The sequence below is a fragment of the Gastrolobium bilobum genome, unplaced genomic scaffold (genome assembly GCF_033153095.1).
Source record: "Gastrolobium bilobum isolate Gb01-03AN ecotype WA unplaced genomic scaffold, APGP_CSIRO_Gbil_v1 utg8280, whole genome shotgun sequence".
Classification (NCBI taxonomy): Eukaryota; Viridiplantae; Streptophyta; class Magnoliopsida; order Fabales; family Fabaceae; genus Gastrolobium; species Gastrolobium bilobum.
In genome coordinates this window covers 20-72108 of record NW_026897959.1, presented here as the reverse complement: position 1 = coordinate 72108, position 72089 = coordinate 20, and the positions used below count along the sequence as shown (strand labels likewise).

The 72089-nt window shown below is 32.2% G+C and overlaps 4 protein-coding genes and 1 pseudogene across 8 annotated transcripts; 3 read left to right on the top strand and 2 right to left on the bottom strand.

Moving 5' to 3' along the window:
* Window positions 1–10420: 10420 nt before the first annotated feature.
* LOC133311751 (protein SAMBA-like) lies at window positions 10421–10759 on the bottom strand (annotated as a pseudogene).
* Window positions 10760–39835: 29076 nt separating this feature from the next.
* Window positions 39836–45451, top strand: LOC133311767 (glucosamine inositolphosphorylceramide transferase 1). The gene is made up of 4 exons (XM_061512863.1): window positions 39836–40367; window positions 40767–40889; window positions 43005–43172; window positions 43325–45451. Exons 1-4 carry the CDS (start codon window positions 40038–40040, stop codon window positions 45008–45010), a joined length of 2307 nt encoding a protein of 768 aa, XP_061368847.1. The 5' UTR covers window positions 39836–40037; the 3' UTR covers window positions 45011–45451.
* A 2631-nt stretch (window positions 45452–48082) lies between these two features.
* Window positions 48083–54216, top strand: LOC133311763 (3-phosphoinositide-dependent protein kinase 2-like). 3 transcript variants are annotated; one of them, XM_061512854.1, is made up of 11 exons: window positions 48083–48663; window positions 50013–50193; window positions 50360–50412; window positions 50710–50811; window positions 50888–50996; window positions 51090–51168; window positions 51430–51595; window positions 52041–52175; window positions 52310–52470; window positions 53073–53295; window positions 53580–54216. In XM_061512854.1, the coding sequence occupies exons 1-11, from the start codon at window positions 48484–48486 to the stop codon at window positions 53661–53663; spliced, it is 1473 nt and encodes a 490-aa protein (XP_061368838.1). In that variant the 5' UTR covers window positions 48083–48483; the 3' UTR covers window positions 53664–54216. The 3 variants fall into 3 exon arrangements, with proteins under 3 accessions (XP_061368838.1, XP_061368837.1, XP_061368839.1); XM_061512853.1 differs by having other exon boundaries at window positions 52304–52470; window positions 53580–54215; XM_061512855.1 differs by lacking the exon at window positions 53580–54216 and having other exon boundaries at window positions 52377–52470; window positions 53073–53207.
* A 198-nt stretch (window positions 54217–54414) lies between these two features.
* On the bottom strand, window positions 54415–56628 carry LOC133311774 (probable phytol kinase 1, chloroplastic). Of its 3 annotated transcripts, none has more exons than XM_061512871.1 (7): window positions 56307–56628; window positions 56100–56167; window positions 55910–55996; window positions 55412–55543; window positions 55192–55307; window positions 54994–55108; window positions 54415–54800 (listed from the first exon to the last, which is right to left on the bottom strand). In XM_061512871.1, exons 1-7 carry the CDS (start codon window positions 56619–56621, stop codon window positions 54614–54616), a joined length of 1020 nt encoding a protein of 339 aa, XP_061368855.1. In that variant the 5' UTR covers window positions 56622–56628; the 3' UTR covers window positions 54415–54613. The 3 variants fall into 3 exon arrangements, with proteins under 3 accessions (XP_061368855.1, XP_061368856.1, XP_061368857.1); XM_061512873.1 differs by having other exon boundaries at window positions 54626–54800; window positions 55037–55108; XM_061512872.1 differs by lacking the exon at window positions 55910–55996.
* Window positions 56629–62495: 5867 nt separating this feature from the next.
* LOC133311752 (putative F-box protein At3g29830) lies at window positions 62496–64410 on the top strand. Its single transcript, XM_061512842.1, has 3 exons — window positions 62496–63461; window positions 63798–63971; window positions 64108–64410. The coding sequence occupies exons 1-3, from the start codon at window positions 62496–62498 to the stop codon at window positions 64408–64410; spliced, it is 1443 nt and encodes a 480-aa protein (XP_061368826.1).
* Window positions 64411–72089: the final 7679 nt, after the last annotated feature.

Below are 72089 nucleotides of genomic sequence, written 5' to 3'. Positions count from 1 at the left end.
AACGAAGTAAACGAGATCTTTTTTTATCTTGGAAGTAAGGGTGGCAATTCTTGTTAGCACATCGTGTTAGCGTTGGTGGAGATCTAACATGAATACGGTTACATCTGACCGGAACATGATACAAATAAATATGTGTTAAAACTTTTAACACGAACATAACCCGCCCATTTTGTATGTTAACACAACACAACTTAAGACAAATAACCTGTTCTGTATTCTTAGTACTAACACAGTCAATTTTTTATGCGAGTTGACAAGACATGACAATGCACAAATAACTCCTTGGTCAAAAAAGTAATTAACCAAAGCACAAATAACTCCTTGGTCAAAAAAGTAATTAACCAAAAAAGTGTGGGTTAAGTTCATGTTTGTGGATTGACACACAACACGACACAAATTTTTTATGTTTCTTTTTATCAACACGAACATGACATAAAAATTAAAGTAAATGAACTCGAATACGAAAATCTTGTGTCGTGTCAGCGGCTCATAATAAATTGTCTCCCCTACCTGGAAGGGATTATGGCTTAACGGCATAGATCCAAGAATGAAGCCTAAGGTCCCAATATTAAACTCCAATTACTCGATCTGAAGGACAATTTGCACCCTAGAAGGCTTCCAACATGTGATGGACCAAGTCCACACATAAGATCTAAAGTTTGCAATTAGAGCTGTCAAAATGAGCAAGCCCGAACCATTTAACCATAGCCCATGTGAGTTAGGGGCTAAAAGCCCACAATGATATTGGGCAACATGGACCAAAAGCCCTGTGGGTTAGGGCCAGTCTGTGGGCATTCAAAAATTTAATGTGTATATTTTTGTTAAACAAAAAAGCTCATACTTGATTTTTATTAAAGTGTTTGTAATTTTCCAATCTCAAGCAACAACCTATACCAAGTTCCAACTTGGTTTTCCAACCAATTTGATTTTATTTAACCCATACCACAATTTGATGCTTTCTCTATGTGGCAACTACAATAGAAAAACAACTAATTAAGGGTGTCCCCACCTGTGCCATTGCCAACAAAAATATAAACTGTGTTTTTTTAACCTCTAGAGGGTGCTTTTGGTGGGTCAGTGAGGAAAAAGATAACAGAAACACCAAAAAGAAAAAGAAAAAGAGGCCAAGTCTGTAATTAGCTGTTAGGGTGGAAGTGTTTGGAAGAATCCTAAATATGCAAATGGGGGAAATGTAGAGATATTCGAAGGAATAAAGAGTCCAATGCTTGTGTAGTGAAGTTATCCTTTGTCACGCTACTAAACCACTATTAGTTGTCTTGAACTTTCTTGTAATTATATGTATTATGCATGTGTGTGTAGAACTTTTAATAAAAAAAATTATGTAAGTTGCATTTTGTGAGTCTTCAGAAATATATGATTTTTCATTTGAAATTTTGGAAAAAATAATTAGTTAATTGGATTGAGACTTTATTCAACTCTGTCCAAATCATAAACAGTCAATTGATGGACAATTCAAGAATCCTAAACATCCTAACCAATTCATAGCACCAAGGACCACTCTTCCTCTTCACTTATCCACCCAACTCCATGCCTCTCCAACCCCAAATAACTTCCTGCCCTTAGATCCTTATAACCCTTTTCATCAATTGCCACTCCAACCCAATCTCTTGCACCCATTGCAACCCCATTCTCCTACCGACAAACACAAAGAGAATGAACCAAACTGCACGGTCTCTTCAATCAACACGGAGATTGAAAGAGATCAAAGACAATTACCAGAGTTAATAGATTCATGGACTAACGATGAAGTGCTTGCACTGTTGAGGATCAGATCTAGCATGGAAAGTTGGTTCCCAGAGCTCACATGGGAACATGTCTCACAGAGAAATATACACACATATACACAAGAAAAATAATATCAAACAAACTGGACAGTATCAACAAAGATAGAGTTTGTTTACCCTACGAAATTCAGAGTTTCACTCAATTTTCAGATACCAAGATAGTAAAATTTAAAAAAACAACAACAACAACTTGATAATCCACAAGAATAATAAAAGGGCATGGACATAACCTCTGCATTTAAAACTTAAAACTTCCCAATCAATTGCATTATGTCCTTTTGTTAATCTACAATTCATCACATGACAAGGGATTTTTTATTATTCTATAAAGTTCGAAATTTTAAGTCGATGTTTTTTCATTTTTTTTCAAGAGTAAAGATTTTTTTTATCCTAACAAAAAAATTTAGTCTTTTTTTAGGGACCGGGTCTTTTTTGAATTTGTAAGGGACCACAATTTCAACTGAATGGGTCACACTTTGAATTTGTTAGGGACTAACTTTTGAATTTGTTAGGGACTAAGACTAATTTATTTTTGTAAGGGACTAAAACGGTGACAGTATTTTTGGTATTTTTTTTAGAGACTAAAAATGGTACAGAAGAGTGACATCGTGCTTGACAAACTCGAGGATCCATATATTAAAAAAGAAAAAGATACAGTAAAAATAGCCATACTTGAGTGGCGTGAGAACTGAACAATAATTGTTAAAGGCACCAAAAGACTTCATCGAAAATCGAAATCCAAAAGGCAGAAGGAGAGTAGCAATACCTAATCACAACACAACAATGAGGCAGAAAAAAATTTGTGACTCCGCTTGAGAACGAAAAATATTTATGAGCTAGCTTCTGCACTTCATTACTTAAATTGAGGCTTGCTTCAAGCCGCCGGGGTAATCTTTCGAGTACTTGGGCCTCATTGGTTTCTTCTGGGCCTTAGGACTTGGGCTAGGTTTGATATTTCATAGCTAATTTGATCAACATGGCTAGTTAGATTAGCTATGGAAAAAATTTCCTTGTTAATCTATGCTAGCTTGAGATTAGATTTCAACTCTCGAGATTTTACGTAAAATTGGAAGGGAAATAAAAAATCCTAAAATATAAAATTATAATATAAAAAAATTTGTAAAAACACAAAATCACAATGATAAATTAAGGGGGTGTATTGGATTAGGATTTCAAAAAAAAAATTGAGATAAAAAATCCTACAGATTTTAAAAGACATTTTAGAATTGGAGAGACTTTATAGACTTTTTTTACAATCAAGATTTCATAAGATTGGATTTTAAAGGATTTTAATAGAATTCATAAGATTTGGAAGGACAATATGGATTTATAAGATTTTAAAAAACTATATGAATTTTTAACAAATATTCAAAATTACAAGAGTCAATAAAAAAAATAACAAAGAAATGCAATGATATTAATAAAAAAAAGTAAACTTAACAACGGGTTGAAAATTATCTCAAAAATTACTAATATAATCTAATATAATTTTCTCAATGAGTTTGAGTTTGATTTGCGAAAATAATAATCATTGATTGACGGAAATCAACGGTTAAGATATGGTTGTAAAAGATTGTAAACAAAAATAGGTTGTAAGTATAATATTCCCCATAAAAAAATAACAAAGAAATGCAATGAAATTAATAAAAAAAAAAGTAAAACTTAATATAATTTTCTCAATCATTAAAATATAATATAATTTTTAACAAATATTCAAAATTACTAAACAACAAGTTTTCACATATCTAATGGGTTGAAAATTATCTTCTACATTTGGCATCAAAGTTATGCATATATGATTATAAGACCCAATTTTTTTAATTATAAAAATAATTCTAAATTTGCATATAGAACCTAAAGTTCATGATAAAATTTCGTTTGTAATTTTTTGCAATTGATCTTGAAAACCTTGGGGTTTTTATTTCACGTGATGAGAGTTTTCTAACCATATATCATATGCATATTTTCATTAAATATACTAAGAAAATTTTGAATCTGAAATTTTGGGTTTAATTACATGAAAGTTTAGAAAATTTCTCAAATTTTTTCAGTCGATACATTAAAACCTTAAATTGCTTTGGGGCTTTTGAGAAACAAGTTTTTTTTTTTTTTTTTTTTTTTGTAAATAGAGAAACAAGTTTTTAGTTATCTATTGACACAAAAATTATTTGAAATCATTTTCTATAGTGAAAGAATTTTGTTCATGAATGTATTGTTACGAAAGAATTTTGTTCATGAATGTATTGTTACGAAATATAGGGTTCATATTATGAAAGTTTCAATTTTTCTTTAAATTGATATTGTTTCATTGATGTAAAATGAAAATTGGTTTGAGGGTTTTAGTTTCCCTGTTATTTTTTCACTGTTTTATTTTTAGTACAAAAATCACACTTTTTGTGCCAAGAAAAACTGCGACTAATAGCTTGAAAAAACACTTTTTAAACTTCCAAAATTTCTCAAAAATGGTTAAAAAATATGTTATTTTTTTAATTATACAAAAATCTCGTTGGTTTGTTGTTTTGTGATGAAAATGCCTCAAAAATATGTTTTTTTTTAGTTTTGATGAAGCTCCCATGGCGGAATCCAATTTCGAGCAGTCAACCTGTCAAAGGAAGAAGAAAACACTGTAATAGAAGAATCTCAAGAAATCCTAAGGGTTAGGATGAGATTGTGAGAGAGACATCTTATTCATATTTTTCAGTAAAAAGTCTCACGAAATCCACACCAATAGAAAATCCATTAAAATCATCGGATTTTTGAATACCACGAGATTGTGATTCCATTGTTTAAAATCCTGATTGAATACCAACGGATTTGGACGGATTCTAAAACAATCATTTAAAATCTTAATCGAATACCACGTGACTTTTTTTCAATCCATTAAAATCTTAATCGAATACCGACGGATTTTTTTGTCCAAAAACAATTTATTAAAATCCTTTGAAATCCCGATCCAATACACCCCAGATTTTAGCTATCATATTTTCAAGAGTCAAGCTTCAGCTCACAAACGTTGACTGGAGCTAGAGGGCAAGAACCAAACACAATTTCTCATTTGGTGAACAAAAAAAAGATGCAAAGAGACGAAATGAGGGGAAAAGATAAACGGAAATATGAGAATTCACAACAAGCAAGCAGATGAGTAAAAGGAAGCTACGAGGAGAACAAAAGGAGAAAAATGTTAAGCTTATAACTTTTTTCATTGTGACGCTTAAGTAAGGTTTCTTTTGGTGCTTTATGGTATTTTAAGGTTTTGATTTCTATTAGGTGCGTATGAAATTGAAGTTCTTTGTTTTTCCTACTAATTTCCATTTATGATGTAAATAAATCACACACAGATACACTATGCAGAAAACATCATGCACAAAATAGCACAAAGAATCCAGTGAATTACCACGTCATTATTGTCAGTTTGTCACATAGCAACACGAATCATTCACTTCAAGCAGCCACATGTTCTTCTTTTTCTCTGATCATGTGACTATTGAATGAAGTGAAACAGAGACAGAATAGATTGATTTTTTAAAAAAAAATTATATATTGAGAATACGGACAAGAGAATAACAAAGGGAAAAGATAGGAAAAAAAGAAGAAGAAATTATCTAAGGAGGAAATTTCCGTAAATGTGGCTATTAACGTTTGAAAAGAGAAAAAATAACAGGATTTTAAATTATATGATATATTGGTAGGTTTATTCTTATTATTTTTTGAATAAATGCCAAATTAATTATTTTAAACATATATATAATACTGGGAAATGATATTGTAACAACCAAGTTGTGTTACTACCAATCAATCTCACCGTTAGATCAATTATATGGATCCAACGGTTATATTTATTTCCATCTTTGTATGGTTATGATTCTTCATATTTAAAGTGAAAGCATTAAGTATGAAAAATCATGACCATACAAAGATGGAAATAAATATAAAGTATTAAATTTAGAAAATCATGACCTTACAAAGATAGAAATAAATATAACCGTTGGATCAACATAATTGATCTAACGGTGAGATTGATTGGTAGTAACACAACTTGGTTGTTACAATATCCTTCCCTAATAATATTACGGGACATGTAATAATAATTTACATATTTAAAATCAAATCTTATAATGTATTTTGTCTTTTTCTTTTAGGTTGTTTGTGAGCTTTCCTTAAAATTTACTTTATAATTAATAAGTATTTTTTAAAAAAATAACACTAAAAAATAATATTAGTTATTATTAAAAAAACTAATTTGAAGCGACTAATATATAAAAAACTAAAGTGTTTTTTTTTTAAAATTTCAAATTCAAAATATTTTAAATTAATTACGCATATATTCCTTATAATTTTAATAGTTTAATATATTTTTAACTTATACTTTCAAATTCTATTTATGTTTAAAATATTCATTTTGATGCTTACTAGCCATTAATAAGAGAGAGAGAGAGAGAGAGAGAGAGAGAGAGAGAGAGAGAGAGAGAGAGAGAGAAAATTATGGTCGAACTTGCATTTGAAAAAGTTATGAACGTTGATATTTTTTTCTGTCAACAAAATTCAATTTCACACTCAAGTCTTAAACTATACTTCTCACTTTTTATCTATTTTTCGTAGAATTTCGCCCTATCATGTTTGTTACATTTAATTGACAAGGATTTTAGTTTGACAAATCCCCAGTTTCACTGAAATTTTAATCAGGTTTCAAGAAAAACTAAATTCAACATGGGCCTCAATAGTTGGGCTAGTTTCTTAATATTTTTGTTGGGCTTATTTTGACTGAAATCTGATCCAAATGTTAGAAGGCTTTATAAAAATCATTAAGTAACCTTTACGTTACGACACCCAAATTTTTTCTTTCGTGTTTGGTTGGGAACTTTTCAGCGGATATCTATGTTTCTGAAGTATGGCTTTTAGAAACACCATATTTGTTTCAACGTATTTTCACCAAAAACTCATCTATCCAATTTGTCTGGATTTATGAGAAACATAGATATCCGCACTGTTTAGAAACCCAATTTGAAGGTGGGATTTTTCGAAAAACCGGTTATCTGGCTTTTAATGCACTGTTGATTTCATAAAGTTACCTAATTTTCCCAGTAAAGTTTTTCCCCACCAAACAATTTTTTTTTACATTTTTCTACCTATCTCACTTTATCTATCTTTCCAATCATTTCTCTATCTATTAAGCTTGAAATTTTGTTGATGCACAGAACTACAGAATCTTCCATCTTTAAAATGGAAATAAAAAATGTTTTCAATAATAAACTTTGGGAAAAGTGTGTATAATTTTAAAGGATGTAAAATTGTGTCATTTTAAGAGAGAGAAAGAGATAGATAAAGGAGGAGAGAGAGTTGACAAAAAAAAATAAAGGTGTGGGTCCCACCTCTTTGTGAGAGTGAAAGGATGTAAGTTGTGTAATTTTAAATGATAGACACTTTTCCCATAAACTATTGTAGATTTGAATCTATTTGCAAAACATTTTATTTGCTATGTTTCATTATTTGAAATTTTAATCATTTTTCAAAGGATTTACAAATCATTTTTTTAAATGAACTCTTTTCAATTCCAAAATAACATATTCTATTGGGAAAATATATAAATTCAAATGCTTGATGAGACTCCCTGGCCTGAAGGGCTTAAAATTGTTTGGTTTAGTCAATAAAACTCAGGACCCATACTTTTTATATGCAAGGTCCGTGCTGCATGGAATCTTAATAATAAAATGAGGACAAAACATCATTGAGATCAGCTTAGATTATTATTAATATTATATATATGCCAACTTATGCTTTGCAAGAACCAGCTCTGTGTAGTTGGCTGTCTGGCCCAAGACAATATCATGGCGACAAGTGTTAATTAAATATTTCAATATATATAGTATTCTGCACACCCTATTAATTAAGTTCAGTTAGTTCAGGTGCTTAATTATGGTGGATGCAGATATAAAAAATGTTTGGGATACGATAATTGAAATGAAATAGACAAAAACAAAATGTGACAACGCATTCAGATTTTGGCTTTGTACAAAACTTTTTACATGATTTTTTTATAACACGGCACGGGCAACTTGAATGAACTCATCTTTTTCACTTTCACAGTTCCCAATTCTTGTTTAAATATTTTTTATTAAACTTTTTAAATAATTTTCTGATTTCCCAACGCGAATTTGAATTCAAATATTGTTGATATTTAATATAAGGGAAAAGCAAGTGTTATGCAATATGAAAATAGTTTACTTTTTTATAGAGACTTTGAAAATCGTGTTTTCATATTTCATTTTATTTTATTTTAATTATGGTGGATCCCATTGGTTTTTGTGTGTATAGCATGATGAGACTAATATCCTTCAACATTATAATCGTTTGACCCTTAATATAAAGGGAAATATTACTCTCCTTTCACATAAGGTAACTTATCTCATTTTTTCTCACTTCGATTTTCGCACCCTATTTTTTTTTTTTTTTTTTCTTACAATGGTGGGACCCACTCGTTTTTTCTCTACCACATGTGGAAGGAGATTAATAAAACCCTAATATAAATTGATAAAAAAGGATAGAACTGAGTACCAAAGTACTATTTTCAATAAAATAACAATTTTTGATTTTTTTTTTCTCTAATAAAAATTTCTCGGTAAATGATTCCTTATGAACATGGGTTTGCTAATCGGGCCCATTAACTTGAGCATGCGTAATAAAATAAGAAAATTGACATTGAACTAAATTATGTGCCAAAGACAAAGTCATTCAAAAATATTCATGCTGATCAGGAGAGAAGGATAAGGGCAATTAAATATTAATCTCTAACTCCAACTTCCAAAACTCCAAGGCCAAGTTATTATCAAGTCGAGCTTGTTTTTCAAATCCTTCAAGTTAAGCTTCTAATAAATTAAAGCAAAATTTAAATATTTAGTATATATTTAAATTAATTTACCTATAAAATAATTCTTTTATTGTTAACAACATTTTAAAAAAACTTAAAACATTATTTTTAAATTTAACTTATTGTTACCAAATATATGAATATTTAACTTGACATCCTTAATATCAAATTTTAATGCATATAAGAGAAATTGTAAGGATGGAACCAAGGTCTTTTTATTTTCACTTAATCAACTCCCTTACTATAAATTGAGCTGTCACCATTTCATATACAAGAGAAATTGATGATAACCTAGAATTATCATTAATATATTAAGCAACAAATACTCATAATAATTGAGTTTGATATCCTATTTTAAGCTTTAAGATATTGAATTATATTTTTTTATTTATATGATCTTAATTAAATTCTTTCGTAATGAGTGTGAAAATTAATCCTTACTTTCAAATTCCCAACACAAACATTCTAATGCCACTTTTCAATGGAAAAGAATGTTCATAATCCTAACAAAAATTATCACGTGTACTTTGATATAAATGGTCAGCATAACAAAGAAAATTATATTTCAAATTCGACTTTGGCTATTTGTATCCAATTAACTCATACTAAAGAAAAATTTCAGAGTATGAAAGTAGAAGTATGGATTTGTTCTTTTGTAAGGATGTAGTATGTTTGATATGACAAGGAAAAGAATGACAAGGAAAAGAAACGTAGTGGTATTATTAACCAAAGATCTAAAGAGTCATCATATTGATATCAGGTTAACGAAGGGTGAAATGGAAAAGTGTAATTTGGCTATGATTATGGCTTGAGGAGAGATTTCAGCAGAGTCTCTTTATATAGGACGTTGAAGATTCTCTCAAAGTGCACAAAGTATGATATCATGATTGTTTTCAGTCCTAGGGATCTCACTAGATGTGAGATTGCATATTCTCACTTCACCCTCCTAATTGAGATTTAATAAAGAGTGATTGTTTTAAATAGTAAAATTTTCCATATTATCTAATTACATATAATAACATCATTTAAATAATTTAATTATATTAAATAATAATATATAATTAGAGAGTGTAATATATACATGGAGAGAGACAATGGGCGGGTAAGGATAAAAATATATGTTATTAACAGTTAAAAGTAATACTTCATATATACTATCATACCATGTTTTTATGGGCTTTTCATTTTTGTTATCGGTGCAAAATTTTATTAGGTAAAGTAGATACAAGTAAGTGGGTCTCACTTACTTGAAAAAAAAAAATTCAAGATACGAAATCGTGTTCTAGTAGTTGCTGCAATTTTTATTTTTATTTTGCAGAGATAATAAAACTTTAAAATATTCCCATGCTGTAATGAAATAAGATTCTTCGAGGGACATTTGGTAAAGGAAAAAAAATTTGGTGTCGGAGAATCATAATTTTCAAAAATATGCTAGAAAATTGAGTTTTTCGAAAATATGACCAAAAAATTGTTTAATAGGTCAAAATATTATCAAAAATATTGGCTCAATATTACTACTTATATTTTGATTTGATTGTCAAGTATTAGCGAAAATGTGAGATAATTTTAAAAAAAAAAAACTTTATAACTCTCAGCTCCCTCTCACTCTTAATCAACACAGACAAAGAAAATGCTTTGAGGTGAGATCACAACCATAATTAAATCACTCTCGCTCACTCTCACTAACAGTTCTTATCAGCAGATCACAACCATAATCACTTGATAATAAACAAAGGCAAAGTGCTTTGAGGTGAGAGTTCCAACTATTTCGATGGATCCAAATTCCAATTCTTCGAAATTTCTGTGCACCTATGGAGATGACCACCACCTCGACGTGATACAAGGTGGATCCGAGAACGAGGTCCTTCAAACTTCCAGTTATCTTCCTCCAAGGATTTAACCTCCTTATCAAGTGCAGCTATCAAAATCACATGGCCTCGTCCTTTCGCTCTTGTGTTGAGATGGGATTACATGGGAAATGGAAATTATCAACGGAAACGGCGGCGTTGCTGCTGCAACCTGCTTCTGCTCCACCACCTACAATCGTCGTAGTTGATATCGATGAATGAGCCAGGGGTGAATTATTCATCCTTCCCCAAACCCAAAATCGCTTTTTCTTCGGCTTTTCGTCTTCTGAATCTGAACCACTCTCCATCTTGAACACAAAATTAACAAAGTATTGGAGAACTTGATCTGAATCATGCTTCTCGAATTAATGAATGAAAAGTAATACAATCTGATATATGTACAAAGAAGAAAGCAAAGATAAGGATAAAAACTAACTTAGCTGATAATAAATAACTCCTAACTCCTAATAGATCATGACTATCTATTAGATAATACCCCCCTCAAGGTGGAAGATGTATGTCCTTCATTCCCAACTTGGACAAGAGAATAAGGAACTGTGTTGGTGGCAGCAGTTTGGTCATGATGTCAGCAGTTTGATCACATGATCGAATGGGCATGAGATGCACAAGTCCTGATGAAATACGTTCTCGAATCACATGACAATTAATGTCAATGTGCTTACTCCTTTCGTGAAACGTGGGATTGTGCGCAAGGTGAATTGCAGACTGACTATCACAGAAAACAGAGATAGGCTTGAGCAAAGGAAAGTGGAGGTCCCTGAGTATGAAGGAAATCCATTGAAGTTCACAAGAAAGACTAGCAAGTGCTCGATATTTCGCTTCTGAGGATGAGCGACTCACTGTAGTTTGCTTTTTAGATCGCCAGGAAACAAGAGCCGAACCCAGAAAAACACACTATCCAGAAACAGAGCGTCTGGTATCAATACAAGATGCCCAATCGGCATCAGCAAAAGCAGTAGGTATGAGCTGATTCTGAGAATGGAAGAAAATGTCATTAGAAGGGGAACCTTTGAAATATCAAAGGATTCTGAGAGCTGCTTGATAATGAATCTGCATGGGAGTAGCCACAAATTGGCTAAGCTGTTGTACATAAAATTTATATATGGCCTTGTTGTGGTAAGGTAAAGAAGACGCCCAATGAGTCTTTGGTATGCATCTGGTTCATGATAAGGAACTCCTTGAACCTTTTGTAACTTGAGACACGAATCCATAGGAGTTTTACAGGGTTTTGCTACAAGAAGGCTAACATCAGATATCAACTCTAGAGCATATTTCCGTTGAATGATAAGAAGTCCAGATTTGGAACGTGCAACTTCTAATCCAAAGAAAAATCGTAAGGGTCCCAGGTCCTTGATTTTGAATTGAAAATCAAGATGTTGTTTAACTCTATTGATTTCTTCAAGACAGTTACCAGTAACCACAATATCATCAACATATATAAGCAACGCAGTAAAATTGGTACCATCTTTTCTAGTCATCAATGAGTGATCAGCAGCAGATTGAATAAATCCAAGTTGAAGAAGGGAAGTGACTAGTTTGGTATTCCATTGACGGCTTGCCTGTTTTAAGCCATAGAGAGATTTAGTTAAAAGGCAAACTTGATTCGATTGAGGGCTGTTAAATCCAGGTGGAAGGGTCATATACACTTCTTCATGTAAGTCTCCATGAAGAAATGCATTGTTTACATCCAATTGCTCCATGTACCAATCCTGTGCAATAGCAATGGTAAGAAGAACTCGAACTATAGTTATTTTGACTACCGGAGAGAGAGTTTCAAGGTAATCGATCTTTTCAAGTTGTGTGTACCCTTTGGCTACCAACCTAGCCTTATATCTCTCTGTAGTTCCATCTGCCTTGTATTTGAATTTGTAGACCCATTTGCAACCAATTGGTTGTTTGCCATGAGGAAGAGTGACAAGTTTCCAGGTGTGATTTTGTTCTAGAACAGAAAGCTCATCATTCATAGCTATCCTCCAGCATTCAAGTTTAGAAGCCTGTGAGTAAGACTTGGGTTCTGTGCGTGAGCTAACATTTAGGCAAATTCTTTTATATTGTAAAGAACATTGATTGTAAGACAATACAGAAGAAAAGGGGTAGGGAGTTTTCATACCTGAAGAAGGAGATTGAATGTCAGTAGCAGTTGTCAATAGAGAACAATGGTAATCTGTCAAATACTTAGGTTGAGTTTTTTCTCTAGTGGATCTTCGAATGGGTTGATCAAAGTTTTGTGTTTGAGAATGAATATTTGGTAGATTAGCATGTGTTGGAATGTTTGGCACATTTTGAGGTAAAGAAATAAGAGGGTCATCATTGTAATCTGGTGTAGATTCTGGTGCAACATGTTGTTTTGTGAGATAGGATTGGGGAAGTAAGGATTTACAAGGAAAATGGTCCTCATAGAAAATTACATTCCCTGAAACAAAGGTGGTGTTAGTTGAGATATTTAATAGAAAGTATCCTTTAGTTCCTGTTTTATATCAAAGAAATATGCTTTTGATGGCTCGTGGAGAGAATTTGGTTCGATTATTGGTTAATGTGGAGGCAAATGCAAGACATCCAAAGACCTTAAGATGTGTTAAAGTTGGAGGTTGGTTATGCAGTATCTTATATGGTGATTTGTTTTTGAGCAATGATGTGTGAAGTCTGTTCATGATATGAATAACATGTGTTACTACATAACACCAAAGTTTTAGTGATAATTTGGCTTGAAAATAAAGGGCTCTAGCTATGTTTAATATGTGTTGATGTTTCCTTTCAACTACTCCATTTTGTTGAGGATATTCTACACATGATTGCTGATGTATGATTCCTTTATTAGAGAAGAATTCGGTCATGGAGAATTCAACTCCGTTGTCACTTCTGATAATTTTAACCATGGATTGAAATTGGTTTTGAACAAAGCCAATGAAATTATGTATGTTTGTACGGGTTTCAGATTTCTGTTTATTAAAATGATCCATGTGAATCTACTAAAATCATCCACTATGGTTAGAAAATATCGATGGTTATATATAGATGGAATCGAGTATGGTCCCCATATATCAACATGAATGAGCTCAAAGTATTTATTAGATTTAATAGAACTAATAGTGTATGGTAATCTTTTATGTTTTGAAAGATGACATATATCACAAGGGTTTGTATCTTTACAAGAAATGAAAGTAAAATGGGAATACATGGATTTAAGAACAGAATGGGAAGGGTGTCCAAGTCGTGAATATCAAAGGCTTTCTTGATCCACAGCAGTATTACTGCATCTACTTGATTTGACAGAATATCTTGAATCTTTATTTGGTTCAAAGATATATAAACCATTCAACTGCTTAGCTGAACCAATCTTCTTCTTCGAGAAAACCTGATGAATAGAACAAGTGAGACCTTGAAAAACAGCAAAACAGCAAAGATCTTGAAGAAGTTTGGTTATGGAAATTAAATTGACATGAAAATTGGGAACAAGAAGAACATTTTTCAGAACTATAGTGTGAGATAAACTAACAGTGCCAGAATGATCAGCAACTGTTGTTGATCCATCGGGTAGTGTGATTGTTATAGGTTTGATTTTGTGAAAAGAAGAAAATTGGTAGGATGTGTATGTGATATGGTCTATGGCTCCAATACCCAATATCCAAAATGTAGACTTCTTACCTGATTTCTCAGAATCTATATTGAATGCAGAGGTTTGAACAATATTAGAAGCATGTACTTGATTCGCTTCCTTGGATCTTTGCAGCAAACTCATTAATTCTTGATGATATTCTTTGGTGAAGACAGCTTCTGAGATGAAGTCAGAATGATCATGATCATTTGCCTTTTGTGAGTCTTGAACAGTGAGATTGGCCATATGTTCACTTGTTCTATAACCTGAAGGGAACCCGTGTTTGAAATAGCAACTTTCAATTGTATGGTTGGTTTTCTTGCAATGTGTGCAGAATTTTGTAACATTAGATCCATGTCCTCTTCCGTATGAGTTTCGACCACGTCCTCTTCCTGTAAACTCAGTTCTTGTTCTATTTTGCTCAACTGCATTAGCAAAACCTTGGAGCTCTACTTGATTGTTAATTCCAGCATCAATATTCAATCTTCTTTCTTGCTGAATGATTAAAGAAAAAGTTTTATTTACACCAGGTAAGGGTTCAATAAGCATCACCTGAGATTTGACATTGGAAAATTGATCACTGAGTCCCTTCAGAAATCTGATTACACAGCTTCTTTCTCTCATGGATTTGACTTGATTCACAAGACCACAAGCACAAGCTGGTTGGCATCTACATGATGGAATCGGTTGAAGACTGTCCATCTCATCCCATAAACACTTCAATTGTGTAAAGTAATCTGCAACTGATAAATCTCCTTTTTGCAGCTTAAGAATATCATCTTCAAGGTCAGAAATCCTGAAAATAACCGATTGGGAAAATCTTTCTTTCAAATCATTCTAAACATCAATTGTTTTATCAACCCACAATATTGATTGTGCAATTGATTCTGAAATGGATTTATGAATCCAAGAAAGGATCATGGTGTTGCATCTATCCCATTCAACAAACATTGGATCATCTACATCAGGAATTTCGATTCTTCCATCTACAAATGCCAGCTTACTTTTGGAACGCAGAGCCATCTTCATTGCTCTAAACTAATTATGGTAATTTTTCCCATTTAGACAGGGAGAAAAAAGAACCAATGATGGGTTCTCATTGGGATGAAGGTAAAAAGAATTGGTTGGGTTTGTCAAAAACTCAGGAAGAGAAACCTGATTTGCCATTGTTATGAATTTCAATGAACAAAGAAAGAAAAGAAAGAAAGGGAAGAAAGAAAAGCTTCTGATCGATAATCAGAGCTCTGTGTAGAGCTCTAATACCATATTGGAGAACTTGATCTGAATCATGCTTCTTGAATTAATGAATGAAAAGTAATACAATCTGATATATATATATATATATATATATATATATATATATATATATATATATATATATATCAGATACTATACAAAGAAGAAAGCAAAGATAAAGATAAAAACTAACTTAACTAATAACTAATAACTAACAGCTAACTGATAATAACTAACTCCTAACTCCTAATAGATAATGACTATCTATTAGATAATACAATGTAAAAAAAATAGCAATTGAAGACTCTGTAATTTGTCACGATGATGGCCATTGCAGGTGGAAAAGACATAATGCAAAGAGAAAACAGTAGAAAAAAGAAAGGTATTTTGATCTAAAAAAATCTTATACATTTTTCCACCGTGTAGGATTTTAAGAATACCACTTATATGGTGGGATTATAAGAATACCACTTATATGTGTATTTTGGAACGTGATTTTACTTCACAATTAGAAGGTGTTTGATAGAGAAGAATTTTTTTTTTGTCCTGAAGTCTCGATTTTCAAAAATATGATTTTTATATTTAGTTTACGATAATATTCAAAAATTAAAAATTTAGAAAAATTCAGTTTCCCAATAATCCTACAAAATGATGCGTATACAGATCCTGAAAATTTGATTTTTCCAAGAAATTTTTTTCAATCCATTTATCAAACATGTATAAATAAGATTTTCACTCTCCGTCTCCCGGGAATTCAAAAAGAAACCCTCTACCAAATGTCCTCTTATATCTAACTACAAGTCATCTCAATAGAAGAGTTTCGCAGGTCGTAATCTTAAAATGGTGTAACCTAAACCACCATACTCCAAACTAGAGCTGACAAAAGGGGACGGGACGAGCTGAGTTTTTCAAGTGTGCTGCAGCTGATTTTTTTTTTTTTAACTTTTTAGTTTAAAATGTCATTGGCTTGTGGTAGCCCGCCCAAACAGGACAAGGCGGGCTAAGTTTTCTGGCCACCCTTCAAAGGCAGGGCGGAGCATGTCGACCCATTTTTTAGCCCGCTTATGGCGGGACAGATCACCCGTTTTGCCACCTCAACTGCAAACTGTGTGAGCAATATTTAATTGTGCGAATTTGAAATGAGAAGGAAAATAATAATACTATTTTAAAATTGGACTAAATCTAAATATATATTATTTATTTGTTTATTATTATTATTATTATTATTATTTTACAAACGTAAAAAAAAACTTTGTTTAAATTATCTTAAAAGAGGAAAGTGTTTATCCTTTTAAATGATACAACTTATATCATTTCACTCTCACAAAGAGACGGGACCCACACCTTTATTTTTTTTATCTATCTCTTTCTCTCTCTTAAAATGACACAACTTCACATTATTTAAAATGACACACATTTTTCCCATCTTAAAAACCTAACAATGGGAAAACAAAAAAATAAAAATAAAAACCCATCACATCAAATAGATTAGCATAATACTTTATAATTTATGGAAAAAACAAAAATAATATTTCAGGACAATTCCTAGGTTATGCCATAGAGATAACCTATGATGCATGGACACGGACACGGGACACGACACGCCGACACGTTAACTCTAAAAAATGTCATATTTCGACACGTGGGACACGTTTTGATATTAAATAAATTTTTTAATATATATAATATAATTTATATTTAATACATATAAGAGTCCATAATAAGTCATATAATCAATCAAATATTTAAATTTCATAACATAAATATAAATATAAATAATTTTTCTTACTTTGTTAATTTTTCTTGTCAAATTTCATAACAGAAAAAAATTAATTTATAAATTATTTCTTTTATATTTAGTTAACAAAATAAAATTAAGATTAAAAAAAAATGTGTCCGAGCATTGACCGCGTGTCGAAAAAACGTGTCAGAACGTATCGAAGAGTTGACCGCATGTCCCCAAATATTGACCGTGTGTCAGACACGTGTCCCACCGTGTCCGTGTCAGACACGTGTCTGACACACAAACTTTTTTTTCCAAAGAACATGTCCGTGCTTTGAAGGAGATAACTAACATGGGATCTAATATTTTTTAAATAAAAATAATTAAAATAAAATGGAACACATGCATATACAAAAACTAAAATAAAACAAAACACACATAACGATGACTCTGCTGCAAAATTGGTTTCTTTCCAGCAACATGACATAAAGTCATAAACAATATGATCGTAGTTTATGGAAAAAATAATTTTTATGTTATAAGATAATTTTTTTTACTAGTGAAATATCAAATTATATATATACTTTTTTATTTTCAATGGGTAATGAGGGCCAATCATATCTTGTATTTATTCTAAGAGAAAAAATTTCTCACAACGTCAGAAAAAGGAATGATAGTTTATATTAGGTATGTGCATTGGTCGAATCGAACCAAATTTTTTGAAAATGAATCGGTTCGAAAGTGATTTGATTCGGTTCGAAAATGGTTTGGTTCGGTAAGTGGTTTTTGATTCGGAACCGATTCCGGTCGACCCTCTTTTGAAAAGAAAAAATTTAAAAATTAAAAAATAAAGTTATAAAAATTAATTTTGTTTGGTTTAAAAATGGTTCGGTTCGGTTCTTAAACCGATTCTAAAAATCGTTCGATTCTTAAATCGGTTCTAAAAACTGATTCGGTTTATGAACTGGTTCTTTAAAAACCGGTTCGGTTCGAAACGGTTCGGTTCTTAAACCGATTCTAAAAATCGTTCGATTCTTAAATCGGTTCTAAAAACTGATTCGGTTTATGAACTGGTTCTTTAAAAATCGGTTCGGTTCATGAACTAATTTTTAAAAACTGATTATTTTAAAAAACGGTTCGGTTCAGTTCATAATTCAATTCAACTTTTTAATTATTTTACACGTCTCTAATTTATAGACTATCACGCATGAATAAAGACAACCATGCAGGGCTATCGAAAAAAAAAAAAAGACAACTATGCATTGCTGTGCTGCTGCAAGCCTAGGCTACATCCTGCAGCTGTTTTAAGTTAAAGAAAAGTTAAATTGACCTGGTTTAATGACGTTTACATTCGAATCTGCACTTACTTTTTTTTTTTTATATATATAACTAATAATTAAACAGATAACTTAATATAATTTACTGAATCTTTTTATCATTAAATTAAAGAAAAAATATCTATCTTTTTAAAGGATATAAATTTATATCATTTTAAATCTTAATCGTTGATTTTCTTCCATCAACAGTTATAATTTATTGGGTCAAATTTAATGGGCCAAATTTATTATTAATTAATTAATAATTTTTATCCAATAAATTATAACCATTGATGGACGAAAATCAACGATTAAGATCTAAAATAATATAAATTTATATCCTTTCAAATGACAGATGTTATTCTCATAAATTAATCATAGTAATTTAATCTGGACTTACTTTTTGCATGCTAATTGATTTGTACTTTATCCTCTAAATACTAAATTAGTCAAACGTTGTTAACATTTTTGATTTGGTAAAAATAACAACCACCTCTAACTCACAACTACTTCCCGACCAAATCAAAAAGGTTAATTGGTGGTGAGGAATGAGATTGTTGTATTTAAAAAAAAAAAAGTGTTTTCGATGAATGCTATAAGTCTATAACTTACGTTCTCAACACCGATAAACATGAATTGAGAAATTCGACATTTTTCAGATGCTCTTATGTACCGTAGTGTTTGTATGTTTAATTGTAAGATAATATGTTAAAAAATATAATATAAAATTATTAATGTGATGTTTATCTTAATTTGAATTAATATTTTTATATTATATTTTGTAATATGATATTATATGATAGTACAAAAAGTTAACATTTTTTCGATTACATTATTTCTACTTTTATACAAAATCATTTTTTTTGCATGAATTCAATAAAGTTGTAATATTATAATGGGTTAATATATATTTTTTCCTACACAATTAATAAATATATGGATCTCATTAATTTTTTTTTCTCTTTCATATTTTTAATGGGATCCGCATATTTATTGTGTGTGGATGAAGTATATTTTTTCGGGTGAGAAGATATATATTAACCATATATATTATATACACATTAATTTTTTCTTCTTTTTTGGTGACGAAAAATTTAGAGAAAGGGGAGCTTATTCCATTCTAATAATATCATGGCATATTATTGGTTTTAACAAAAATGAATGATTATACAGTTATACTTTTTGAGAATCTATCAATAAAGGACCGGTAACAAGAACAAATAATTAAACACATTTATTTTTCTTAAGAATAGTTAACGTTAATCTTGACTTATCAGATTTCATTTTAGTCAAAACACGGAGAGGCAGAACAAAGGTCACTGAATGGAAACATGGAAGAGTGACTATTTTGCCACACTTCGCAAAAAAAAATTATCAGATTGTCACGCCAACCGTAAATTTTGCCAAAATGTCACGCTGCACCCTTAGTCGTCGTTGAAGAAGTCTGAAAATAATTAAGAGTTAAGATAAGATAATGCGAATTAGTTATATTTTCAAACTTCTTCAACGACGGCAAAGAGTGCAGCATGGCATTTTGACAAAATTTAGTGTTGGCGTGACAATCTGATAAATTTTTTTTGTCAAGTGTGGCACACTCTTCCTGAAAACATGGGGAGGCAGAGCAACGGCCATTAAATGGAATATCAAAACCCGCAGTAAAAATACATGGAATGAGTCTATTATGTTTATTTAATATGGAGATGTCATGTGAAAATATGTTAATTATTCATAAATAAATTAATAGTAATAGTGTGTATCATTTTAAAGGATATAAAGTTGTGTTATTTTAAGTGAGAGGAAGAGATAGATAAAGGAGGAGAGAGAGAGTGGACAATAAAAATATAAAGATGTGGATCTTATCTCTTTGTGAGAAATTTTTAAGATAATACGGTGGTACCATTTATTCAGTAGGGAAGACCAATCACAAAAAGAGAGAAGATGAAAGTGGGATAAAAAAAGAAATAAAAAAAGAAATACAAGTGGCAAATTTTGAAAGGAAGTGGTATGTGCGACGGTGGCATCAAAAGTTTGCTCTTCTTTGTGAGAGTGAAAGGATATAAATTATGTCATTTAAAAAGATAAATAATTTTCTCTAAATCAATAATAACGGAAAATGAGAAAGAACAAATATTAGAATAAGAATCACCATTGATTTACTTGCAAATGATTAAGATCCTCTTATATGATATAATCATGTTAATTAACCATGAGAAGTTAAAAAGAACACATCCCATATGATCGCAACTATCGCACCATTAAACCGTTTAGTTTACTGTTTCAACTAGTATATTTATTTTTCAAAAAATAAAAAGTATCATAACCGGTGTCACGTGTTATATTTGGTAATTATCCTTTAAAATGACTGAAAAGAAGTGTGTAACTTATTTAGACTGTTATCATTAGTGAGTTCTAGCAATTAATAAATTTTATCTTTTAATTAAAAATATATTATTCATTTTATTTAAACTTTTAATTTCTTTTTACATAAAAAGTCTAGGGAAAAGTCAACTATTATATTATGAGATCAAATCATGTCATAAGTTTTAAAGAAAAGATATAGTACAGTACTTGCATATTGCTTATCAATGATAATAATGAAAATTGAATTTAAGCTTTACAAGCAAGGTTATTTTAATCTTTACTAGATGAACTAAACGCTCGAGATGAACAAAAATGAAAGAAAAAACGCAAGAGATTCGAATTGGAAGGACAAATAGATTCAAATCAATGGCCTTTGGCACAAACCAAACCGTACTTTTACATTTGTTTAATATAGAAAACCACATATGAGTTTACTTTATTGGCGTTGGATTAAGAAGCATGTTACTCCCATAATTGTTAGGGAAATAAAACAAAAATAAATGAATAAATATTAATCTGCATTTTTAATTAATGAAAAACTAAATAAAACGACAAATCAAATTGTCAATGTCACGACGCTAGATATGATGAAAGATGATAACGAAGGCATAAAAGTCTAAGTACGATGTAAGCTCTTGGCAAAAACAAACTCAATTTGGGTTTACTTTGTAATGATCAATGTTTAAATAAGATAACAAAAGAATAAAAAAAATTAATATGCAGATTTATTTATCTACAAATTAACGAATGATGCAAAAATATGTGTCATTTTTTTTCTCATTCTTTTTGTCGTAACCTAATATTTGTGGCCCTAAAGTCCTTGGACAAAAAAATAATTTACACATATTCGTTAAACCTTTGAGATGGAGTATCTAGATTTAATATATTTCTAAGCTTCATAAAAGAAATTTTTCGCACTTTCATTCCCCCTTTTTCTTGCATAAAAACTAATTCACAAGTGCTTGAATTACTCAGAAAATTAAACAATTTGGTTTAATACAAATATGTAATATATGTTCTTTAGTTAAATTTTCCTTGTTTGAAGAGCCATGAATTGCTCTTTGCACTTTGGTTTTGGATGCACCTGGGGCAGAAAGCTTTGATGCATTTGTGAGAGGTTTGTTTAATAACTACTTGTTTTTTATTTGTTATTTTAATTATTTTTGTCATAGGTATACTGTTTTTTTTTTATTTTAGTCTACATCTTAATAAATTAAGAGTTCTTCATTTTTAATTATCATATGTATTTTTTAATAATTGAAATTAAAAATAATAAAAAGATAAAAAGTTTTAAAAAATAAAGTTAATTAAAAAAAAATAGTTTAGTTTGACTTTGATTTATTTAATCGATTCTCCTTACATGTTTTAATGATTAGAATTAATCAACTTACAATTACATTTTCCGATTTCCAATAAGATATGTAAGATTCAAGTCAAGACAAATAGCAAATTTTCCTAATTTTTGCCTTTAACTTTTTATTCTATTATTTTGTAAATATTTTAGTTCAGCTTTTTTATATTTTTCTTGTAAATATTTTAAATTTTTTCTATTTTATTTATGGATCCTTTTTTTCTCATGTTCCAGGAATTCTTGCAATCATTTTTTAATTATGTACTCTGAAAATATATAGTTATAATATTAAAATTATTTTTTTAATAATGTACTCCAAGAAATATATAGTTAAAAAATTATTCCTAATTTTCTTTTAATTATATACTTGTGTAAGTACATAGTATATACTCTTTATTTATAAATATTAAGATTTCATCTGTGTATTGTTATTCTTTAATTTATGAGGTAAATATTTAATTCGTACAATTTGCTTTTGAGTAACATTCATAAAACATATGCACAAAGATATTGTGAAATTAGATTGTCATCATCATTCTTTATGCATAAATGTCTCTCAAACCCAATTAATTTTTACATACTAGTTTTAAAAATATTCTTTAAGGTTTAAAATTTAAATTTAAATATTAAAATAAGGAAAAAAGTATATTTATAAGGTTTTTTTTTTTTTGATAACATTTATAAGGTTTTTTTGTTTACAAACTACACTACGTACTAATATAATATATCCTACTTGAATATATATTACCCGTAATATATAATATACTTTATAAATAAATAATTTATAAATATAACCTATTCTTTAAAATAAAGCCGTCAAAATAAATTATGAATTCACACGTCGATGCTTTATAAATTTAATAAGTTTTGTATATTTGTATGAGAAAAGTTATATTTACAAATTTTTTGTTTACAAACTCTTACAAATTACGTTAAGTATGATCATCATATTTTAATCAATAATATATGACCGGTCATACTTAATGTAATTTGTAAAAAAAATTGTAAACATATTATTTTCCATTTGTATGATAGGATGTTTTCATATATTTTTGGCTTTTTACGTGAACCGATGTTAAATCTATTTTCAATCAATATCAAAAGTACACTTCACATTTACTTAATATATTTGAGAAAATTGTTTACCAAAAAGAAATATATATTTGAGAAAATTCATTATAAATGTGCTGAAAGTCAATGGATTAGGAGAAGCAGGCCCTCCTCCGTATTGGACCTGTTAGGAATATTATAGAACACATACCATATCCTAAGTCTAAGGTGGTGTTTGGTGGGAGCTTTTTAGCGGATATCTATCTTTCTCAAGTATGATTTTTAGAAACACCATGTTTGTTTCAATATTTTTCACCAAAAATCCATCTATCAGTCTGGATTTATGAGAAACATAGATATCCGCACTGTTTAGAAACCCAATTTAAAAGTGGGATTTTTCGGAAAACTGATTATCTAGCTTTTAATGCACTGTTGATTTCATAAAGTTACATAATTTTTCCAGTAAAGTTTTTCTCCACCAAACAATTTTTTTTTACATTTTTCTACCTATCTCACTTTATCTATCTTTCCAATCATTTCTCTATCTATCTTATTTCCTTACTATTCCAAAATAATTTATTGAACCAAACGTCCCTAAAGAGTTGAAAACAATATCATATGAATAAAGTCTTATGTTGATAATAACTACTCCTTCGTGAACCAAAGAATTACAAAGAAGTCACAAATTAAAAATCAAAAGAAAGAGAATTAATTATTATAATTGACGCTCGGTAATCAGTGTAAACTTATTGGCCGTCGTGGTGTGTATTATGCATCACACTTTTATTGTCAACCACGTTTCCAAGTCGCGAGTCGCGACAACATGGTCAAATAAATGAAGGAAATAGTCCAATGCCTAGGAGCCATTTTCTCATGTTTGGTTTCATTCCAAGTCACCATTTTCTTTGAAGTTTGGTTCGTTTTTTCTACGGTTGATGTAGACAATTTATCTACATTAAGTTTAAAACAATGTTATTTTGAAGCAGAAATTAAGGTATTTTTGTAATTATAATTTGTTTCAGACTATATTAATCTTTTTTATTATAATTTTTTAATTTTTCAATCAAAAGTGACATCATTTTGGAAACGAATGTAGATAACTTATCTACATTTACTGTAGAAATATTAAATCCTACTTTAAATATATCATAATATTTTAAATTTACTTATAATAGTTTTTTTTAATGTGTATATCACCATATCAATATTTATACATGTATCTATGCAATCTAATAAAATCATGCAATTTATTTCTAGTATATTTATAATGTTATTATCCTTATCTTGTTCCTTACTAGGCTGTACCTAATTAATAGGACCGCTTGAACTTTAGCATGTGTCTCTTATATTTTATGTAAATCAATTCATATTAAAATTATTAATTGTAAGATATCCAAAAAATAAATAAAAATTATTAATTGTAAATTCTGTTGATTGACATGATGTGTGCCAATGAAATCCCAGAAAGAATGGAAAAGAAACTAACCTAAGACCCTGTTTGGTTTAGGAGATTCTACAATTTTGCTAGGAAAATGAACTTGGCAATTCAGCTTGCCTTCATTTGGTACACAGGTTTGCAAAGTTGCCTATGTATCCCATTTGCATGACATGTCTCCTTTTGGTCGATGAAAGATGGGCATTGCACTGTTCAAAAAGCTAACTTGGAGGTGAGTTTTTGGTGATAGCCATCTAAATTGAAAAGTGCAAAATTGAAGCTCCCCAAATTACCCTCGTTGTGTGGTCAGCATCCCCCCACCTGGTTTTTTTGAAGAAAGAAGCTTGTCTTTGTAAAGTGAGGGTTAATTTTGTAAACTCGCACATATTTTCCCATCTATATATTACTTACACCCAAACATAGACTTTACAAAAGTTACCTAATTTCTTCAGTAAATTTTTTTTTCACCAAACAACTTTTTTTTACATTTTTCTATCTATCTCACTTTATTTCCATTTTTCTATCAATTACATTTACCTAGTATTCAAAAAATTTCTGCTTAACCAAACGCTCCTTGAATAGAGATGAAGTCAGTGTGAACAGAGATTCCCCTTGATCTGGATCTGGATCTCTCTACAGGAGGAGTATTTTGCCCTTTTTGAGTTTTGACTAGTCTTTAATGAGTCCTACCGCTAACGTTGTTAGGGCCAGGAATCACGGATGTTTTGTTGACATTTAAAGACACTTACTACAGAGTACATAATCGTGAGACTTTCTATGAAAAAGTCGTCACTCATTTGTTAGAAAAAAGTAGACAATAAAATAACAAGTAAAATTATTAGATTGTATGTGAATACCTTGGAGCCATCAAAAAAAAAAGAAGACCAACTTATAGCGATATGAATTGCATCTAATGATTATCCTCAATCATAAACACCAAATTAATTTGGCTGTCCAATATATATGAAGAAATTCTTATATAAACTTATTTACATAATGTGTAAATCATTTAAAGATTGGTACATCAAACATAAAAACAAATTTCTGCTTAAATTTTTGTGTCAAATAAGTAATTATGTTATAGTTAAAATAATAACATGGCTGCATCATTTGTACAGACAGAATTATATGTGGAAGAATTCTTTCAATAGATGATAATAATGACCCCAATGCATTATATAATTGCTCACACCCATGTTCCTGGTGGATGTAGTATGTAGGATTGTTCTTAACAATAAAATATCCCTCTTTTGGGGATTCAATGTCGTTTTAAGTCATCCGCAATATTATGACACTCCCTCTTCTATCTGTATATGTATGTGTGTGTATGTCTCTTTCCTTGTCTCCATTATAACCACTTCTATTAAACTTCCAACGCTCCAAGTCAATATAATGCTCTTGGGTCTTTTTCTTTCAGGAGTGCCCCACCATAATTTGAGCACTATAGTTAGTTGGGTTTTATGAGCAGTGTCTGTGTTTGTTCCATCATACATGAGACCCAACCATACATTGATGCATATATGAAAATGTCCATCAATAATGCCTCTTTGAGTTTTAATTATTTGAGGGCTAGAGAAAAATGCACATTTGGTAAGATCACTTGATCCATTTTTACTTGTGATGAGTATTTTCAATTTCCCAATAATATAATATTTCCAGAATTATTAATTTCTATGGCAGTAATTAATTATAGGCAGATATTTTAAAAAATTAATTCAATTTTTTTCTCTTGTTCTTTTCAAAATGAAGCCAATATAATAAATGAGACGATTTAGTATACCCGATTTTATCTTTTTAATGTATACTATTTTGACTAACTTGTTAGAGAATAATATAAACTATTAAAAGGGCCCTCACACAATAGCTTAAGCTTTTGGATTAAATTGATTCTTTACATGATATCAGAGCCTTGTGTCTCGAGTTCGATCCTCACCGTCTCCCATTTTCTTTCTTAGGTTTGGCACTTTGATAGACTTTATGTTTTCTTGCTACCCAAACAGAAAATCCTCGATTTCACTGATTCAGAATTTCTCACTTTTTTGTGGTTTTGGCTACAGGTGGACAGGTTCATACCCAATAGGTTAGCCATGGACTTCCGTTACACTACATGCTTACAAGTACCCATGAGGACCATGACAGAGAGCTAATGCTTCCGAAGAAAGTAAAAGGAAAATTGGAGTAGAAAATTATTATTTTTAATATCATTTGATTAGAAAAGAAACTTGAGAGGAGAGAATTTCTCATCTTATTATACATAAATTTCTCTCCACTACAGCTGTGTATAGGACAACCCTAGGAATGGTTCCCTTCTTCCACATAAAACCAAAAATTTCAAGGGTTTAGAAAAAGACCATCATTACGAGCTTATTTTATATGGACCGGGACTTCAAAGTCCTTATCCTAAAATGAAAAACAAAATGGACGGAGGGGGAATTTGTGAAGAAGAGAGGGATTTAAGTGGAAGAAATTTTTTTCGTTTTGGGAAAAGGTGCACCCAAAAAGTTGTGGGCCGGGTCTATAATAAAAAAATCCTATCATTACATAGACGATCAAGCATAGCCACAGCATTGGGGAGAAAACCAGTTTCCTCCATCTTCTTGAAGAACTTATCACTTTCTTCCTGCTTATCCTTGACGTCTTCCCAAAACTTGTTAATCACGAACTTAAGACGTTCTTCCTGTTGGGATAAGTTTTAAATTAAATAAAAGAAAATAGAAAATGAAAGGTTTATGGTGAAAGGTGTGTCCCTAGGTATCTATTAGTGGACAATTAATATGCTTAGTTTATGGTGAAGAGGTGTGTTCCTAGGTATCTGTTAGTGGACAATTAATATGTTTAGATTTCCTATGTTAGTCATTATCACTTTTAGTCATTTGCTATTGCTTATAAATAGCACACTGAAACTCTTGTAAAATGCAGAGAGGCAGAATCAGTAATACAATAGAGGTATATTCAGAGAATTGTCTGTGTATTTATGTGTGTGAGCACCAGTTATAGAGCCTGTGAAACAACACTTCCTTCAGCATCTTTAAAAAATTATCAGATTATTCCTTCATCTTGCAATACACATCAAAATCTAGAGACCCATATTTTGGATGTGGTCGATTGAGATTTGACCTCTTTGCTTCTTCAGATTGGTTGTTGCTGGCTGCAACCTCTAAGGGATTTAATGTTTTATTATCAATGCCAAGCTTGAATTTATCAAGGAAACCGTCTTCTAATTGACTGACATCCCTACTTGTTTCTATCATATTTCTGCCCCGAAATTCGAGAAAAGAAATTAGCAAGAACTTTTCAGTACTCTTGCCTGACTCATGCCTTAGGCGTGTCTCTCTCCTGGGTCATGCTTGGTCATGGGTATGTCTCTTTCCTCCCAGGTCACGTCGCATGCTGGGGAATCTCTCTCTTGGGTCACGCTTGATTCTGGACGTGAGCGGTCACGCCAAATTCGGGCTTGAGTGAGTGCAATGGATCCATATTTAATCTCAAAATAAGCGTATTTTAATAAATAAATATTAAAATAGTAATATATTAATTTTTTTTTGCCAATTTTAGAGTAAAAAAAAGGTGTTTTTATATCATTCCAAATATGCCATTTATTTATAGCATTAAAAATTTAATTAATGTAAGAGATAAAAATACGTTATAAATGAGTTATTAAACAGGGATAAATTATTTTACCTACTTTTTTTTTTCATTTTGCCTACCACTCTCCAATATCGTTCGATCAAATCTCAACTTACCTTTACCATTTCTCTCTGGAGAATGATAGACAATATATGTATGAAATAAGATAGATAGAATAACATATATATCCACTAAATATTAAAATATACTATCAATATTGTTTCTTAATCGCAGTACTTTAAATTTTCTCATTTAATACATTGGGTAGTGATGCATGGGTTTGAACTTTGAACCAATATCGTTCGGTCAGCATCTTTAATTTAGCCACAGCCATAAAACAAAGATGTTTATTTGGAGGCAAAAATTTGCTTGAGGCAGGGTTTGAACTTTTAAATTTCTTTGGGGGTTAGTTTATTTTCTTTTTGTGATTTATATGAATGAAACTTTTAATTTAACGGTAAACTATAAAATAAAATTATGCAATAATTTTTTTCAGTGGAATAATAAGAGTTATTTTAACTAATACCTATATAACTGAATAACTGATGCCTTCTCTTTCCCTCTCTCCATATAATAGTAATAATCCAAAAAAAGAAATTTCTAATTTTTATATTTTGGGGATTATTGCTGATTTTTAGACTGATGTAAAGTGGGCAGAAGGCAATCACCACCAGCACCATCCAAGAAGTGAAAAGAAAACAAGAGAATAATAAACCTTTCGCAAAATATTAAATTTCAACAAGAGAAATTGCATTTTAAATGACTTTTCCTTATGGATTCTTAGAGGTCGTTTGGTTTAACTTTTTCTAAAAGTAACTTTTACTACTTCTTTATTTTAAAAGTACTTTTTATAAAAGTTAAAGTTATTTATATTTTTATAAAAATATTTAATTTTTAAAAAAAATATTTGACTTTTGACTTCTGCTTTTCTGAGAAGTTAAAATTTTTAGCTTATGAGAAAAGTAAGTTTTTGATTTTTTTGTAACTTCTCCTTTTTTAAAAGCAGACATCCAAACGAACTAAAAACGAAAAGTGGTATTTTTCTTAAAAAAAAGCAGCTTTTGAAGAAGAAAAAAAGCTCATCCAAAAAGGCCCTTAGTTTTGTACTTTACTTTTTGAAATATATGCCATATAAAAAAATCGACAACTTGTGCTAATCCATTAATTTGATAGGTATTTATCCATTAGGTGGATCAGGAATTCCATGATATATAATTTGAAAGATTCTTTCCTCATGTTTTTTTTCTAGTAACGAGTGTAATACTTAGCTGTCGTGAGTCGTGACTCAAATTAGATGAAGTGGATGAGCATTATACCACTAATCCTTGGCATGTTCTGGCTCTAGAAAAAGGTGAACTTGAAACAAGGGATATTTTCATTACAAAGGAGCGACTACTGGAGACAACGGAGGTTGATGGTTCATAAACCTAATCATGGCTGTCCAATTTAAGGCACTATCAAAGTGTGAAAAGCCGTTAAGGATGGTATTTGTTACTAAAGAAAGAGGATCTCTTCATTTATCTTTATTTTCTCCCGCTACCATTATTGCCACTCACTACTTGGAAGTCAATGCTTCACTACTTCGAAGTCAATGCTTCAATGCTAGTTTTTTTTTTGGGTGACCTGTCCCTCACCTTTCAAGTTATCAGAATTCGTGTTATAAAAATATAAAATTATTAATTAAGTTTTATTTAATAATTTAAATTTTTTTAGTTAAAATTGTTTTTTACATAGTATTAGAGACGACATGAGTGGAGGTGACAAAATGGGCGGCCCGCCCTGTCCCGCTTCACCCAGCCAACAATCCGCCAAAAAATGAGCCAGCCCGCCCCGCTTTTGAAAGTGGGCACAAAAACTCAGCCTGCCCTGCCCCGTTTGGCGGGTTGGCCTGCCAGCCCGAACATATTTTACACTGACCCGCCTCGGCCCGCCTATGCCCATCATCAACCCGTCAAAAAATAAGCTCGCCCCACTTTTGAGATAGATTGAAAAACTCAGCCCGCCCTGCCCCGTTTAGCGGGTTGGACGAGCTGGCCCGCCGAGCTGAGCCTATTTTGCCAGCTCTAGACATGACTAATGGTCACGAGTTTGATCTCACCGCCGCCATTTTATTAATACAAATAATTAAATATTATGAAATTTCTTACTACAGGTAAACTAGGCGTGATACATCACTCACTCTCCAAATTCATGGACTCTTGTGTGATGGGACTTTTAAAATCATTAATTAACCTTCATCTAAGAGTTTAAGCTTTTGAGTTGAAATAATTTTTTATAAATTTTGAATAAGAATTAAAGTAATACGAGCACCGCCAATGGAATGTGAACCACTCACTGAGAACACGAGGCAATTTTTTTAAAAAAAAATTCAATCAATTTATTAATTATTTCGTTAATCTGGTTCGATTTATGTGTCAAAAATATTCTTAATATCGTATTTTTAATACAGTTGTGTATCTTATATTCGAACTTAAACTCACTTATAATTAAGCTTGAATAATCTCATATTAATTGATTCGTATATTTGGTAGAAATATGTGATAAGTGTACTTTTAATTTTATCTTTGCTAATAAAAATATTGAAAATTCTTTTTTTATTATAAAAAACAAAGGGGAAAAGTATTGTATAACTACATGTGAAGGGATCATGGGTTAAGGAAATAAAACATGAGAATACATATTATTTTTTATAGAGAGGAGATCTATGGACTATGAATTTGATAAATTTAATCATTGAATAATGTTATATTATATTGACGATTATACATACTATATTTTAAATAAATTAAAAAGTATATATTACGTAATTTTATAGTTAACATTACTCATATTGTAAAAACACTTTATGTGTTAAAATGAAGTTATGTGATGAAATATTATTTAAAGCGTGGAAAATTTTCTCGGAACCGCAACATCTCTGGGTCCAAGTTCTTCATACAAAATATAAAAGGGGCAACATGAGGGATTCTCTGTTTGAGAATCGAAAGGGAGATTCTAGCCTCTGGAGTAATCTTTGCAGAATTTGACATGTCATGGAAGATAATTTGGTTTGGGAGCTTGGTGATGGAAGAGATATTCGTTTCTGGAAAGACAAGTGGCTTCCATTTTCTTGTAACCTTGAGGAGCTCTTGCCAGATGAAGATTGACATTTGCTAGAAAGCATGAAGATTATAGATGTTGTCTTTGCATCCGGTGATTGGGATTTTGATAAACTTAAAATGTGGCTTCCAAGTAACATATATACTAGATATAATCTGTGGTATTCTCCTTCCTATGAAAGAAGATGGGCTTGATAAAAGGGTGTGGATTCTGCCGGAGTCAAATGAGATATCTGTATATGCTTTATATAATTGTTTATCTGTGCCTGGTGATGTATATGAGATTGTTAAGAAGCGTTGGAGACATTTGTGGGATTGGAAGGGCCCGCAAAAAATTAAAATCTTCTCCTGGAAATTGTTACACCAGCGTCTTCGTACTAAAAACACAACAGCTAGTTGGAATGGAGGGGATAATAATTGCCCTGTGTGCAATGCTGAAGCAGAGACAATAATCCATGCATTAAGGGATTGTAATGGTGCTAGATGGGTGTAGGATAATCTCATTCTTTCTCATCACTCTTCTGATTTTTATTTTACAGATTTGAACCAGTGGATTACTAACAACTTGTTTAGTGACCATTTACCAATGTTGGTGCAAGGCTGGCTGTTAACTTTCTTGGTAGCGTGTTGGAAGATATGACACTGGATAAATATGGTAAATCATGGGGAAACAATCCCTTCTTCTGGAAACAAAGTAGGTTTTATTAAAAATCTAGTGTTGGATATTGATAAAGTAGTTGTCAGCCCAGAGTATATGCGCTCAAATACGATTTCAACCTGTTTGAATGTTTCTTGGCAATTTCCAGAAAACGGATTTGTGAAGGTGAATACTGATGGGGCTTCTAGAGGTAATCCTGGTGGGGCAGCTTGTGGGGGAGTTATTCGGAACTCACAAGGTAAATGGTTGGGAGGTTTTGCTTTCAGGTTAGGCTCTGCTCTTCTTTCAAGGCCGAATTTTGGGGTATTTTGAAGGGATTAGAAAGGGCTTGGAGTGAGGGATATAGAAGAATCATCTTAGAAATTGATTCGCTTTTAGAAATCACTTGGCTCACCAATTGTGGTGTAGCAGTCCGTGAGAGGAAACTGATCTCTCGTATACAGACACTGTTAGATAAGGACTGACAAGTTTGTTTCCAACATACTCTTAGGGAGGGCAACATGTGTGCTGACTGGCTGACCAATTTCTTGCTTGATTCTCCTGAACAAGCTAACTAGAAATATTTTCAGGAGCCTCCTAGTGGTGTTTTGCTGATTTATCTAGGGGATCTGGCATCTGTAGGAAGGGAACATATTGTGTCTCTTCCTGGTTAGTTCTTTTGTTTTAGTTTCTTTTTGTTTGGGCTTGTGCCCTTTTAGTTACAAAAAAAAAAAATGAATTACAATTATTTATCTCTTTTGTAATTTTATCTTGAATTTGAATAAAGTTGTGAAAATGACAGTGCGCTTTAAAAATAACTTACCCTGCCTTAGGAATTTTCATCTAGTTTTAATATTACATTTAGATAACATTTTTCTTCACTAATTCTTACTACACCTTTTTATTTCCATTGTTATAAAAAACAAGAAATAAAAAATAACCCTTAGTATAATTAATTTTGGTCATTATATTTTCCTTAAACTCTAAACATTTATTCCATCTAAATTTCCGAAATATTTGTAATTTAAATCTGAAAATTCAATTGTCAATAATTATGAAATCGAGAAACCTTTTACCTATTACACGAGAAAAGTTATATTTACAACATATTTTCGCTTACAATGTCTTACAATCATATCTTAACCGTTGATTTTCATCAATTTAATGATTATAATTTATTGGGTCATATTTATTAATTAATTATTAATTCTCAATGAATTACAATTGTTAGATTAACAAAAATTAACGGTTAAGATGTGATTGTAAGATGTTGTAAATGAAAATATGTTGTAAGTATATCATTTCTCTTGTTAAATTAAGAGCTCATATAACAATAATCATAATATACGATAAGTTATTTTACCTATCTTCTTTTTATGTCTACCTTACCTACCATTCTTCAATACCGTTAGATCAAAATCTCAATTAACTTTATCATTTTCTCTCATCTTATTTTTCAATACTATTATATCAGAATCTCAACTAATTTTATTGTTTCTATCTCCTCTTAAGATTCTCATATAATAATATTGGAAAGTGGTAAATAAAGTAGACATAAAAAAAAAAGTAGGTAAAATAATTTATTTCTTATAATATACTTGATGTCTTATGTTTAATCTTTACCTCATCTTTTTTTTATTTATTTCAAATATGAAAAATTTCTTATAGTCTTGTGTAAAAAAAATTTAATTACTAAAGAAAAGTTATATATATTTTACCAAAAGGATTCTTCTTTCCAAAATTCATCGAGTCTCCTCCAAAGACAATTTCCTGCTATCAATTAAAACGAGATTAGGAGAGCGTATAGAATACTCATAAATTAATTTTCGTCAAACTTGTGTTGTGTTCCTTGCAGTGACTTTGAAGTCCCCTTTAACAATGTTCTTCATCTACCTGCTCATATTTTGTACACCCTCATTTTTTTTTTTGGGTACAGAACACCCTCATATTCATTCATTGACTAAGCTGTTACTTTCATTGTGAAGTTTCGGCTTTTCCAAGGGCTGCTGCAGCCTGCCCCTACGAAGCTTCTAATGTGAATAAAACACCACAGAAAGCGACACAACTGAAAAGGAAGTTAATTTTTGGATTTTTAATCAATATTAATCATTGACATTACCATAATTCATGAGTTAATTTTCCATGAAATCAATGCTTTTGATTTTCATGAGCTTTATCATGCCTTGCATTTAATGATAATATATAATTATTTTCATTAAATAATAAAACATATATTAGGTTTTATTTTTTTTTAATATCATTTCATTTCTTTATTTTTTTATTGACTCTTGTAATTTTGAATGTTTGTTAAAAATTTATATATTTTTTAAAATCTTATAAATTCTTTATTATCCTTTAAAATCTTATAAATTCATATATTTATTAAAATTTATAAATTTTTTATCTCAAAATAGTATTTTAAAATCCTAATCCAGTGCCCTCCTAATTTTCATTTTCCAAATAAGCAACGCCTATTACTCTCCCATCAAGATTTTAAGATTAGTTAGTTAGTTCTTAAAATAATAAAAACTTAAAAGAAGAGAGTGTATATTTTCATGTGTTATTAAATATGATTATGTGATGTGAGATAGTAAGAGAATTCAAATTATTCGTGGATAAATCAATAGTGATGATTTTGTAACTCATTATTTCAATGATTATTCCCTCTCATCTCTCATCATCATTGATTTGTCAACAAATTATTAGTTAAAGAATGGGTATTAAAATTTAAATATATTAATATTTAAATTTTTTCTTCTTCTTCCACCGCTGGTTGTATATGTGGATCATCGGTTAACCGAACTCTGAGGTGGAAAGAAAAGCTCAAATTCATTTAAAACAAGAGAAATGAAAATAATTAATATTTCATGAATTACTGGCTTAAAAAAGTATTTATTTTGTTGTGAAAAAAACATAGTTAGCACATTTTGACACCCATGAATTAATCAGAACCACATCATAGAAACAAGAATTATTGATTGGAGCCAAGATTGACCAAAGAAAACATTTAAATTCCCTTCCCACGAGGAAATTGGATTCGGCTTATAAATGGTCAAAGTAATCAACGCATCCAGGAATTAAAGTGTTGAATGTTGACCGTAACAAATCCAACCATTAAACCCATACCCTCTTTTTCAATCAAATTCAAGTCCCGTAATGTTCATTTTTGTGTTCTATTCGTAACATTTATAAGATGAAAAATAATAATTAAATAATTACGCAACATTATTACATTACAAATTCCATTAGCAATTACTATTTAAAAGAACATACAGTGATTACATGAACTTATTTTATATTTCCATTATAAACTCATTTTCATACATCTACGTCTGTGAAATAGTAGATGTTAGATTATTAATAACACCGTTTAAAGATAAATCTCAGGACCATAAAACTATGTATTAAGCTTGAGTTACAAAAAATTCCTTTCTTAGGTGTATGTGACCAATTAGTATTGCTCTTGATTTGTGAAAATTTCTGTTTAATATTTATGCCTTAGCCAATGCCCATAAGGGACTTTTTTTTCCCCTCTCTCCTCATTCCAACAATATAATGTAAGGAATGTTCTTCGAGATACTCTGATAGTTAAGTGAATAAATAATTGTGGATGAACTATGGAGTTAATTCGTTGTAGCTCTTGGAGCTTGGGTTAAGGGGGAACTGAATAACAATGATAAAAGATTTCTCATTATTCGGAATTTTTTTAATACCAAAGGACAAAATGGAAGTGGTCAAGCATTGTGTAAAAGCCGTCTTGTTGGTCCAAACAAGAATCATCGTATCATAACAAGAAAGGCATTTGACGGTAATCTTATACGTTTATTACTTGTCAAAGGCATAGAGTTGGAAGGTTTTTTCATTTTCCCAATGTGATTTCTTCGTATTATATTTGATGTGTGAAGGAGTACAAGAGTGTGCAGTCAAACTTGGTGAGCCGTTTCTTTGGCCCAATGCTGAATCATACGAAGCTGCCCTAATTTTTAATAGTGGGTACCCGAATTTTTGTTTCCAACTGATTCATCATCGACAATTCATTAATCCGGTTCAATTACCTTGGGACCCATATTGAAGTAAGGAAATTTAGAGCCCGTTTATTTCGACTCTCAAAAAAAATAATTTTTATCTCTTTCTTATTTTTAAAGTATTTTTTTACAAAAGTTAAAATTATTTATATTTTTATAAAAATATTTTATTTTTAAAAAAAAATATATTTGGTTTTTGATTTCTATTTTTTTTTAGAAATTAAATTTTTTAATTTCTAAATAAAGTAGATTTTTGATTTTTTTTGTGACTTCTATTTTTTAAAAAAAATAGACATCCAAACGAACTTAAAGTGATAAATGCATTTTTTTATTAAAGAAAACAGTTTTTGGAGAAAAACAAAATCATCCAAACGAACCTTTTGAAATCTTATCAAATTATCCCAAAGAAAAGAGGAAGGTGAAGTTTGAACAATAAACTAAAGTGTTGATAATTATTGGTTACAAAAATTCACGGTTTAAATTTTAATAAAACACACTTACGTAAATGATAAAATTAAATTAATTAAAATTTATTTTCATAGGTTTTTTTTTTTCACTTATACATTGTTCTCTACTGCACTGTATATGGCATAGAATTCAAAACCTTCTCACAAACTCATATTACAAATAGCCCAAATCCATATTAAAAATAGGGGTGGTGTATAAATTCAAGACAAAGATGAGTATTTTTTTTTTTTTTTTTTTGATAACAAGATGAGTATTTTCAATCCGACATAATATGAAAAATCATCAATGCCAATATTTTTAATATTGATATAATTTATTTATTATGTAAATTGATGTAACAGAAATAATCCTTCAATTTTTTTATATAAATATAATTTAATTAATTTTAAATTTATAAATAAAAGTGAAATAAGTGAAAATAAATATATAATAATATAATTATTTAATTTAAACGAATTAATTGTGAATCAATATGAATATAAATATATTTAATACAAACATAATATGAATTTTTCAATATAAATTTTTAATTAACACGAAGACGAATATAAATTGTTATAAACACAATTGTAAACCCTACTAACAAATTTTTTGAACATATGTATCACAGTTGTCGATACATCAAAGTTTTTTTAATTTTTTTCTGGCTTTTTGGTTAGAAATAACGAAAATGATAGTTACATGTATTTCATAATTTATGAATGTGTATAATTTGAATGAATTCGTTTAATTTATGAGTGTAAGCATACTTATCTTCAAAGAAAAAAAATCTTCAAAAAAATAAAAATAAATAACCATCCGTCCTTCATATTAATAGAATAGAGTGATAATATAATCAAATTCACCCATTTTTTTTTTGGCAACACTACTTAATACGTATTATACTCCACAAATTTGACCATGAAGTTTGGTGGCTACACAAATTAAAATAATTATGAAACTGCTAGCCACAGTCTTATTTTATTTGATGAAACACAAGCACCTTTATTTATGTTTGGTTATTCATGTGCCGTTTCATGATTAATATTGTTTCATAGGATTTAGTATTACGGTTTTTTTGTGTGTGGGTAAGATCCAATATTCCAATCCACCTTATGATAGAAAAAGTATTTCACTGGAGATGACCACTCGCATTCTGAATGGTAATCAAACAAATCTTAAATTTCCCATGTTCTCTTTTATTCTTAGAATCGCATTATATTTAACATTTTATTTATAACTGACGAAGAACAAGGTAATATATTTAAATAGGAAAAAAATTTAAATACAGTGATAATCTGTAATCTTTTTAGTGGAATATCCATACGAATAAATAGGAAAATTAACAAACACGCCATTATGAAAAGTGACATAAATCTTTTAGGCTAAAGCGTGTGTCATTTTAAAGGGTGTAAAGTTGTGTCATTTTAAGAGAGAGAAAGAAATAAATAAAGTAGGAGTGAGAGTTGACAAAAAAAAGTGTGGGTCCCACCTCTTTGTGAGAATGAAAGAATATAAATTGTGTCATTTAAAAGAATAAACACTTTTCTCAATCTTTTATGATGCCAGCATAAGAAAAAAATAAATTTTGTCTACAATGAGGGAGTTTTTTTTTTTTGGTATTTTACAATGAAGGAGTTTAGAAGACACAATTAGGGGATCTAGATTCTTTCTCTTTATCACGTGGAATAATAATTAGTTTTTTTTTTTTATAAAAGTAATTAGTTTAATTAAACCTGAACTCAAAGGCCAAATATATACCTAATTCTAATACTCGTATCCATATCTACCCAGTAAAAAGTCCTTTTTTGTGGTATTAATTATAATTCAGAGGATGAAATTGTTAATATTGTTTATTATTGGATGAAATTGTATGTTAATCTCATTAAATAATTTGAGCTTATTCTCAAATATTATGTAAAAAATATATTACTAAGATTTATCCTATAATTTGTTATTATGTACTTCTTAGTAACCTCCTCCCTCTTTCCTGGTTGGAAAATTAAAGCAAGTGGACCCAAACCTCAATTGTTAGCACATTCAAATTTGAAAACTAGCTAGCTTCCTCCAATCCAAACACTGTCCTTCAATTACGACGGCCACGAGTTGCTCAAGCTGCCATTTCCATCCTTTTAAAATTTAATAAACAACAATTTTGAAAACAAAACCATTGAAGATTTAGAATTAATAAATTTCACAAAACTACAAAAAAAAAAAAAATGAAAAAGAGAAAAAAATATTTTCACAAATTTAAAGTTTTTAAAATCATTTTCTTAAAACAAAAAATATTATCTTATTTTAAGGTCATTAACATCACAAACACTTTGATAAAGATTTATAGTTTTTTTTTTTTTTTAAAGTCACACCCTTTAAATTAAAGTTTATTTATTATCTAAAACACTCCTTATAAATATTTTATGGTCATCAACTTGTACTACAATAAAAATTAATGACACGATCTCAATCATGCTCAATATAAAAAACCTACTATTTATTTCCAAAAAAATAAAAAGCCTACTATCTATAGCCATCTCACATACAAAAACAGTAATTTTAGAAAAAGTATTTCTCGTGGTCACTGTAGATACAGTTATTTCCAATGAAATTAAAACAACATCTTTTTGGAATTATAAGATTAAAAAATTATAATTGTAAATACTAATATAATTCTGCAAAATATTATAATTACAAAAATACTTTGATTTATGTCTTAAAATAATGTCATTTTGAGTTCACCAGAAATAATTTATCTCAATTGAACAAAAAAATTCTTTACCCATATTCAAGTTTTTTTTCCGTGTTTTTCACTAATAAAGAGATAGGTGAGAAATGTAAGATTAATTCAATATTCAATTAAGATAACATCCAACAAATAATGTAGTTTCGCATATTATATATAAAAATATCTCAAGTGGAATTAAAAAACAATTAACTTTACCATTTTTACTATCTTTTTTATTATCATTAGATTAATTTTAAAAAATTGTTAATTTTAAATTAATTCAATGATAATCAAAGAAGTAGTAAGAATGATAAAATTAAATGATTATAATATAACTTTTCCCTTTTAATATATCTATTTTAAAGATAAATTTATTTTCAGAGTTTTTTTTTTTTTTTTTATCAACGATAGATGTACTCGCTATTACGTCATTTCGTAGGAATGAAATTTTCCTCGTCTTGTTCCGTGTTGAAAAGTTGCCCCTCATTCGCATCGAGTACCATTCAGTTTCAAACGCGAGTAATAAACAATAGAAAAAATTAATGCATTATTTAACATTAATTAATAAACATTGTATATATATATATATATATATTTTATAAAAAAAAAAAACAATTAACATTATATATAGTGTAGACATTAACAAAGGCAAGGATTGTCGAGTCGCACAACAATTCTCAAAATTACAACCTTGTCCGGTCATCTTCATTTTCGGAGAGAAACCCAAATAAAATTGAAGAGAGAGAAACCCCAGAAAGAAAAAAAGGAAACTGGTTTGTGTGAAATGCTGGTGACCGAGTAGCAACGCGGTGGCGCTGCCACGGCGGTGTGAGATCTTTCGGCGGTTCTGAGCATTTCCGGCTACAGTTTGGCGATATGGGTTCCGGCCAGGTTAGCGGCGGTGGCGGTGGCGGCGGTTCTAGTGGTGGTAACTCTAGTTGTTGTGATATGACTCTCAAGTGTTGGTGTAGGTGGAGATTAGAGAGCCAGCACTACTATAACCGGTTTTTTTCGTCTGGTTTCGTTTTCTTCTTCGGATGTTTCGTTTTGTTCGGATCAATAGCAAGCCTCTATGGTTGGCTTGCTTTCTCGCCCACTGTGCACACCGCTCTCTCCCCTTTTGGTTGTCAAGAGGACAATGAGGGTTCTTGGTCAATCGGTATTTTCTATGGTGACTCCCCCTTCTCTCTTAAACCCATTGAAACTGTAAGTTTCTTCTTCTTCTTCTTCTTCTTCTTTTCTCTCTCCCCCCCTTTATGTATTGTGTGTCTGGTTTGCTTCTTCTTTTTTTGCGTTTTTGTGGGTTTATTGTGTTGTTGTTCATATGCATGAACTGTGTTGATTTTCTACCCAACAGTTATAATTTTTTTAAAATAAAAATCAGAAAAATGGATTTTTTTGTTCAATACTTTGATTATGATTACTTCAGTTTTTTTTTTCTTATACATGTGTTGTGTATTTTGAATTATGATGTTGAAAGTTTTGTTTTTGTTCTGATGAACTGATCGTAAGAAATGATTTCAACTGGGATTTCGTTTTGTGATGTGGGTGTGTGGGATGGATTGATTTTTGTTCTTTGGAGGTGATGGTCTTGATTATGTGCAGGCGAATGTATCGAACGATGACAGTGCTGCTTGGCCTATAGCTAATCCTGTGGTGACGTGTGCTTCTGTTTCTGATGCTGGCTTTCCTAGTAATTTTGTTGCTGACCCTTTTCTTTTTATTAAGGTAACAGGTTCTTGTCACCCTTGGTTCCTTCATATATCTGGTGTTTCGGATTCTATGAAATAGTTTTATTCCTTTCGCTAGCTGTATTTTATTCCTTCTGTAGGTTTTTTATAGGCAAAATCTAACCTTTTTTTTACACGCCTGTTTTTGTTCGCTAAGTCAGTGTTTGGATTCAATTGTTAATCCTCAATGAAACAAGCTTGATGTTAGAATGTTACCGGGCAAAGTTAAACATAATACATCATGTTGTTATTATTTTTCCTGATTAACTTGCCCCTTTCTGGAAAAAATTGCTTGGAGCTTTAAATTTGACATGGAGCAGTAGAATAGGCTTTTCTCTGTGTGACAACAGGGATCCTGGATCTGTATACAAGTAATATTTTCATTGTTGCTTGTTGTAATTCCACAATTCTTTACTTAAAGTGAGAAGCCGCTCGAAAGTTGATGGTCTTGAAGTGAGAAATGAGATGAGATTTATGGCTAAGTAGGAGTTGAAATCCACTAGGGAGTGTGTAATAACTCAATTGCAGAATCAACTAGCCCCAAAAGTTGATGGTGCTGAAGTGTGCGACCTAGGGCAAGGGCCAGGCCCCGATGAGTAGGAGGGTGCGGCGGGTCCCACTTTGTGGGTGAGCCAGCATGCCCTCACCGGTGCGTGGGGGGATGCAAAAACACTTAATTGAAGTGGTCTTTTGTGACTTATAGCTTCAACTTGCTTCATGTGACATCTTGTATGTTGTTTTTGTCTGAACGTTTCTGCTCTTAACTAGGTAGTAGGTCCGTTCCTTACTATATGTAGCATACTTGGAGAAGATTTCATTTTACAGCAAAACCATAAATTTTTTACTATCATGGAGCTAATTTTAGTATGCTATATGACATAAAATGTAGGCTTTCTACTCATTCTGTATAATATCTCCATTTGAGAGTGCAGCATAAATCATTTTCCTTAATAGGATATTTACAAAACCGTACAAGTTTTAATGCCATCATTTAGTCGATAACTGTAGTAACCAGGGTGCTCTTAAGTGTAAAAAAAGAAACAGTGGCCCTCTTGGTTGCCCATGTTGTAAAATTAAAAATAAAGCTAGCAGGAATAGATCCAATTATAGGGATTGTCCAGAACAGTTGCTTAATCTCTAATCTATTTTATCAATGTTTTTTTATCTGTAAATTTTACATTTTGATTGGACAAGTGGTACTTATACATGATTTGTTGAGCACTGTCAATTTGATTTTTCTTCCTTTGGACCATATTATTTTTGTTTGGGAAAGGAAATGAACTGTGTGTTGACTGGGAAATGAAGTGTCCCTTTGAAATTCTTTTCCATATCTATGAACAATTATGAATCTGAAGGTTGCATGAAATTGAAATGCTTTTCTAAGAGGATGGACAATTATACATGGTGGTCATTTTAAGTGTCTTTAAAAAAAGTGGCAGAGTGCACATGGCTCCCACCATTGTAGGACAACTATTTAAGTGTTGTTGTCAGGGAAAAATATAAAAGGTAAATTAAGCTCAATATTGGAGAACAGGGTGCAATTTATATAGACTTATTCTGACAAAATGAGTAGTTCCTTTCAAAGTATTCATGCAAGTTTACTCTTTCAACTGTGTAATTTCAAAATGGATAGAATCAATTGTTTTTCCTTTTTCTTTTCTTTTTTTCCCCCAATTTTCTATTGATTGTCAAAAAATTTGTGCCAAACAGTCAGTTTATCAGTAGCTCCTGGCATCATTAAGGCTGCAACAAAATCTTGCCTGTGTTATACTGTTTGTATCTATCTGTCTTTTGTCAATACAGGTGTTAGCCTATTGTGTAAACATTTTATCTTGTTGCTTCAGTATCTTAGTTTGTATAATGAACGTTTAATAGACAGTCTCCAAATAAAAAAGGTATAATTATTTAAAAAGCCTAGAAATATTCATGTGTGCTCGAACAAGAACATGCTTGACTATGTTCGTGGATGATAAATGAGAGATGAGTAATATTAATGAAAAAAAGGTTAATATCTTGTTATAGAGGTGTCTTCAGCTTTTAAGTTTCTTGTTTTTTATATGGATAATGAGTAATCAGTATGAACCTATTCACTTATATTGGCATTGCAATTTAGGGTGATATTTTGTACCTGTTCTATGAGACAAAGAATCCAGTCACTATGCAAGGTGATATTGGAGTATCAAAAAGTACTGATAAGGGAGCAACATGGCAACAACTGGGAATTGCCTTGAATGAGGATTGGCATCTTTCTTATCCATATGTCTTTGAGCATGAAGATCAGGTATTGTTGCTGAGAAAAATAATGTGTATGTTTAGTTATGAATATGATGTATATGAACTTATGTAATGCTCATTTACTTCTTAAACTTATCATTTTAGTTAAATTATGGTTGTCGTAATCTTCATTTTTTTTATTCATTTGTAACTTCACAGATATATATGATGCCTGAGGGCAGTAAAAAAGGAGATCTTCGTCTCTACAGAGCAATTAACTTTCCTTTGCAGTGGAGATTGGAAAAGGTCATCATGAAAAAGCCCCTTGTTGATTCTGTTATCATCAATTCTGATGGGAGGTATTGGCTTTTTGGCTCAGACCATAGTGGATTTGGCACCAAGAAAAATGGGCAGTTAGAGATTTGGTATAGCAGTTCACCTCTTGGTCCTTGGAAACCTCATAAGAAAAATCCCATTTATAACATTGACAAGAGCTTGGGAGCTCGCAATGGAGGCAGGCCATTTAAATACGAAGGAAATCTTTATCGTATGGGTCAGGACTGTGGTGATACATATGGGAGAGGGGTGCGTCTCTTTAAGATTGAAACTCTTAACACTGAAGAATACAAAGAAATTGAAGTACCCTTGGGCTTTGTGGAGCCAAACAAGGGTCGAAATGCTTGGAATGGTGCTAGATACCATCACTTAGATGTACAACATCTGCCGTCTGGTGGCTGGGTTGGTGTTATGGATGGGGATCGTGTTCCTTCAGGAGATTCAATCCGGCGGTTCATGGTTGGTTGTGCTTCTGTTGCAGTTGCGGCTGTACTCATTGTGCTATTAGGGGTGTTACTTGGATTTGTGAATTGTATTGTCCCTCTCAACTGGTTCATCCATAACTCTGAGAAGAAGAATTTACCTATCTTGTCTTGGGAAAGGTCAAATTTGTTCAGTTCAAGAGTAATACGGTTTTGCAGCCGCTTGAACAGAGCCCCAACATTTCTTCGAGGTAAGATAAAACATAATGCTTGTGCTAGGAGGTTTATTCTTGCTATAATATTTGCTGTGGGTGTTGGATTGATGTGCATAGGATTTAGAAATATCTATGGAGGTAACGGTTCAGAAGAACCTTACCCGTTGAAAGGACAATATTCCCAGTTCACAATGTTAACAATGACATATGATGCTCGTCTCTGGAACTTGAAGATGTATGTGAAACATTACTCAAGATGCTCTTCTGTTAGGGAGATAGTTGTGGTGTGGAACAAGGGAGTCCCTCCTAAACTGAGTGATCTAGATTCTGCAGTACCAGTGAGGATCAGGGTAGAGGAAAAGAACTCTCTAAATAATCGGTTCAAGGTCGATCCATTGATCAAGACACGAGCTGTCCTTGAGCTTGATGATGACATTATGATGACATGTGATGATGTTGAGAGAGGTTTCAAGGTGTGGCGTCAGCATCCAGATCGGATTGTTGGATTCTACCCTCGGCTTATTGATGGGAGTCCCTTAAAATATAGGGGAGAAAAATATGCCCGAAAGCATAAAGGGTACAACATGATTCTTACTGGTGCAGCTTTTATTGATTCTAAATTAGCTTTCAATAGGTACTGGGGTGAGGAAGCCAAGCAAGGGAGGGAAATGGTGGACAAGTACTTTAACTGTGAAGATGTGCTTTTAAATTATTTGTATGCAAATGCAAGCTCATCGTCGAGGACTGTTGATTATGTGAAACCAGCTTGGGCAATTGACACTTCAAAGTTTTCTGGTGCAGCAATCAGCAGAAACACAAAAGTGCATTATCGAATGAGAAGCCATTGCCTCATGAAATTTGCAGAGATGTATGGAAGTTTAGCTGATCGAAAATGGGGATTTGACAGTAGGAAAGATGGTTGGGATGTATAGTAGGGAGTTTTTTTCTTATAGCTAGGTCCTTGCCAACTTATGTATTTTTACATCTATGGGGGTATAAAGTGTGAAGTCTATACTTGTACCCCATTGTGAATCTTATTTCAGGGGTTTTTGGAATAGAATGTCTGCAACATGTAATTATGTCCTTGTCATGTTAATTTTTTTAATTTGTGCCTCCTACTCACCGGGGATAATTTGTGATGTTGAGATGAGACAAATGAGCATGATTCAAGAAGGGTGAAACAAATGGAAAATAGGTGTAGAACTGTTTGGAAAGACATTCCATAGAAAATGTAATTCTGATCCTGACATTGATTATAGTTCTGATTGGTTTTTGACTATTTTCTAAGCCTGTGAGGGTAGCTTTCTGTTATTGTTTTATTGACTTCGGTTTCTGGTTTAGGAGGGATGAATATGAACTGTGACAGATGGACATCATGAATGTATATACATGATCTTGCAAGGCAATACCAAATATCACAGAATATTCTGTATCATCGTGATTTATTTCACACTAATTCATATGGAAATTCCAATGAGGCCAAAAAATTTGTGCTTCATACTCTATGCAACTCTGGTCCACCAGTCATTAGTGCAAAACTACTTGGGCTGGGCTTGTGTTACAGTAAGCCCATTTATGAAACATCCACAAAATACTTCATAAATCTCCTAGCAACATTAAGTATGATTCTTTCATGTTTGCTTGAAATTTAAGATCAACTTAAATCGATGTAAGAATAATAAGTCTTATATTCAATTTTAGCTGTTGATTTTCGTACATGAGATAGTTATAATTTATTGGGCTATACTTATTAATTTTTAATAAATTACCATCGTCAAATATACAAAATTCAATTAAGATTTGACGTAAGATTTATTATTCTTACACTGGTGTAAGAAGATCTTGCTCATTATATTATGTATTATAAATTACTGTAGTTAAGTGTAAAAGTAAGTTAATCTTATCTCCATATTTTGTATACCTAATGGTTTTCCTCCTTTATCCTTCTTCATTTTTCATGAATTGTTTATAGGGTTTTTTTTATGTATTTTTAATTTCCATTGCAAATTTTTTTAGCAGTTGTTTTGCATGGTTTGGATTGCCTTGCAAAGATTCCATCTGTTTTTGTTCTTGATTGAAATCGCATGACAAACTTTTCACATAAAAGCATCGTTTATGACCTCTAAAATCTTCAACGTCATATAAATGCCTTGCATTTTCATTTTGATTAAAAAATTGTACTGACAATCTTTCTTTTTTTTTGAAAAGTACTTTTTTTCAAGAGAAATTTGCTCCACCATTCACACTAAGGTTTAGGAGCTAATTTAAAACCATATACATGGTTGTTTTAAATTTAAAAACATGATTACAGAGATGAGTTTCTGTTCTGGCCGGTTCAATTAGCTGGCACAATAAGAATAGCCCACTATTAAGAGACCAAGCCACCTTAGCCCTACCATCTCTGTCATGTCAGCACTGTTGTTGTCTGCGTTAATGCCAGACATCCTGACGTAAGACACCAAAATGTGTTACGTTGGGAGACTCCCTTATCTCTTTGCCTTCTAAGGCACCTAAAATACATCCATGTGGACTCCCTACTCACTTCCCCCTGCATAACAGCTGTTGCATGCATTGCAGCAACTGCAAAGTGCCTTGTCCCTGCAAGGCCAGGCTACATTGTCTCTTCCTCATAATTGTTGACTTCCTTCTCTCCCTCTCCCTCATGAGACTTATAAATACCCCCTTAGTCTGCATTATAGACACATACGATATCACTATTGCATGAGTCATTTATCCTGTTAACTTGGAGAGCAATTGTAGCCACTTACACCACCCTCATTGATATACGCTGCATTTAGGACCCCTTGTTCAATCTTAATTCATACTATTACTGTCTAAGGCATGCCTATATTGATCACTTCACCCCTTGGGGTTACATATGTGGCTCTCATACCACACCAACAGTTCATTGGCGTCGTCTGTGGGAAAAGGTAAACTCCAATTCCCATCAATACTTAAACAAGTTGAATACTTACTAACTTTAGTGTCGGATTGCCTTGCAGATACCTCCACTGAGTCTCAAATTGCACGAAACATCCATTCCAGCCCATGCATCTCGCAAAGTATCTTACCAACCAACCCAGCATCTCAAGTAGTGTACCCATCAAAGCTCATACTTAAATGTTGCTGATTCAATCACGTGTGATCTAGCCTAACAGTTATTAAACAGATCAATATTAATTTTTGAAGTTTTTTTACTTTGAAACCTATACAAATTTTTTGTCAATCTCCCCACTATTATAATGATTCACACCTAGTACCATGCACATCCATGGAAATTATAAATTTCATATCCATATCTCACCTAGTTTAGAAAGTTTATCCCTCCATGCCATCATATAACTATGGGTTTTACTCTCAAATCATCTTCAATTAGTATAGTTCTATCTTGTATACTTGTCTCTTACATATACTGATTTGAGTGTCAAAATATCATTTCCTTCCGACCATTAAAACATCTACCACCTGACATCTATCAATAGAAGCTCAAGCTCTGCATCTCATGCAAGTACAACTTGATTTAACTAAACACCTCTAAACAGATACAAAATAAAAAATATTAAGAAAATCAATACTAAAGAATAACAGGGTAAGCCAAAATAGAAGAAGAAATATTTTCCTCTCTCAAAGTGGAATAAATTTTAAGTGCATCTGTTACACCTAGATTCAGTGCATCCCACCAATGAAAGTATTACAAGAGAGTGAGATAATTTAACACAGAGAGAAATATTTATTCTTCAAAGTGATATATGTAATTATTTCAACCGATCAAACAAGAAAAAGTAATTATGATATTAAAACCAAAACTGATTAAATGTCCCAGTTTCAGTCAAAACGGTCAAACCATTAAATCCAATGTTCGGACTTGTGCTCGAATTGGCAAAGAGTCATTTGGATTATTATTCTATCCATTCCCAATGGGATAGTGACACAAAGCATGAAATTGCACAAAAGTTTATAATGATATGCATTATTTTATGCAACATCTTCCTATGACAGGTGTTTCCATTCCTGATTTGGGATTAATAGCCACAAAGAGAGAGAGAAAGAAGGCATGAGAAAATGAATGATCTCCATCATCATTCCTTCCCCATGTGATGTGCCACCTCTTCTATACTGCCCCCTCTTCCAATCTCCCATACCTTAACTCTCTCTCCCTCTTTCTAGGGATAGGGTTTTCAAAAATTGAAACAATCCTCAAGCTCATACCTTTCTCTTTGTAATCACATAATCCCTTCACCCTTTTCATTTTGATCCAAAAGGGGTTCCTGGGGTTCGTCTCTCTTTGACAGTTCCAAGCTCTCCTCTCCAGGCTACTAGAGAGAGAAAGTTGGTTTCTAGAGAGAGAAAGTGATGGGAACGTAGGTTGGAGCTTTTTTGTTTTTTGGTTCTCGGCAACCGAGCAATGTTGGAAATGGAGAAGGATTTTGATTCCAAGCTGAAGATTCAGGGGAATTCTTCCTCTTCCAATGGTGGTGGGAATGTCCAGAGATCAAAGAGCTTTGCTTTTAGAGCTCCACAGGAGAATTACACCATTCAGGACTTTGAATTGGGCAAGATCTATGGTGTTGGCTCTTATTCTAAGGTCTGACGCATAGACTTGTGTGGCTTTTTTTTTTTTTTTTGTCTTGTGGGTTGGTGTTGGTTTGCTTTCATTTTTATGATTTTTGTTTTTGTGCAATGATTAGATGAATGCATGAATCCTGTGGATGATGTTGGCTTTGTAGTTTTGTTACATAATACATGTAATCTGCTCAGTTTTGTTGAGTGTTGGTTGCCAGTTGGATAATGATTGATGGTTATTATGCAGTAGAGATCAAGGCGCGATGTTGACATCCTTGTTTCTATGTATTGTATGAAACTTCATTTGGTACCTTTTATCTGGGAATTTTGATTTGCAAATGGTTGCTAAAAACCTGTTACTTTATTGCTCCATTCATATTACAGAATAGGAAAGCATCCTGCATTTTGTGAGCTAAATTGTTTCTCGATAGCTCTTCTGGTATTGTGAACTATATTCAAAGACTTAGATTGGGATATCAAACCATTTTTCTAAACAAATGGATCCTCAAGATTACTTTTGAAGTAATTAATGAGAATTACGTAAGTTTCAGAGCTGGAAGTAAAGCAGATTGTAGGCTGTAGAAAATGAAGCAAACTGAAGGAATGATTGGTTTACCCAGTTGGAATTGAGATGAAACTACTAGTGCATGAAATCAGCAGCATCATATTCTTCCTTTGGATCTACTATTTGATGCCCTATTTCTTTGTACAAAAGGTTCTCTTTTTCTAATTTGTGAGGAATTTCAACCTGAATGTCGCTTGCCATTAGACATTAGTGTGTACATATTTAAACTGCATTGCTATTGAACGTGAGCATGTGAAATCTTACTGAAAACATTTTTTTTATGGTTTACTTTTGTTATAAGGTATGTGAACACGGTCCCAGCTACATGTTTTATTTAGTAAACACATTTTTTTGCTTTTATTTCTCAACTGATTTTTTCCCCTTTCTATTATTGGCTTCTGTGGTGTTTAGAATGCATCAACAGTGCTAGTTGTTTGGATAAAAAGATTATTTTATTTTTTCAATCCTTTGGGACACTTCATATTCTAGAGTTTGGTACATGATTATGTACACAGAATATAGGGTTTCCAATTTTTTTCAAGGTCAAAGGAAGGTGTTGTGAACTTCTTGGTAGATATGATCATCTCCTACTCCTCTGCCCTTCTTGCTCTTGCACTTGCACTCTCTCTGTCTTCTGTCTTGCTTGATTTATGATTTGTGTTCCTTCTTTGCCCAACTTTTTTGGTAGCTGTTCTAAAAAATTTCTGATATTTGAAGGAAATATCTCGTAATTTGTACCATTTCCGCACATTCTTTTTCTTTTATTTTGGAGTAATCGTTGAATATCTTTCTTATTATCTTTAAAGGTTGTGAGGGCAAAGAAGAAGGACACAGGAACTGTGTATGCATTGAAGATCATGGACAAAAAATTTATTACTAAAGAGAACAAAACAGCTTATGTGAAGTTGGAACGCATAGTGCTTGATCAATTGGACCATCCTGGCATTGTGCGGCTATATTTCACATTTCAAGACACATTTTCTCTGTGTAAGTATTCCTGGGTGTATTTTCTCTTTATACTCAGTTTTCCCCTGGCTTACTCTTCTCTGTGATTTCTTCTCAGTCTTCTTTTTGCTCCCTTTGTTTGTCAAGTTGGATTATATTATTTGACGTTATCTTTTTTGCCCCTTCTGTTCCTTTTACATTGGAGAAGACATGGCACTTGAATCCTGTGAAGGTGGAGAACTTTTTGATCAAATAACCAGGGTAAGCTAACATAAAACTTCATGGCACTTGTTCCATGTTCTGGAGTATAAGTAATTTGTTTGAATTTTTTTTTTATAATTTGAAATTGCCAATAGGCCAATGCAGTTAGGAAAGCCTTTTATATTTGTGATCCTATCAAGACTTTTTTTAACAATTTGTTGGCCTCTTTGTAAGAAAATATTTGTACTTTTATTATTTTTTGGAATATGGAAGTTGTTAATATGTAAGCTAGTATCTTTCTGCATGCTCGTTATTTCATGATATCTACTAGCAAGCTTTCTGATTTCCTGAGTGCAGAAAGCTCGTCTAACCGAGGACGAGGCACGATTCTATGCGGCTGAAGTTGTGGATGCTTTAGAATACATTCATAATTTGGGAGTGATACATCGTGATATTAAGGTAGTTCTGTGGCATGACTATACTGCATCATTGCCATATATGGACATGTGTGAATACTGAATTTCTTCAATTACAGCCAGAGAACTTATTACTTACGGCTGAAGGACATATTAAAATAGCTGATTTTGGGAGTGTGAAGCCTATGCAGGATAGCCAAATTACTGTCCTTCCAAATGCTGCATCAGGTAAAATAGGAGCAATGTGGAAGCTGATTTGTTAAGATTATTATTTTTCTTTTATATTGGCTTTATTTATTTATTTTTCCTTTAAATTTCTAGATGACAAAGCATGCACGTTTGTCGGAACTGCTGCTTATGTCCCTCCAGAGGTTCTTAATTCCTCTCCAGCAACTTTTGGGTAGGGATTAAATTATCCACTAATATAGATGAATTTTATGTTGTGATAATATTATTTCTTCTGCCAGTTTTCTGTGTATGTACATTATTTTTTAATTTAGTCGTGATTTTTTCTAAATCAAGGATTGTTTTTGACAGTTCAGATGTCAAGTTTGTTTGTGCATTGAGTTTCATTATTGCTTTAGTTTCATGCTAGGTCCCCATATAAAAACCTTTTTTTAATTTTTAATTTTTTTTTTCTTCCCTCAATGTCTTACCACAGAAATGATCTCTGGGCTCTTGGCTGCACGTTATACCAAATGCTTTCTGGAACTTCCCCTTTTAAAGATGCAAGTGAATGGCTTATTTTCCAAAGAATTATAGCAAGAGAAATTCGATTTCCAGACTACTTTTCTGAGGAAGCAAGAGACCTAATTGACCGGCTATTGGTTAGTATTTTATGAACTTGAACTTTGAAATCCCAGCATCCTTTTTTTTTGGGGTGGTGGTGGTGGTTGGGTTTGATGTAGCACGTGTGAGCGTGATGTGCCTTTGCAATAACATTCATAATAATAATAGAAAGTGAGAAGGAATAGGTGTAGAGTATTTGATAATAGATACGTAGGTTTGTAAAGACATGTAAGTAAATATTATTATACAGACCAGTTGACTTTTTTTTTTTCAATAAAAAAGATATTACATGAAAATTGAAAATACTTTATCAAACTTATCAAGATATGATAATATGGCATTATAGTAGATAAACTTGAAAAAATAATACATTAATAATACTATAATTCATCTTTTAATGATACATGTAATATTTTTTTAGCATGCTTTGGGTTATTAATTTGTGAAGTTTTAATCTTAATTAACAATGCAATGATGGTGCAGGATTTGGACCCTAGCAGGAGACCAGGTGCAGGACCTGATGGTTACGCTGCTTTGAAAAGGCATCTGTTTTTCAAGGGAGTTGATTGGGATCACTTAAGGGCACAAATTCCTCCAAAACTTGCTCTGGAGCCTGGGGTATGACTTCCATTACTTTGCTCTTTGAAATGTTATTTGGAGAATAAGAAAAGGGACCTTCATTTCTTGTCCACTTTATTTGTTGATGAGCATAAAGTTTCTAAGTGTCATATAATTTTCACTTTTAGACTCAGTCGCCTGCGGCTGATGATGTTCATGAGTCATCATGGAGTCCTTCTCACACTGGGGATGGTTCTGCAGCTTCTGCTAGACAACCTGATGGTGCTACATCATCTTCCGAAGGAACTGGTCACATAACCAGGCTAGCTTCGATTGATTCATTCGATTCAAAATGGTATGCACAAAACTTCCTGTTTGTTTGTGTTTTTGCATCCAATCATATTCTAGTGACAAGAGATTGGTATATGTATTTACTTCAAGAGTAATGATTTAATAGAGACCATTAATCCTCTGTCAATCATGTCAAATGTTAGTATAATTCGCAAATAAAAGAGAACGTTCAAAATATGTGTCCAAAGGAGATTTTTTGTTGCAATATCCTCTGCATTTTAATTATTTTACCAAACGATATATGTTATCCTTAATTTATGTTTTTCACATCAAAGAATTTTTTTAAGACACTAAACGTGGCAAAACTATTTTGGTTTTAGTATTCAGTTGCTTTGCATATCCTAAAGGCATAGAATAACAGCGTGTTGAGGCCTCAAATTATGTTAATTTACATACATGTTCAGTTATATATTACCTTATGAATATGACCTCTCCCTATTGGTATTTAGGTAAAAGAATTGCATCACCCATCCCATCAATCCCACTTTTTTCAGAGATATAACTGTTCATTCCTAAATGCAAACAGAGAAATAACGGAAAAGTTAAAAGAATATTTAGAAAAACTTAAAATGAAAAAAAGGCTGTTCTTATGTGCTCATCTTACAGGCAACAATTTTTGGATCCTGGGGAATCTGTTCTTATGATTTCTATGGTGAAGAAATTACAAAAACTAACAAGCAAGAAGGTGCAGCTCATCCTTACCAACAAACCAAAGTTGATCTATGTGGACCCTTCAAAGCTAATTGTGAAGGGAAATATAATATGGTCTGACAATCCAAATGATTTAAGCATCCAAGTGGCTAGTCCATCACATTTCAAGATTTGCACAGTAAGCCTTTCTCTTCTCTATAGGATCTTGTTATACAATTTGCACTAAACAGTATGTGTGAGGGTTTAAAGTCAGACTTCAAGGTGGCCATGCTAATAGTTGAAACATTTAAATTCCTATCTAATGTAATTTCTGAAAGGGGTATTATTTAAATTCTTTTCATACCATGTTTAAGAAAGAAGTGATTTTCCCTAACTTGTAATATATTCTACGTCTTAATTCTATTCTATTATGTTTTGGGACTTTCCTTCACATTTTTTTTTTTATTTAATGTATTGATGCAGCCTAAAAAGGTAATGTCGTTTGAGGATGCAAAGCAAAGAGCATGGCAGTGGAAAAAGGCTATTGAAGGACTTCAAAACCGGTGAATTCATTCTGGTTTTGAGAACATATTCTTTTAGATATCTTCATATTGTTCAGCGAGAAGGGATAAAACACTTAACTGCCCAACAATCAGATTATTCATTAAAAGAATGAATTAGTAGATTTAGCTTTGCTGAACCTGGTTCAAGCTAATTCCTCACCACAGCTTAATTTTGTGATTAGTTTTCCATCCTCTTTCATGCTTCGATGGGATGATAAAAATGTGGAAGTTCTAATTGTAGCTATGTTGGGGGTTGGAACCAATACTTTGTAAGAAAATTTTCCGTTTATTTTTTTATAATATATATTATATATTATGAGTTGGAAGATGTTAACATTTTGGTCATCACAATGTATGAATCATTGAATTGCTCTATTTATTGTTTATTCTTCAGCCTATGGTCAGACGGCGAAGCCATCCTGAACTTTCAAAAGGGATGATTTGGCCCTTGGCAATCTGTAAATAATATATTATAGGTGTAACCTGGCAATTCCATGTATTTTAGGCGTTTAATAGAAATGTCTATTGCTTCTTCACATGTAAGTCAGACTGCACTTGGTAAGCTCTACTTTGTTATTATTAGTACTTCTGCAAAACTTCAATCACTATTTGCTATATCAAGATAGTGTTTTCCAGAATCTAGATTATGAGAACTGCCCAGGGACCTGGGTGCAATGAAGAAAGACACTCTGTTGTACTTGTAACCTATCAAAATTTGCTTGGCGTGTGGTCTTGATTGCAGATAAAGCAAGGACTTCATATACATCGCCATTGATATTTATACATTCTGATTATATGGTAATGATCTTCCTCGAGAGGACAATATTTGCAAAGCACCGAAAGTGAATCCTAATAGACATTTATTCAGTTTACAAACTTAACGACAATTCCAATTCGATTCACGGGAAGGCATCTATGACATTTCACGGGAAGTAGACCAATAGGCCCAAAGAGTTAATGCTGGAAAGCCAAAAATGCCACCGCCATGGTAGCTAGGGGAACAGATATATTGTCATCTACTACCTCAGTAATGGGAAGGGACTCCACCACTGTAGCCACTAGAGAAACAAAAGCAACTCTGGGTACCGTGCTCACCCAATCCAACTGCACGAGTCCTAAATTTGAATAGTAGTAAAGCATCCTACATGCAATTATATCAAAAGCATCAGTATCAAAATCTACTTGTGACAATATATCTTTCACATTTTATATAGTGGTTTATATCCTGCTATATTGAGAGGAATAGGATCAGAGTAGATCTATCTTTTTAAGTCAATTTCCTTATGAGAAAAAGAAAAATTTCTGTTAAAAAGCTGTATAAGTTTGTAACACACCCAATTGAAACCAAGAAACCAAACACAAGCATGGATATGCTACCAGCCCAACTCTTTTTTTGATTATAAGGAATCTTCATTGATCCATATCTTCTACCAATGATATCAGCTACACCTGCAGACCATCAAGTTCAATGTTGCTTAGACAAAATGGAAAAGCCATCAATTATATTAGAATGCAAAAGGAATGTGTATTACCATCCCCACCAGACATCATTGCCAAGGCAACTACCCCAATTGGGGACTCACGCCAAAACACAAGAGCACATAACATCAGTATCACAACATAATACAGGGGACCTTTTAGCAATTCTCTGCACGTATGAACAGTCAATGCTTAGAACATATTCAATGTTTTTAAACTCCAATAACGAAATAACACCAAAGCACGTGACATAAATGAATGAAAGACATTTACCGTGGATCTCCTTTTCTAGTCACAGATTTGATCAGTCCTTCATCAGAAGCCAATGAGAGACCATTCACTAAAAGCCTCAAGCAATTCATAAGAGGAACAAAAGCAGCAAAGTACCGAGCCTTAGTGGTGTTACTATCCTAGCATTAACATCAAAACATTCAAACAAAGCAATCAATGCAGAGCAAAAGACTTGGACCTTCACCATAAACACAACAGATGTGTTGGAAATCGATAATCACACAAAATTAAGAAAACAGAAAAGAGAAAAGAGTAGAGAGATTCAGATGATTTATCCTGATTCACCCAATATAGTCTAAGTCCAGCTTGTCTGTACTATATTCAGCTCACTGCCACTCATTTACAAGTCACCCAGTTTTCAAGGAAAATATAAATAGTATTAAAAAAATTCTAACAATATCTATTCATGAGCCCAAGCCCAAACTGCTAAGAAAATTACAATAAAACAGAAGCCCACAACAGTACATAACCTCTACGGACCTGGGAGCCCAGACGGCTGGGGCGGCTCTCCCGGACCCTGCCCGCTCACCTGGGAGCGGAACCCAGTTGCCTTCATGCTGACCTCGACTACAAAGACTCTCGTCATGCGAAGAATGAGTCATACCCAACAAGATGGAATATTGAATACGTAAAAATGAAAACTTGATCTGAAACACAGAAATTGGGGTACCTGAAAATCGGCCAAGAAACCAGAAAAAGCAAGCCAGACAATATATGGACCAGTTTTCTGCTCAGATCCTGCCATCCATTTTCATAAATTAATCCAAAAAGTTTTCCATTTATAAACAAAACCCAAAATTTAAATTGAAACTAACAAGTTAATGAATGGATTCGTTTTTGTATATGCATGCAATGCAAACACTGAAGTAGCCTGTACCTGGTTGAGGAAATTCCTCCGGGTGAGATCATCAAAAGCAAAAACGAGGGCATACCCTCCACCAAGAACAGCCACGGTGGCTCCGGCATCGTGAAGCAGATACTCCGCGGTGGCGGTGGCGGTGGCAGGGATAACAAACCTGGACACCCTTTGACCCAAAAGAACAGGTGGTACAAGAGGAGAACACAAAAACCGGACAGCGTAGTTTGTTGTCGGGTTGAGGCCGAGTTTCCACGGAGGGAGAGTGGTGGAGATTGGTGATGGATGGCGGCGCACGGCGGAGATTGGAAGGAGGAGAGAGGATAAGAGCGCCATGACTCCAAGAGAAGACAGGACAAGCAAAGCAAGAAAACAAGACCAATTATTTAAGGATAATTATCTAATCTATGTGCATTAAGTATACCCCACTTTAATTTAATTTAAATTAACTTAATTTAACGAAATTTAAGTATAGAACACACGTTAATTATACCTCCAGTTCAAGCAAACACTGAAATATCTCACGGGTCCTCTAATGTGAAAAAGTGATTTTGTGATCATGTTATTTGATCACAATCACTTATTAATGATAAGATAAGAAAGAAAAAAATATATTATTTTTAAATAAATAATTATAATCAAATAACATGATTATATAATTATTTTTAGACGTAAGAAAATCCAATCACATTTCTCACATAATGATATAAGTAGTACTAGTCCCTTGAGAGTGAAAGATGTAACTAACAAGTAACAATACCAATTAGATTACTGGACTTCCGTGACAACAGCCTCTTAAATACTGATCAGTAGCTGTCTTCCCATTGGGACCACAACTCAATAAGATACAGTCTGTGCATTTTGTCTTTGCAACATCATCAATAAATTGCCTTCAACCATAATAAAAAGTAGGATTTACTTTCTATCACTTTTTAACAAGATCATAAGAATTTTTCTACACACATAATATTTCGTGAAATTCACGTGTTTAAAAAATATATATATATATATATATTGGCACGCAAAACGAATCTCTATAATATAACACAATCATTTTTCCTACGAAATAACTCTTATAAAACCCTTAAAAGTATAACTAAGCTTTTAAACAGCCTAAACTTACTGTATCATTATGTAGTTTACTATCATTCTGGAAGTTATGTTTAGGTCCCTATGCCATCTAACTAATTAACAACTCCTTCTGTCATAAAGCCATAGAAGCGATTCCCCATATATATTCACAATTCACTGTCTTTCTGTCCTCACCATAATCCCTTACCTTATTTTTGTTCAAAATAAACATTGGCCTTACCAGTATTTGACATGTGACAGTCCCTATTAGTATTTGTGAGACTTAATAAATTTTATTCAATTAATATTTGAAAACCATATATTATATAAGTTTTTTTTTTTCTTCTCCAAATTGCATCAAAAGCATCGTTCTGCAGTAATCCAACTTTTCCTGTTTACATTTCCAAAAGCAAAGGCTGCAAGGATTCAACAGCTTTCATGCTTCCTAGGAGGCTAGGACACTGTATAATGAATGGGAGGGAGGTAATCTAGAAAATAAATATTCTCATGACCTAACCAGAAACGTAGTAGTAATGTGGAACAGTGGTAAATGGGAATCTGGGTTTTTACCACAAAGAGAGACCGCTATGTTTCAACTTGCAAGTACTTTGTCTGCTGCTTTCAGTCCACTGGTCCTACCAATCCTAGTTATGTCGTCTAGCACTATGTACTTTTATAGCTATATTCTGGTGAGCTATAAATTGTATGTACTTTTCGTCTAGTAGCATTTTTTTTTTTTAAAACATTTTTTTAAAAATTTTAACTAAACAAACACTCTCATATTATATTCTTTTCTTCGTACAATCTTTTAGTATAGAAATGAATGCACGATATGCACCTTATTGTTCTCTAACCAAATTTTACTTTATTATTTTAGAATTTTATTATTCTCATGTTATATTAAAAAAAATTCAAAATTTTCTCACGCACACACATAAAATAGTTACAGTTTTTAAAATTTATTTTTATAAAATAAGTCATATCAAACGAGTTTTTTTATTTTTTTTTCTGAAAATTAAAAAAATTATTTTTTTAAACAGTAACCAAACAAAGTCTATATTACTTGCAGTTTTTAAGAAAATTAATGAGGATATTTTTGTGTAATTTTGTTTGGGCTTTTGAAAAGGACATATACATTCATTTGAATTAAAAATGGAATAGGTTATAGACTTATAGTTACAACCAGTGTTTTAAAACCCGGGTCTCGGTGATTTGGTAGGTTCTTCGGTCTGAGCGGGTAGTTGGATCGCTTCTGCAGTCAACTCGGATTGGACCGGTTGACCCGGTCGAAACCCGACGACCCGATTGACTCGGGTTAGACTGGTTATTTCTTTTTTTTCGGTAAATTTTTTTTGTTGATAAGAACTCTTGAATTATATTATATTCATATTTTATGATGAATATGATTAAAAGTAAGGTGAAAATAATAAGGTATTTTAGATTAGTGCAGTTTATCTTTCAAAAAAAAAAAAAAGATTAGTGCAGTTCGTTTATGTAATTTAGTTGCATCTTATAATGATCTCATGAAATTAAGTGGTGATAAACAATGATGGTCTTATGATCTCATCTCAACGGTGGACACTTTTTTCTTAGTGTATATTTCATACATACTATTTGTTATCATGATAACGGTGACACTTTTTTCTTAGTGTATATTTCATGCATACTATTTGTTATCACGATTTAATTTATCCCTATCATGTCAAGCACAAAATGTGCATTTAACTAATATTGCAATTTTAATCTAATATTAGGATATGGTCTAGAGCTAAAAGCTTATAAGTATGTAATATTTGCTATCATTGAAAATCAATTTATTTTTTGAAGCTCATTGATAGTTTTCTTATATGAATTTTTTATTAATATAAGTAATATTTTTATATTTTTAATATATGAACAGTAAATCCGGTTCAACTCGGTTGAATCAGTGACTTAGTAACCCAGTACATCGACCGATTCGATGAACGATCCGAGTTTTTAAACACTGGTTACAACTATTTTTTCTTATTATTTCTTATTATTAATTATGTTATCGTTAGATCAAGATCAAATCAACAATTATAAAATAATATCAAGTGAGAACCATTATTTTAATTTTGTTCCAAAAAGATGATAATAAGAGATATATAGTAAAATAATAATTATAATAATAAATATATTAGTAAATATACTAGTAAAAAAAATATGTGTAATATATATTTATATATTAGTGATTGTTGCTCACTTGACAGTGAAAGGACTTGTTCGCTTGTGAATGGGCCTATATTGGTCCGAACGTGAAGGCACTGTTGTGGGCGAATGTTGTGGGCGAATCATAATTGGGTTATGTATAATTTTTTTTCTTCTCGTAAACTGGGTTATGTATAAAGTTAGGGATTTACTAGTGTCCTGTAACAGTAAACACACAGAAGTTGTATGAATAAAAATTTCAACCTAATCTCATTCAATAAATTTTTAAACCAACTAAAAAGTAATCAAATTTCTAAAGTAAACCTTTGAAACGAGTTATTTATTTTATTTAATTTTTTAATATTTGAAACGAGTTATTGAGTCACTAATCCAAATTAGCTATTAAATATAAAAGATTATATCATAACATAAAGCACAAAAAAAATAACAATGTTGTTGTGGTCTATGATGTACGGACACTGACACGGGACACGACATGACACGACACGCCGACACATTAATTCTAAAAAATGGCATATTTCGACACGTTGGGATACGTTTTGATATTAAATAATATTTTTAATATATATAATATAATTTATATTTAATACATATAACAGTTTATAATAAGTCATATAACCAATCAAATATTCAAATTTTATAACATAAATATAAAAAATAATAATTTTTCGTATTTGTTAATTTTTCATGTCAAATTTTATAACAGAAAAAATTGATTTATAAATAAATTTTTTGATTTTTAGTTAATAAAATAAAATTATGACTAAAAAAAAACCGTGTCCGAGCATTGACCACGTGTCGGAAAAAGTTGACTGTGTGTCGGAGTATGTCGAAGAGTTGATTACGTGTCCTAAAATGTTGACCGCGTGTCGAACACGTGTCCAACACGCATTATTAAAAAAAAAAGTACGAGTCTGTGCTTTGTAGGTTGTGGTTGTATGATTATATAATAATGATAATACAAATATTTTTTTCCACAAATTACTGGTAGAGTACAAAATAGGAATAACAATACATATATAAGGGATATTATAATTATAAATTAGGATGAAAATTAGTAAGGTGGCCCACCAGGAGCCTATGACTTAGTTTATATCAGGTCAGATTTGACCTATCATATCTAATATAATAAAATATGCTTGGGATTTTAAAAAAGCCTTTTTAAAAAATAGCCCATAAGCTTTCTTTTACAATGTCAGCCTATAAGATTTTGAATAATAAAATAATATTATTTTAATTATTTTTTAATTATTAAATACTTAATAGATAAGCAGACTAATAAGTCTATACAAACTTTTTATTTTTTTTAATATAGGCTAGATTAGACTTATAATTTGAGTTTATATAAGACTAACAGATTATGGTAGACCAAAAGTATTTATACAAATTTAACCTATTTAGACCAAAGACTCGCAGATCCCAATTCATTTACACTCCTAAATTTATAAAGGTATAAAATCATTGTATGGATTCGGCAGTGCCTTATTATAAGAAAGTAATTACTATTTACTAGTAGCTTGGTTGTTTAGGATTTTTTAGTATTTATAATAAATTTGGATTATGGTCTTTTAATATTTTTATTAAATCCGGATTTAATTAATTGCTGTTTAAAATATTATTGAATACTTTCTATTCTCATTTTTCAGTATTAGTTTTATTTATTTTTTTCTCCATATGTCCGTAAGTCTTGATTTCCTCTATCCCCATACTATTTTATTTTTTTCCTCTGTTGTCTCAATTATTTTTTCTTCTATTTTTTTTTTTACAATCTACTCACTCATTTCCTAATTTTAATTTGAATAATATTTATCAATTACTTAATGAGTAATATTATTATAGATTCATATCAAAATCTGAATGTATCAGGTAAAGTAACATATAAAATTAATTATGTTTTTCTTTAAATATTCTATTAACAATGGGAAAAATTACATTAGATGAACGCAAATGCAAAAAATAAAAAAAAAATCAATAAAATAATTTTATTGAGTAGAGATTCAACATAATAATTTAATATAAATTAATTATGCATGAAATTAAATGTATAATTGATGCATAATTCAATTATTAAATTAATACTTTCAATCTCAAAAAAATTGTTCTAATGCATTATTCATTTATCTATATTCAAAAATATATATATACTTATTTTTCATTATCTTTATATTAAAAACTATTTCTTAAAGACAACCATTTGTCTTCACTATTAACTCAACGAAAATATAATTATTTTTATACATTAAAAGTGAGTTTGGTATTTTTTTTAAAATAAACATGAAAAAATAGATATGAATTTTTCGTATATAAATTTACATTAAGTTCATCCTTAAATTTGTTTTCAACCTTGATTAAATGCAATTAATTATGAAAAAAAAAGAACGAGCATGGAAAAAAATATAAATTTAGAAACATAATTCTTTGGGAACAAATAGAATTTATTTAATTAAAACCATAATTTCATTAGCTTTATAAATGGCACCCTATGAGCAATCACATGGTTGATTGACTATTTTACTCTCATTTTGATAAATTTTTTTTATCACTTTACGTTTCTTTTATAATTTATATACCAATTTGTCTAAAGTTTGATCCATATTTAAATGACTTACTAAGAACTAGGGTTTGGTCAAAATTTGATAAATTGATATATAATTTGAAAAAATAGACAAAATAATAAATTAATTTTAAAAGAATGGTAAAATACGGCATAATCATATACATAACATATTACTCTTCATTAATTGGAGGGACGCAACTTGCCAACAAAGAAAATAAAATTGCTTGAGAACACAACGCTTCCGGCAAAGGGTTGCGCCTTTTCCCCCTTAGACACTTTCACTCTTTTTCAACTTATAAAAGAAGGAACACTATTTTACAAACCCACCATTCCACAAGACAAGTATCATCATTATTCTTCATATATTCATTCATTCATACGTAGTAGATCATATGGCAAGGAAGCGACAATCTATTGGACATGTTCCTCCACAAGAGAACTCTGACATGTTCTCTTTGTTACCAGAATCTTTGCTTCTTATCATTGTTTCTTTCCTTCCCTTCAAAGAAGCAGCAAGGACATGCATACTCTCTAAACGGTGGTTGGAGTTATGGAAATCAACAAAGAACGTAGAGTTCAACGAACTCTTCTTTGTGAATCTTGACGAATCTGATTCAGTCAAAGAATCACAAAGAAGGGTTTTTCTCAACTTTGTCACACGCTGGATTCAAGACTACAAAGATCATGTCGTGGACAAGTTTTCTCTCAAGGTTTCCCTCCCTGAAAACTGTCGTGGCACCATAGAACGTTGCGTCGCTTTTGCAACACAGCGTGGTGTGAAAGAGTTAGGGCTTGATTTTTCTGATCCAAAATGGGAGGAGAATAACTTTGATGATCGTGATGCTTTGTTTCAATTGCCAAAACATGTTTATAGGCATGGATCGCTTGAGAGTTTGAAGTTGTATTCATGCAGTTTCGTTATGCCTGATTTGCTCAACTTTCGGACACTTAAGGATGTTTCTTTGGGTTGGATTGAAGTGAACATCTCCACTCTGAAGACTTTGTTATCCACTTGTAAGATGATTGAAAACTTGAGTCTGAAGAAATGCTGGAATCTCGCAAACTTTGATTTGGGAGAGGAAAAACTTGGGTTAAGAAGGTTGGTCATTGATAAGTGCCATTTTGAAAATGATTATTTCATATTCAAGGCACCAAATCTTAAGTTCTTGAAGTATTCTGGGGTAGTGGGGATTTTCGATATAGATTTGTGCCCACATGTCATGGAAGAGGCAGATATTGACTTTGCCCTTGAATCAGATTTAGATGAATCTGGCAATGATCTTGGGAATGATCTTTGCAAAGTACTGGTTGATCTGTACCCTGTTAGGGTTCTAACTGTTTGCAGTTTCGTACTTCAGGTACTCTCTTATTCTTTTTATTTTCCCCCCTCATTATGTAATTTTATGATGATAAACATTCTGTTATTTTAATTATGTGTTACAGCAACATCATTTTATCGTTATGGTAGTTGCTAATTATTAATTTCTCAAGACATTGATTAAATTGTGAATTAAACACTCTTCCGTATTTGGTGCACTGCAAATAGAGTTATATAATATATATCGTTGAGATAGTATTTAGACTAATAGCCCTATTATCTTTCTGAATGCATCTTTTTTATTACAAAAATTTTCTATGGCTAGAAACTATTGGCTTCTTTCTTCTAAACGTTTTGTGTTTTTTATGCATGAAAGGCTGTTCATTCTGGTGATGAACCGTTGCGGGTACAATGTGATTTGAACGTAAGGCATTTGATAATGAAGACTCAAATGCATCCCTATGAATTGTGCGGATTCATGTTCCTTCTTAATAGTTGTCCTATGTTGGAGACACTCACATTGGAGATTGGCCTACGGAATATATTTTCAGTGAGTAAATTACTTAGGATTTTGTATATATTTTATGTTTCTCTCTCTCTCTCTCTCTCTCTCAAAGGTTATGCATATTAAATCTTTGAATGGAGCTTCTGTTAACATGTTTTTATATGCCTTGTTTATATTACAGGAGTATACACTTCCCTATCCTATCAACCTTGAGAAATTCTGGGAACATCCTAGAGTACCTTCTAAATGCTTGAAAAGAACTCTCAAGGTGGTGGAGGTGAATGGATTTAGAGGTTCTATGAATGAATTTCTGGCTTGTGCCTATTTTATCCAAGCTGGTACAGTTTTGGAAAAGATTAATATCAATGTACTGAAGGAAGAGGATGCTAATTCTGATAAAAAAGTGGAAATGCTCCTTGGAATGGCAAGATTCTTAGAGAAAGTTCCAAAGGCTTCAAGGAATTTGCAGATATCAATTGCATGATATTATGAGAATGTTTATTATTTGCCGGCAATTATGTTTGTGCCTTGTTTCTTAAAAAATTAGACTTTATTTGTATCGTTTGTTTTAGAGATGTAGTAATATTCAATAAAGCCTTTTGCTTTTAAAAACAGAAGGATAATGATTGAACTGCACATTTGTTAATATATCTTTTCAACTGAACTTTGGTATTAATTAAGGATTTTATTAATCCACCGGTAGTGGATCGATTCGACGGTGGGAGTTTCGAATAATTTTTCTTTCAAAATTTTAATTATGTGATTATTGTTAGAGGGGTGTTTATCAATTGATCTAAACTGATTCAAACTGCGATGATCGTACCAAAAATCGAATTACTCGAAAATCGAAAAAAAACTCGCAAAATTTAATTGTATTGAATCGATTTTTAGATTGGTTGGTGAAAACCGATCCAATCCAAATCGATCTAATGATTCCTCAATCTTACCATATATTTACTTGGGCCTTTCTAAATTTGGGTTATTTCGTATCCTAGGTAGCTATTATAAATTTTTTTGTCGGAGGTAAAAGATGATAATTCAATTTTTTGTTGTATAATGCTTCTAGGTTGCCCACTTAGGCCAAAAATCATATAATAAAATTCTAAATCCAAGATCCATTAATCCATCATATTGGAGAAAATGGGTTGTGCTTGATCTATGTTATGCTTTTTTTATAAAGATACATAATATATTTTTGTTATATGGATTATTGTTGTATCTCAGGCAATTATATTATAAATTTTTTGTTGGAGGTAAAAGATGGTAATTCAACTTTTTGTTGTACAATGCTTCTAGATTGCATAATAATCATCATACAAACTTTACAATGCTGATACGTACAAAAGATATGTTATTTGCACAATAATAATCATACAAATCTTTGCTTCCAAATCGAATAAAATTGGATTGGATTGGATAGAATTTGAAAAAAAATCAAAACTGAATGGAAGATTACATGATTAAACCGAAGGGATTGGATCAGATTATTTTTGCTTCCAAAATTGATCATATTCAGACCGCAAACACCTCTAATTGTTAGCAATAAACTAAGGGATTAGTGTTTGTACATAGAATTGTGTCATGTTAGTTAAAATTACTGTATTTTATGGTGAGAGAAACAACTATATATTAGAAATTGTAGTGGGAAAAGGTGACAGCTTTTTTTTAATTTAATATTAAATAAAAAATAATAGTTTTAACAAAAATGACTGTATTTTAAATGGATAAATATTTTTCCTAATTTTAAATTTTTTTGAAAAAAAATGTTTCTCTTTTTAAAGAAAGGTTATTTTAGCTAGAACTAGTATTTTTTTGTTTACAATTTAAATTTTTTTAAAAAATCTTTCACTTTCTCCCGGAAAATTAGATGCACAATCTCTCATCTAAATTAAGAGTTTGATGTTTGTCATTTTAAATGATATAAGTTATGTCATTTTAGGAGAGAGATAGACACAAGAAAAGAAAATGACAAATACTTTTCCCATAAATTATTTGATCTTGGAAAATAATTATCCCAATTGTTGATCACGGTATATTTAACTTTTCCGAGTTTGATACATCTGATAGTGGAAAATCAAAACTGAACCTGGTATGATATAAAATAGTCTAATATGAAATCGCCACTAATCCATTCATTATCTTTCTCCGTCTTTCATGAAGCCATATTCATTTCCAATTTTAGGGCCCAAATCAAAATAGGCCAAAAAAGTGACCAAACTTAAAATGAATGAGTTCGTCAGTAATTGAATTTACTTGCAATTCGTGAAACAATTTTAATTGCTGAGAATGGCAAGAAGGAAAAGAGAAACAATGTTTGCAGCAGCGAGGAAGAGGGTGAGAGAAAGTGAAACTGTCGAAGTTATGTTTGACCATTGATTAACCAAATAATCTCACAATAATTAGTAGGTTGAAAGTCTTTTAGATAGGTTGTAAATATTTTATTGTGACATACTTTTATATCCTTTAAAAACACAAACACTATTTATTTTTTTGGTACAGTTGATTGTTGCTCTCTTATAGGGAAAAGACTTATCCACTCATAAATGGGTCTATATTAATCCAAACTTAAACGTTTTATTGTGGGCTAGCTGGGTTGAGACGCTATAATGGGAGAGTGGAATTCTCATAAAACACATTGTATGGATAAAAATTTCACCCTACTAATAAGAATATATATGCTATTATACAAGTCGATAAGTGGTTCGATGAATAATAGGCGTGTGGTATGAGGTTGGATGATATTATTTACTAGTATTGTGCATAAAGCTTGCAAAAAGGGTTTCAATGTTTGAAGAAAAAGGATTACAACATACCTATTGCATCATCCCAATGAGAAAACATGATCCCTTTAGGAGCTTTACGTATTCATTGCATCCAAGTTGTGTTGCACCCTTATTGCTTCAATTCTTGAAATTCTCATTGCCAGCTTTCTTCACAAAATCAGTAGATAGTGTTTTGTTCGTGAATTTGTCAGAGTATTAAATGGGTTGGTGGCACAGATTCCACGACCTTCAGATGAACAAGTATTAGAGTAATTTTTGAAAAAGTGGGGTTAGATATTCGTAATTGGAAAACCACTGGGATTAGCCTAGTGATGTGGGGGGGGGGGGGGGGTTAGGTGTCTGTAGTGTAATGTTCGATTCCCATTGTAATTCAAAAAAAAAAGAAAGATTTGTAATCGGGTTTAACTCATATACCTACTAATAATATTCGGGTTATGATATTTGCAATAACAAAAGGGGAATTGCAAACTCCCAATACCTATATAGCGGTGCAATGTAAGGCGGCAATAGAAAAAAGAATAAATTAAAAAAACCAAAGCAGGGAACAATTTTGGGGCAAACAGTACTGTCATTGTTGCAGATTTTCGCAAAATTGAAAACAACAAAGCATATTCGGAAAAAAAATATTGAGCTCGTGGAGAACAAAACTGACATCAAAGAGCTAAGAGGCTGTTTGTTAGAAGTAATTTTTTAGGAATGACTGGAAAGTGAAAGTGGGATTCATATATACCCATGTTTGGTAGGAGTTTTCACAATATTTTCCAGGCCATGTGATTTGCCTCTCATTTCATATTATGTACAAATTGTGAATCTTTTTCCCTTCTCAAAATACCTCCAAAGGGGTGGTTTTTTGGTTTGCTGGGTGTAGGGATTTGGACATAATTTTTTTAGGACAAATGTGCCCTTCCTCTCCAGAAACGTGTCTGCATTTTGGTGCTCCCCCTTCACTCTACTTTTGGGAGATCTATAGATGAAAAAGTGTAAAAATTCACACAGGTAAAAGAGAAAATCCATGAGCAGACCGGCAACGAAGGCAAGAGCATCGACAGCGGCAAGACAACCAGAAACGAAGGAGCGATGAGGGCGGCAAGACAAACCGCCATGTATGGTTCTCTCTCTCTTGGGAGATCCATTGTTTCTCTGTGAAAAAAAACTTTCATTATATTTTTTCAAAAATAAAGTGAAGCTAGAGCCAATTAGCAGAGCAAGAGGATCGATAAAAAAAGTCGTAGCTTGCCTTCAAGGTTGGCGCAAACAAAACGTGATTCTCTGTATATTAAAAAAAATAAAAAAATAAGTGAAAGTGAGGTGATTTTTGTAAAATAACCTCACATTTCCATTAATATTTCACAATCAACCAAACAAAAACTCAGTAAAATTTACAAAAAATCCCAGTAATATTTTTGCATACCAAACAAATTTTTTATAATATTCCTGGGTAATTCACTTTCCTATCATATTCCTGGTAGTTATGATTCCCAGACACCAAAAAATTTCTCCTGTACCAAACGCCCCCTAATAATCTCCAACATTTTCCCGATAGTTATCGAACAACGTTCCCGACGAAATGAAAATTGGCGTCACCGATGGAGACAACCTATGATGCACGGACACGGACACGAGACACGGGACACGAGACACGACACGACGACACGTTAATTCTAAAAAATGTCATATTTGGACACGTTTTGATATTAAATAAAAATTTTAATATAAATAATATGATTTATATTTAATACATATAAGAGTCCATAATAAGTCATATAACCAATTAAATATTTAAATTTCATAACATAAATATAAATATAAATAATTTTTCGTAGTTTGTTAATTTTCAATGTCAAATTTTATAACAAAAAAAAATCAATTTATGAATTATTTCTTTTATATTTAGTTAACAAAATAAAATTAAGATTTTAAAAAAATAAAAAAACGTGTCCGAGCGTATCCCCAAATGTTGACCGCGTGTCCCCAAATATTGACCGCGAGTCGGAGAGTCGACCGCGTGTCCGAGCGTGTCCGTGTCGGACACGTGTCCGACACGTAGAATTGCCCGTGATTATTAGGCCCGTCTCAAATTGGCCCAGGGAAATTTTCAACCGAGTCTTCATTTCTGCTAGGAATTCGGCACTCACCAAGAATCCCAAAAGATGGATATTTTTGCCATCTGGCGTTTGGTACACGTCATTTTTTCGAATTTTCGGAGAATTGAATTTTTCTAAATTTTTAATTTTTGAATATTATCGTAAACTGAATATTTTCATCATATTTATGAAAATCGAGATTCTCGGATAATTTTTTTTTTCCTCTACCAAACCCTGGTCCACGTTTGGTACTGGAGATTTTTAAGTTACCGAAATTCACGATTATCAGAAATATGATAGATATAAAAAGTATCCGGAAATGTTACAAAAATGATGTTTGGTAAGCAAAAATATTGCTGAAAATATTGGTTAAATTTTCTGAAAGGCTGTATGGATGATGACAAAATATTGTTGAAAATATGATGAAATTTTACGAAACTACCCACGTAAAACATAACTTTAAACACGATTTAGATAAATAAAATAAAACAACAGGCTAAGAAGTGGTCATTGATCTTGTGAACCACACAAAACTTTTTCAACAAATGATAAGGTAAGCTCGTGAGGGTAATTTAGTCTGAGAAATTTGTAAATGATTTGCCAAGAAGTGGGAATTCTGAATTAGACCAGCCAGCTAGCCAGCTAGCTCGCTTACTTACGACGCAGTGTGCGATACTGAAACCCTAACCACTCTTTATCTCTCTGATTTCAATTTTTTGTTCTTTTCTATCTGATTTTCTCCTTCTCACACACACTTGATCCCCATTCTCAAATCCAATTTTTCCCTAGTTCCATTCATTAAACCTCTCTTTTCATTTTCTTCTCTCTGTCTTTTGGTCTTTTAGTTTTTCTGTTTGTTTTCGATTGGTGAAATTTTCTTTGTAGAATTTATTCGGTATTGTGTTTTCTTTTATTTGTTCGTGTTGATGGATCGATACCAGAAGATGGAGAAGCCAAGAGCAGAAATTTCAATCGATGAAAACGAAATCTTGAGTTCGAGGGTTTGAGGCTCTAAAATTGTTTGAAATGTCTCACACTACGAAATTGATGCCGAATCTGGATCAGCAGACCACGAAGGTGCTCAATCTCACAATGCTTCAGCGAATGGATCCATTCATCGACGAGATTCTCTTCACCGCCGCACATGTCTCTTTCTACGACTTCAACATCGAAAGCAACCAATGGGTTCGTTCTTTCTCATTCTACTCTTTTTTTTTACTTCGTTGCACATTCATATCTCATTTTCTGAATTGTTTTATAGAGTCACAAGGATGTTGAAGGATCTCTCTTTTTTGTCAAGAGGTAATCAACAATACTGTCTCTTCCCCTCTCTCTCTCTGTCTCTCTTGTTTATTTTCTCTATGTTGTCGCTTGTATTCATATAGACTTAGATTGTTAATCAATTTTCCTATTTTAAATTATACTATGCCTCTAGAACTTGGGATATTTGGGGTTGTTGTTTGATGGACACTCGGTTGCTGTGGATGGGCTCTCTCCTAGTGGACCAACTGTTAGTGGGTCTCATGCGTCAGAAGGGAAACCAATTATGGAGAGACCAACTGGGGATGGGTTGGCTGAGGATGATCCAATTGTTGATGGGCTGACTGATGTTTATGGGCCAGTAGCTGCTCTCAAATTGGTGGACAATGTACCTAGAAGAAGAGTGGATCGTAAGGTTCAAAGGAGGAAAGCTTATGACAACTGGAAGTTGGTTAGCACCTTGGACACGTGGAAGGCTGCCCACGGAGAGGAAAAGTGGGAGAAGGAATGAGAGGATGTGAGGGATATAAGTTAGTTAGTGAGGAGTGGGATGGGTATTGAGTATTCTGGTAAAAAGGGGGTAGTAGGAGCAGTGGCATTGAGCATGAGTCTCAATGGCTGCCTAAGGAATAAAGGGTAATTCTCTTCAATCGGCCATCTGAGAGAGGAGGATATTTTCTGCTTTTAAGGTGTAATAATCCTTGTATTGTTGTGGGTTCATTTACTGTTTAAGTATATTGTTCCAGTAGTTAAATACCATTCCCAGAGATTGATTCCGTTCTTAGTTAATATTGCTTCTGTCATTTAATTGTAAGTGTTCTACTGTTGTATTCTTTTGGTGCCAACAATTTGGTATCAAAGCTCTTACGGTCGGTGGGGAGCTGTATGGTAAGGACGAGAATGGAGACTAGAGTGGAAGAAGTAGAGAGGAGGACAGAACGAATAGAGGAAAACATGGGAGAAGTCAGGATTGAGGTGCGTCAGATGAAGGAGGCACTTACTGAGTTTTTTAATAGGATGGACAATGGAAGCAGGGGATTCAGAGGAAGAAACGGAGACACAGATGCAAGGGAACATGATGGCAACCATGGTCGAGGACCGTGGGAGAGGGGAGAGGAAAGGATGCGTCGAGTGGAAGTTCCTTATTTCTCCGGTGATGACCCTTACGGATGGATATTCCGAGCGGAACGTTACTTCCGTGTGAATCACATTCCACCCGAGGAACAAGTTGAAACGGCCTCCATCTGTTTGGAGAAGGAAGCTTTAAGCTGGTTCCAATGGTGGGAACCCAGGAATCCTTTGACGGACTGGACAACGTTTCGATTGGCGGTGTTGCAACGCTTCCATGTTTCCCCGTCGGGAAATCCTTATGAAGCGTTAATGGAGTTGAAGCAATCCGGCACAGTGGCTGAATTTCGTAGACAATTCGAAGTTCTGTCGGCACCGTTACGGCAAGCGGATGAGGAGATGATGCAGGCAGCTTTTTTGACCGGATTGAAACCGGAAATTCGAGCGGAGATCCGTTTGCACTCACCAGAGGATTTGGAAGGGATGATGGTGTTTGCTCAGCGAGTTGAGGATCGCAACGCAGTGGTAGGCAAGGAGAGTGGGGATATGGGCCGAGGAAGCCACGGGCCCAATAGCCACACTAACGGATGGGGTAGGCCTGCCTTATCAAACCGTGGAGGAGCGAATACCCCAAGGGGAGTGAATTATGGGCCAGCCACAACGGCCCAAACGAATCCATCTAACATATCGGTCACACCAGTGTCGGTGGCCAGCAACACTCCCACGATCCCTAATCGACGAGTAGTGGGTACTCCAGAAGCAAGGAATACCTCCCAAACAGGAGATGCGACGGTGGGAGGATCCGAGGGCCGTAGTGGGAACCGGTTCCGGCGGTTGTCACCAGATGAGGCAGCTGATTATCGACGGCGAAACTTGTGTTTTCGTTGTGATGGACCCTATGGTCCAGGGCATGTGTGTCCGAACCCTCATCTGTGGGTTTTACTGTTGCACGAGAATGAAGATGTTCC

Excerpts from the sequence above, each read along its gene's own strand:
- LOC133311767 (XM_061512863.1), top strand. The coding sequence starts at position 40,038 with ATGGGTTCCGGCCAGGTTAGCGGCGGTGGCGGTGGCGGCGGTTCTAGT. Across the intron at positions 40,368-40,766 it reads CTCTTAAACCCATTGAAACT|GCGAATGTATCGAACGATGA; the intron begins GTAAGTTTCTTC and ends GATTATGTGCAG. Across the intron at positions 40,890-43,004 it reads ACCCTTTTCTTTTTATTAAG|GGTGATATTTTGTACCTGTT; the intron begins GTAACAGGTTCT and ends ATTGCAATTTAG.
- LOC133311763 (XM_061512853.1), top strand. The coding sequence starts at position 48,484 with ATGTTGGAAATGGAGAAGGATTTTGATTCCAAGCTGAAGATTCAGGGG. Across the intron at positions 51,169-51,429 it reads TCCTCTCCAGCAACTTTTGG|AAATGATCTCTGGGCTCTTG; the intron begins GTAGGGATTAAA and ends GTCTTACCACAG. Across the intron at positions 52,471-53,072 it reads GATTCATTCGATTCAAAATG|GCAACAATTTTTGGATCCTG; the intron begins GTATGCACAAAA and ends CTCATCTTACAG.
- LOC133311774 (XM_061512871.1), bottom strand. The coding sequence starts at position 56,621 with ATGGCGCTCTTATCCTCTCTCCTCCTTCCAATCTCCGCCGTGCGCCGC. Across the intron at positions 55,997-56,099 it reads GTTTCTTGGCCGATTTTCAG|TCGAGGTCAGCATGAAGGCA; the intron begins GTACCCCAATTT and ends GAGTCTTTGTAG. Across the intron at positions 54,801-54,993 it reads GGTTTCTTGGTTTCAATTGG|GATGCTTTACTACTATTCAA; the intron begins GTGTGTTACAAA and ends AATTGCATGTAG.
- LOC133311752 (XM_061512842.1), top strand. The coding sequence starts at position 62,496 with ATGGCAAGGAAGCGACAATCTATTGGACATGTTCCTCCACAAGAGAAC. Across the intron at positions 63,462-63,797 it reads TTTGCAGTTTCGTACTTCAG|GCTGTTCATTCTGGTGATGA; the intron begins GTACTCTCTTAT and ends TATGCATGAAAG. Across the intron at positions 63,972-64,107 it reads GCCTACGGAATATATTTTCA|GAGTATACACTTCCCTATCC; the intron begins GTGAGTAAATTA and ends TTTATATTACAG.